Raw genomic sequence first — 69,610 nt, 5'->3', positions numbered from 1 at the left:
GGAGGGAAAATGAGTGATACATCACCCCTCCTTGCGCCGTCTTGAACACCAAACCTGCGCCTGCCCTTCGTCTTGGGGCTCCATCAGCATCGGCCTCCATGCGAGAGGCGCCGTCGAAGTAGAGCTCCCACGGTGCGTCGAGGTCGACGGTGAAGACCTCCTCATCAGGAAGATCAGTGATGAGAGGGGAATCATCTGGCACCGGGTGTGCCGCGAGGAACTCCGCCAAGGCTTGCCCTTTGATTGCCTTCTGAGGTACAAAAGTGATATCGAACTCCATCATGAGAAGCGCCCATTTTCCCAGTCGTCCCATGAGCGCGGGCTGACTTAGCACGTACCTTACGGGGTCCGCTCTTGCGACGAGCTGGATTTGGTGCTTTAGCGTGTAGTGCTTCAACTTCTTTACCGCGAAGATTAGGGCCAGGCATAATTTCTCTATTGCAGAGTAATTTCGCTCGGCCCCCACCATGGTGCGGCTCAAGTAGTAGCAGGCCACTTCCTTCCCTTCGTCATTGTTTTGGGCGAACAAAGCACCCACCAAAGTAGGCTGCGCTGCAATGTATAGAATGAGTGGGCGCCCCTTGACAGGAGCTGCCAAGACAGGTGGATTAAGGAGGTACCTTTTGATATCATCAAAGCCGCGTTGGCATCCTTCATCCCACACGAACGGAGCTCCTTTCTTCATGAGGCTCGCGAAGGGTTGGATGCGTCCGGAGAGGTTGGAGATGAAGTGTCGGATGTACGCGAGCTTCCCTTGCAATGACCTCAACTCCTTAAGATCTTGGGGTGGTGGCATGTCGATGATGGCCTTGATCTTCTTAGGCTCGATCTCTATGCCTCGATGACGAACGACAAAGCCAAGGAAGAGGCCCGACTGAATGCCGAAGGCACACTTCAACGGGTTCATCTTGAGTTGATGTTGTCGTAGCTGCTCAAAGACCACTAGAAGATCTTCTAGATGATGCTCGCGTTCTTTGGTCTTGACCACCATGTCGTCGACGTAGCACTCCACCGAGTGGTGGATCAAATCACCAAGAATGTACGTCATGGCACGCTGGTAAGTTGCGTCGGCGTTCTTCAATCCGAACGGCATGACGACGTAATAGAAGTTGCCCTTTGGGGTCCTGAAAGCGGTGTCGATGGCGTCATCCGGATCCATCTTGATCTGGTTGTAGCCTGATGAACCGTCCATGAAGGATAGTGCGCCGTGTCCCGTGGTGGAGTCGACGATTATCTCCAGGATTGGCAAGGGAAAGTCATCTTTGGGGCAGGCTCGATTCAAGTCACGGAAGTCCTGGCAGATTCGTATCTGCCCATTCTTCTTCTCCACCGGGACGATGTTGGCGAGCCACCGTGGATACTTGACCTCTTTGATGAAACCTGCAACAATTAGTTTGTCTACCTCAGCGATGACATCACCTTCGAGTTCCGGACGCAAGCGTCGCGGTTGCTGCTTGATAGGATGGAATTGTGGGTCGATGGCCAGCTTGTGGGTGGCGACACGAGGGTCCAACCCCGGCATCTCCTTGTAGTTCCAGGCGAAGCAATCTCGGTACTCCATCAAGAAGCTTCGGTACTCTTCTCGCTCCTCTTCTGTCAGCATGGCGCTAATAAAAGTGGGGCGTGGATCATCTTCAGTCCCGAGGTTGACCTGCACAAGCTCGTCAATGGTCGGCTGCCCTCCATCCTCGAGTTCTTGGGGTGCTGGTGTGGAGATGAACTCCTCATCATCACTTGACTCGACGTTGATGGGGTGTTGTTGATGAGGAAGGATGGGCGAAGTGTCAGAGTCGTCGCTCGACGAGACCGACGTGGCATGGCAGTTGACTCGTGCTCCGTCGTCGGGCTCCTCCCCTTCATCTCTAGAGACATCGTAGGTGTAGCATTTTGTCGTAGGGCGGGTCAGATCGCCAAGGACACATGTCATGGCATGCTGATATGTTGCACCAGCATTCTTCAACCCGAAAGGCATGCTGGTGTTGTAGAGGTCCCCTTCTAGCATTGGTCGCCCTTCGTCTTCTGGTTCTCGTGGTGTTGGCGCGGGGCCAAGCTTCCCTTCATCGCTAGGGGCGTCGAGATCGATGTAGCCGAGCCCAAACTTTGGTTGGGCCTTGCCTTTTTGCTTGACGAGGCCCTCTGCTTGTCTCCACCATTCTTCACATATAGCCGGCGGTGGAGGCATCCTGTTGTTTTGACGAAGAGTGATCCCGGCCTTCTCCAGCAAGCGAACCATCTTGGGCTCAGCCTTCATCGTGTGTAGCACCTCCTCTGGGTCACTGCAAGGTTTGGGAAACTCACATATAGAATCACATTGTTTTACCTGGGGAACCTTGTAGAAAATGGTATGGACTCCACATCCGGGTGAGTTGGGAATCGCCCAAACCTCCAACGGAGAAGCCACTAAGATGTAGAGTGACGGGGGCTGCACGCCTTGAGCTCCCCTTGCGACTTCCTCCATCTCTTTTATTCTTGTTCTAACCACTCCTGGTGCGGGCGCGGGTTCCTCCTTCGGAGTCCTGCGTGCCCGCAACGTGATGGTTGGTGGCGCATCATTGCTGCCTATTAGCATCTTTCAACCCTCCTGGGCACCTGCAGAGCTTCCAAGTGTTAAACAGCTAGGGGCTCGGTGCGCCGAGGTCGATGAAGAAGGGGTAGCCTCCTGATGAGGCGTCGTTGCCGACCTCAGGTTGGCTGACGTTGATGTCGGGAATCTTGCCTTCAATAGTAACGGGGCTGTTGGAACAGGCTCAAAAGATCCTGTCCCACGCGAGGTCGAAGTAGAGCTCCCGATCTCTGCAGGGGAAGAGCGATTGGAGTCGTGGCGCCCTGTTGAGGATGATCGCCTACGTCCTTGGCTCCTATGGCTTCGCGGGAAGGAGTCCTTTGCCCCGGAAGGTGAGCACGGCATGAGGAGGCGCTTTATCTCGGCCGCCGGTGCCACACCTGGCTTGATCAAGACATCAGCCGAAGGTGTCATCCGCCCTAACTGCTGATCGCTGCTGTGACGCCCGGGTAATCAAGCTACAGTAACCCTCTGGTAATGATGCCACGTCACCTCGATTATTGTTGATAATCTCGCGTTAGTTCAGAACCGATCCAAATTCAAATTTGAATTTAAGTCAAACAATAAAAGTTTTCAAACATTAAAATAAAAATGTTTGGTTTGTACTAAATATTACAAAGGTAATTATAATGCAACAAACCCATTTTTATAAAATGCCTAAGTAATTTAAAATGATTTAAAAACAGAAAAGAAAATAAATAAAAGAAAGAAAAATACAAAAGAGAAAAAAAAGGAAAAGGACCCCCCAGGCCAGCCGACCCAACATGCTGGCCCATTCGGCCACACCGACCGGTCCAACCTCTCCCCTCCATAACCCCCCACCGGGGGGAAAACCCTAACCCATCCACCCCGTCACCCCCACTCCCCACGCCTCTCCTCCCCCCTTCCCGATCCGATCTGGATCGGGGACGAGCCCGCTCCCCCCCCACCTCGCGACGCCGCGCCCCAACCTAGTCGCCGGGCACCCCATCGCCACGACCCCGCGTCGGCCCCCCCTCCTCTCTCCCGATCTGGGTCGGGATCAAGAGGAGGCCACCGCCGCCCGGAACCCCCTTCGCCGGCCTGCTCCTCCACGACGACGCCGTCCTTGTCCCCCTCCACGACGGCCCTCCCCGACCTCCACCGAGCACACTGCCCCGTTCCCTGCTCCTCGATGTGAGCTCCGCCTCGCCCCGGCCTCTTCTCTCTCCCTCGCTCCCTCGCCCCGCGCTCACTGCGTCGACGGCCGCGCCCCGGAGCCCCTGGACGCGCCCTGGCCGTGCGCGCGCACGCGTCCGCGCACCCGCGCTGGTCTTGCCCCGCCCATGGCCGCGCCCCCGCGCTCCCTCTCGTCCTCTCCCCGCACCCGGCCATGCCCGATGCGTGCTCGTTGCGCGGGCACAAGCCCGTGCCGCCCGTGGCCCCCTGTCGACGCCCTGCGCCCCGTGCGCCCACGCCGGCGCCGTCCGCTGCTGCCGGCCCGCGTACGCCCCCCTGCTTCCCTGTCGTCCTGTGACCCCCCCCCCCCCCCCCGGGCGGGTTCTGTCCCAGCTCCCGTGCACCGTCGCCATCCCCGTCCTCCGCCCGGTTGGCGTCCGGCCTCACCGTGGCCACCGGCCTCCCCTGCCTTGACGACCTGCCGGGTCCGCCGCCCCGCGGCCCCCTGGGCATGTGCCCGCTCGGGCTATGCCCTACGCCCGACGCCCGTTAGCAGCCACTAGCACCCGAAACCCGCAAGGCCCCTGTGGGCCAATGACATGGGGGCCCAGCCCCAGAACGTTAAAAAAAGGGAATTGAATAAATAAATAAATAAGTAAATAAATAATGAAATTAATTAATTAATTAACCAATTAATTGACTTAATTAATTCTGATAAATTAACCAAATAAGATTATTTAACCTAATGATTAGTTAACCTAATTAACTATTGTTAATTAGTTAATTAATTAGTATGACGGTGGGGCCCACCCACTAATTAATTTTGATTAGATTAATTAAACTGTTTAATTAAAATGTGTCACTGACCAGTGGGACCCACTGGTCAGGTTGACCAAGTCAACTATGTTGACTGCTGATGTCAGCATGACATCATGCTGATGTCATTAATTCATTTTCGAATTAATTAATTAATTAATTAAATTCCAGAAATTAATAAAATCTTTAGAAAATCGTATCTTTTAATCCGTAACTCGGATGAAAATACTTTCTACATGAAAGTTGCTCAGAACGACGAGACGAATCCGGATATGCAGCCCGTTCGTCCGCCACGCACCCCTAACATATCAAACTCGCAACTTTCCCCCTCCGGCTCCTCTGCCCGAAAACGCGAAACACCGGGGATACTTTCCTGGATGTTTCCCCCCTTCACCGGTATCATCTCATACCGCTTTAGGGCACCTCTAGCACCGATACATGTCTTGTCATGCATCGTTATGCATCTATTTGCTCAAATATTTATTGTTTCTTCCCCCTCTTCTCTCGCTAGACACCGAGACCGGTGTCGCTGCTACCCAGTACGACTACAAAGTTGTCGACCCCTCTCTCTTGCCAGAGCAACCAGGCAAGCCCCCCCTTTGATCACCAGATATCGCCCACTCTTCTCTATACTGCTTGTATTAGAGTCGTGTATCATGTTACTGCTTTCCGTTATTCTTATCCTGATGCATAGCCTGTCCTTGCTACTACTATTGTTACCATTATCTGCTATTCTACTGCTTAGTATAGGATGCTAGTGTTCCATCAGTGGCCCTACACTCTTGTCCGTCTGCCATGCTATACTACCGGGCCGTGATCACTTCGGGAGGTGATCACGGGCATATACTATATACTTTACACAATTACATTACCTGTGGTACTGTTCGGAGTTGGGGGCTGAAGGGGCAGGTGGCTCCATCCCGGTAGAGGTGGGCCTGGGTTCCCAACGGCCCCCGACTGTTACTTTGTGGTGGAGCGACGGGGCAGGTTGAGACCACCTAGGAGAGAGGTGGGCCTGGCCCTGGTCGGTGTTCGCGGATACTTAACACGTTTAACGAGATCTTGGTATTTGATCTGAGTCTGGCTATTGACCTATACGCACTAACCATCTACGCGGGGACAGTTATGGGCACTCGACGTCGTGGTATCAGCCGAAGCCTTCGTGACGTCAGCGATTGAGTGGCGCGCGCCGGATTGGACCGTAAGCCTGCTCTTGTATTAAGGGGGCTAGTTCTGCTTCCGGCCGCGTACGCAACATGCAGGTGTGCAATGGGCAATGGGCCCAGACCCCTGCGCCATAGGATTTAGACCGGCGTGCTGACCTCTCTGTTGTGCCTAGGTAGGGCTGCGACGTGTTGATCTTCCGAGGCCGGGCATGACCCAGGAAAGTGTGTCCGGCCAAATGGGATCGAGCGTGTTGGGTTATGTGGTGCACCCCTGCAGGGAAGTTAATCTATTCGAATAGCCGTGATCTTCGGTAACAGGATGATTTGGAGTTGTACCTTGACCTTATGACAACTAGAACCAGATACTTAATAAAACACACCCTTCCAAGTGCCAGATACAACCGGTGATCGCTCTCTCACAGGGCGACGAGGGGAGGATCATCGGTTAGGATTATGCTATACGATGCTACTTGATGCTACTTGGTGAACTTACCATCTACTCTCTCCTACATGCTGCAAGATGGAGGTGGCCAGAAGCGTAGTCTTCGACAGGATTAGTTATCCCCCTCTTATTCTGGCATTCTGCAGTTCAGTCCACATATGATACCCTTATTCCATTTGATACCCATGCATATGTAGTGTAGCTCCTTGCTTGCGAGTACTTTGGATGAGTACTCACGGTTGCTTTCTCCCCCTTTTTCCCCCTTTCCTTTCTTTCTAGTTGTCGCAACCAGATGCTGGAGTCCAGGAGCCAGACGCCACCCTTGATGACGACTACTACTACTCGGGAGGTGCCTACTACTACGTGCAGCCCGCTGTCGACGACCAAGAGTAGTTTAGGAGGATCCCAGGCAAGAGGCCTGCGCCTCTTTCGATCTGTATCCCAGTTTGTGTTAGCCTTCTTAAGGCAAACTTGTTTAACTTATGTTTGTACTCAGATATTGTTGCTTCCGCTGACTCGTCTATGATCGAGCTCTTGTATTCGAGCCTTCGAGGCCCCTGGCTTGTAATATGATGCTTGTATGACTTATTTTATTTGTAGAGTTGTGTTGTGATATCTTCCCGTGAGTCCCTGATCTTGATCGTACACATTTGCGTGTATGATTAGTGTACGATTGAATCGGGGGCATCACAAGTTGGTATCAGAGCCGACTGCCTGTAGGAATCCCCCTTCCAAACTCCTTCGCCGAAGTCGAGTCTAGTCATTGAAAAAGTTTTTACTAACATGGCTGTGCGGCTTACGGGCCCATGTTGCCATTGGGTGGTATTAGGATCTTTTATTCCTCGACCTCTACTCTGGGACTCTGACCTCTCTTCTATTCGGGTTAAATGATTTTGCTAAAATCTAACATTAGGATCTCGTTATCACTTTCACCTGGAGAGCCCCTTATTACTGTTGATCGTCTGCTGCGCGTGAAGACCCTGAAGATACTCTCCGCTGTTAACCAGAGAACTTGTGTTCATCGCGTTTGCAATTCCCCTTCCACCGTCAACCCTTATGGGTAACTACTTGCAATTGTTATTCTTACATTCATCCCCAGTTGGTATTGTTATTACAAGATACCCCGAAATTCTCTCTGTTGTCCCGAGAATCCTTTGATCTTACTACCTTGCTGTTCTTTGCCACAGGAATACCACTATGGATAATTTCTAGCACTCACCGGATATTTGCTCATTCCCAGTTGTTCATGTGTTTCACAAAAGTCTTTGAGATACTATTCGATCTTTCGAAAATCCTAAGCAGTCTATTGCTCTTGAAATTCTTGCTTGCTTGCATTATGTTTAATCCCATAAGTCCCGTAATCTTATTGGCATCCCTTGTCATTATCATTTTGAGTCCGTTGATTCGATTTGTTGCGAATGCTCGCAATCCTCAATCAGATCCTAGAATTCTTCCTTACGGCTCAGACATCATTTCAAACATGAGCTGGTTCTCGCCAATCAAATTATCGTCGATTGTGCCCCTAAGTATATTGAACTTATCCATCCTTGATCAGAGCGTCTGCTTCTGATCCTTCGCTTTGTAAATCATAATTCCTTTGCAATTGAGCTCTAAGTTACTCAGTTGTTTCTATAATCCAATGTCTTTGCATTGATTCTTCCTCTGGTTGTGAGCCGATACTCACATCAGATCCTTTATGGACCATCAGAACCTTGTTGGATATTATCCGACAACGTCCTTCATATTCAATCACTTTGGAAGTTCTTTCCCTGATGCATAATGCCTTCAGTAAATTGTATCCTCTCGTTTTGTCACCCATGCTCTACTATCGAGCTTATGTCATTTACTATTGAAGCTTGTGGTATAAGTTCCCAAGATGCCCCGATGGGTTGAACCAACGCCTTCCCTAATCTGTGTGAACCCGAAAGATTTCGCAGGTCATACTTATCTGGTATTTCACCAGGTAAAACTTTCAACAACTAATGTCATTTTCGGAATACGAGAGGTGAATGAAAGGTTATGCATTGAAGAAGTGGGAGTCGACCTTGAACCTTTGTGTTCATGCCCATGGACACAATGTAGATCCTATCATGGAAGCTTCTTGTAATAATAACTATTTCGTTGATATAATATCATCTGGTATCTGTGAACTGATCCTATGCAATCATGGTTTCGACCATATTTTCTCTTTGATCCCATTTCTCGGACAAGTTAAAGCACTTGTATTTTGCAAGTCAATACACCAGTCCAACCTCTACCTTGATCTACAATCGAGTATTACCCTCTGGTATCTCGAGTATATCTAAGAACTGTGTTGCATCTTATGAGTCTCCATCAGCTATTATTTCTCACCGATTCCAATTTTTCATGGGTTATGAGTTGTTAGTCGCTCAAGAACACCGGTAAGTGAACCGATTCCGCACTCTGGTTCGATAAATCTAAGTAATATTCGTTGCTTATGAGTTTAATAATCCTTCAAGTCATTCCTAGCCTGATCGGCTATACCATTATTGGGCTAATTTTTAACTGTGCTACCTGGTCCTGCTTCACGGAGCACAAATTTCGACAGTGAGCTAATCTTATGTCGATCTTCTTTGTCATATCATTTCTCCTTGAATAGCAAACTTGATTTCGAGTTTGTTTCATACCCATGGTTCGGATAATTTTCGCTTCACCGTTCCTTTTGCTTGATGTCATCGATGATCGATTATATCCTCATGAAACCCCTCGACAAGTGTGTCGTGATCATCATCAACATTTTGACCCCTTCCAGGATATCAATTGAATTCATGATGGGAAACACCATTCTTCCCCCTCGATGATTTGTGTTATCATCGGCAACTTTCTTGCCTTCCCCAACACAAACTTGTTCATGATTGTGTTGTACCTTGATTTCCTTGCTATCTAGCTTAGGTTATGTTCTACCTTGTAGTATCACTGTCTTCTATATCAAGAATGTTGTGAGGATTGCACCATATCTTAAGAATTCTTGAAATTGTGATACTTCTCACCATCACCATTCTTTCTTGGTTCCCGTGTTGATTCCAACCGGGATACCAACAAGTGAGCGGTGCTCTTTGGATTCTGTACTTCTAGCAACCCTATTGCTTTGAAGTTAATGATCGATAGTTCATTCTTAGCCTATCGGCTATTGAATCACCATTCTAACAATTGATCAGACTACCTAAGCCCATATCTCGCGTGCACCTTTCAACCAAAGTTTAATTGTGTATGTTTTCCTCAAGCATACATCAATATATCATTTGATCCGACAAATGTTATCTCCTTGTTCTCATAATTGTGGGAATCCGTCTTTTTGGAAATCTCGAGGAATTGTCGCTGAGTCCATCAGCCACCCCCTCTTCCTCTTATTGGTTTAAGGATGGACTCACTTCCATAGTTCATGTCCCGAGAATCTTACAATGTCATCTCGTCAATTTGTGTCGCACCTTTTCTCAGGCATTCCGAGTCTGAGGTTTCCTAACACTGATCAGATCTGAATCTCGGTCAGATCTGATGGTTGGAACATATTCCCAAGAGTTATAACACTGGTCTTTTATATGACCCGGTAAGGTGATGTCATGCCTAGCACACCTGGCCGTAGGCCCTATTGTTATAACTTCCCTTTTAGCAAGGTTAACCATTCTGCCATGACGAAATTGTAAAACTTATTCTATAAGTTGTTTTCGGTGGATCCTTTGTATCCGAAGTCTGATCTTCACCTGGAGACCATGCCAATGCTATCTCGAAGCATGTCTATGGTACTCCGATTTTCCACAAGAGCATTTGAAGCCCAATGCTAAATGTTTCCTGCTCAATTATCCAAACACCGTTGTATGGGTAATGTCAGGAAATTTCTCTCCCCATACTTAAAGAATTTTCTACATTATATCCTGTCATGGATATCATGCTCTGCTTGTCCATGGGAAGGATATATCTCTGAAATATGTGTTTAAACACATTTTCCTTTCCATTGTTCTGTTTAAATCTGATGATCACCTTTTCCTTTCCATTGTTTTGTTTAACCTTATTGGTGATATATATGATCTAAGCAGTAATATTCTCATGCTTATGTAAACACCATGGTGTACAACTCAGTCAGTAAGACCCTGTTACTATTGTTGATGATATTCCGGTAACCACCGATGGGCGAGAACCTTGCCTATTGGTCCGCCTCGTTTCGACGAGCAGGAAAATGGTTCTCTTCGTCCCTCACCCTTGGTACCGATGTTGTTGCCGACATAAATGACAGGCTATCCTCTGACATGCCTTGCTTACATGATCGTGCAAGATGTCACCACCTTTCCTACATTTAACCCACATGGTGGGCCCATAACCCACAGTTCCACAGGATCGAAACCTGACTCTCCTGTACACCCCATGTTCCCAAAGTTATTCCTCGCGCGTGGCTTCGTATGTAATTCACGAGCCACCTTCCGTGTGATCATCAATTCTGGTATTAAACACAATACCTATAACCGTTGCCATGTTTCAGGCAACGACGATTGTCTATCCGCTTCAAACTTCTTATGGTACCTTCTTACTTTGCTCTCGATGTGTTTCATTTGTTCAACTCGAGAGATACTCTTATGATCATTCTTGGGATACCCCCGCCCAGATGACTTTCCCTTATAACATTCAATTGTTGTAAAGCTGCCCCGTTACCTATTTGTAAATACGGTGGAGTTCCCGAAGAAAAGAGCCGACTTCATCATGAGGACCTGAAACAGAGGAATGAAGAAATCAATGTAATGGATCGACCTCTTCGAGAAGAGCAACCAAGACCGAAAAGATTCGCTAGATTCATTATCAAACTTTCCCCCCTTACACTACCTCTTAAATCTCGGGACAAGATTTCTTGTAGTGGAGGAGAATTGTGATGCCCGGGTAATCAAGCTACAGTAACCCTCTGGTAATGATGCCACGTCACCTCGATTATTGTTGATAATCTCGCGTTAGTTCAGAACCGATCCAAATTCAAATTTGAATTTAAGTCAAACAATAAAAGTTTTCAAACATTAAAATAAAAATGTTTGGTTTGTACTAAATATTACAAAGGTAATTATGGTGCAACAAACCCATTTTTATAAAATGCCTAAGTAATTTAAAATGATTTAAAAATAGAAAAGAAAATAAATAAAAGAAAGAAAAATACAAAAGAGAAAAAAAAAAGGAAAAGGACCCCCCGGGCCAGCCGACCCAACAGGCTGGCCCATTCGGCCACACCGACCAGTCCAACCTTTCCCCTCCATAACCCCCCACCGGGGGGAAAACCCTAACCCATCCACCCCGTCACCCCCACTCCCCACGCCTCTCCTCTCCCCTTCCCGATCCGATCTGGATCGGGGACGAGCCCGCTCCCCCCCACCTCGCGACGCCAGCGCCCCAACCCAGTCGCCGGGCACCCCATCGCCTCGATCCCGCGTCGGCCCCCCTCCTCTCTCCCGATCTGGGTCGGGATCCAGAGGAGGCCACCGCCGCCCGGAACCCCCTTCGCCAGACCACCTCGCCGGCTTGCTCCTCCACGACGACACCGTCCTTGTCCCCCTCCACGACGGCCCTCCCCGACCTCCACCGAGCACACGGCCCCGTTCCCTGCTCCTCGATGTGAGCTCCGCCTCGCCCCGGCCTCTTCTCTCTCCTTCGCTCCCTCGCCCCGTGCTCACTGCGTCGACGGCCGCGCCCTGGCCGTGCGCGCGCACGCGTCCGCGCTGGTCTTGCCCCGCCCATGGCCGCGCCCCCGCGCTCCCTCTCGTCCTCTCCCCGCACCCGGCCACGCCCAATGCCTGCTCGTCGCGCGGGCACAAGCCAGTGCCGCCCGTGGCCCCCTGTCGACGCCTTGCGCCCCGTGCGCCCACGCCGGCGCCGTCCGCTGCTGCCGGCCCGCGTACGCCCCCCTGCTTCCCTGTCGTCCCCCCCCCCCCCCCCCGCACCGGGCGGGTTCTGTCCCAGCTCCCGTGCACCGTCGCCATCCCCGTCCTCCGCCCGGTTGGCGTCCGGCCTCGCCGTGGCCACCGGCCTCCCCTGCCTTGACGACCTGCCGGGTCCGTCGCCCCGCGGCCCCCTGGGCATGTGCCCGCTCGGGCTATGCCCTGCGCCCAACGCCCGTTAGCAGCCACTAGCACCCGAAACCCGCAAGGCCCCTGTGGGCCAATGACATGGGGGCCCAGCCCCAGAACGTTAAAAAAGGGAATTAAATAAATAAATAAGTAGATAAATAATGAAAATAATTAATTAATTAACCAATTAATTAACTTAATTAATTCTGATTAAATTAACCAAATAAGATTATTTAACCTAATGATTAGTTAACCTAATTAACTACTGTTAATTAGCTAATTAATTAGTATGACAGTGGGGCCCACCCACTAATTAATTTTGATTAGATTAATTAAACTGTTTAATTAAAATGTGTCACTGACCAGTGGGACCCACTGGTCAGGTTGACCAAGTCAACTCTGTTGACTGCTGATGTCAGCATGACATCATGCTGATGTCATTAATTCATTTTCGAATTAATTAATTAATTAATTAAATTCCAGAAATTAATAAAATCTTTAGAAAATCATATCTTTTAATCCGTAACTCGGATGAAAATACTTTCTACATGAAAGTTGCTCAGAACGACGAGACGAATCTGGATACGCAGCCCGTTCGTCCGCCACGCACCCCTAACATATCAAACTCGCAACTTTCCCCCTCCGGCTCCTCTGCCCGAAAACACGAAACACCGGGGATACTTTCCCGGATGTTTCCCCCCTTCACCGGTATCACCTCATACCGCTTTAGGGCACCTCTAGCACCGATACGTGTCTTGTCATGCATCGTTATGCATCTATTTGCTCAAATATTTATTGTTTCTTCCCCCTCTTCTCTCGCTAGACACCGAGACCGACGCCGCTGCTACCCAGTACGACTACGGAGTTTTCGACCTCTCTCTCTTGCCAGAGCAACCAGGCAAGCCCCCCCTTTGATCACCAGATATCGCCCACTCTTCTCTATACTGCTTGTATTAGAGTAGTGTATCATGTTACTGCTTTCCGTTATTCCTATCCTGATGCATAGCCTGTCCTTGCTACTACTGTTGTTACCATTATCTGCTATCCTACTGCTTAGTATAGGATGCTAGTGTTCTATCAGTGGCCCTACACTCTTGTCCGTCTGCCATGCTATACTACTGGGCCGTGATCACTTCGGGAGGTGATCACGGGCATATACTATATACTTTACACAGTTACATTACCTGTGGTATTGTTCGGAGTTGGGGGCTGAAGGGGCAGGTGGCTCCATCCCGGTAGAGGTGGGCCTGGGTTCCCGATGGCCCCCGACTGTTACTTTGTGGCGGAGCGACAAGGCAGGTTGAGACCACCTAGGAGAGAGGTGGGTCTGGCCCTGGTCGGTGTTCGCGGATACTTAACACGTTTAACGAGATCTTGGTATTTGATCTGAGTCTGGCTATTGACCTATACGCACTAACCATCTACGCGGGGACAGTTATGGGCACTCGACGTCGTGGTATCAGCCGAAGCCTTCGTGATGTCAGCGACTGAGTGGCGCGCGCCGGATTGGACCGTAAGCCTGCTCTTGTATTAAGGGGGCTAGTTCTGCTTCCGGCCGCGTACGCAACGTGCAGGTGTGCAATGGGCGATGGGCCCAGACCCCTGCGCCATAGGATTTAGACCGGCGTGCTGACCTCTATGTTGTGCCTAGGTAGGGCTGCGACGTGTTGATCTTCCGAGGCCGGGCATGACCCAGGAAAGTGTGTCCGGCAAATGGGATCGAGCGTGTTGGGTTATGTGGTGCACCCCTGCAGGGAAGTTAATCTATTCGAATAGCCGTGATCTTCGGTAACAGGACGACTTGGAGTTGTACCTTGACCTTATGACAACTAGAACCGGATACTTAACAAAACACACCCTTCCAAGTGCCAGATACAACCGGTGATCGCTCTCTCACAGGGCGACGAGGGGAGGATCATCGGTTAGGATTATGCTATACGATGCTACTTGATGCTACTTGGTGAACTTACCATCTACTCTCTCCTACATGCTGCAAGATGGAGGTGGCCAGAAGCGTAGTCTTCGACAGGATTAGTTATCCCCCTCTTATTCTGGCATTCTGCAGTTCAGTCCACATATGATACCCTTATTCCATTTGATACCCATGCATATGTAGTGTAGCTCCTTGCTTGCGAGTACTTTGGATGAGTACTCACGGTTGCTTTCTCCCCCTTTTTCCCCCTTTCCTTTCTTTCTGGTTGTCGCAACCAGATGCTGGAGTCCAGGAGCCAGACGCCACCGTTGATGACGACTACTACTACTCGGGAGGTGCCTACTACTACGTGCAGCCGCTGTCGACCGACCAAGAGTAGTTTAGGAGGATCCCAGGCAGGAGGCCTGCGCCTCTTTCGATCTGTATCCCAGTTTGTGTTAGCCTTCTTAAGGCAAACTTGTTTAACTTATGTCTGTACTCAGATATTGTTGCTTCCGCTGACTCGTCTATGATCGAGCTCTTGTATTCGAGCCTTCGAGGCCCCTGGCTTGTAATATGATGCTTGTATGACTTATTTTATTTGTAGAGTTGTGTTGTGATATCTTCCCGTGAGTCCCTGATCTTGATCGTACAAGTTTGCGTGTATGATTAGTGTACGATTGAATCGGGGGCGTCACAGTTGCCTTCTACAGGGAAGTAGTACTTTGCATCTGCATGGTGAGATTCCTGCACAGTGTAAGGAGAGATGTTGCCGATGATGAGCTGCTGCGTGCCTTGGGTGTCGAGGAACTTCAGGCACTGGTGAAGAGTGGATGGCACGACTCGGTACTTGTGAATCCACGGCCTCCCAAGAAGGGCCGAGTAGGAGGTGTTCGCTTCGATGACAAAGAACCGCACCTTGAAGCTGAACGTAGACATCTGGATCTTCACCGTGATGGCGCCCAACGTTGCCTTTCCCTGGTTGTCGAAGCCGCAGATCATTACATCTGTGGACTCCAAGTCGTCCACCGTGAAACCAGCCCGCGTCAAGCTCCGAAGGGGCAGAATATTCACGGCAGACCCTGGGTCGATGAGGATCCTGCGAAGGTGTGCAGTGCCAATGTTACCTTCCACGTAGAGCGGTCGGTTGTGGTCACTATCATCTATGAGCTTGTCTTCCTCGTCGAATGTTATTTCATTCACGAATAGGGGGTTGGAGAAGAGGCGATGCTTTGCCATGGACACCTTGTATAGCTCCGGAGCTTGAAGCGCCTTGATGAGGGCTTCGCGAAGGTCGGGCACCATCATCAGGGCATCATGCACACTCAAAAGTGCGGGGATTCGCTTGAGGTGGGCGATGATGTTGTAGTCGACGTCATGTTGCTTTTTCTTCCCTTGGCCTTGTTCTTCATGCACTTCCTCTTGCAAGGGCGCCTCTTTTGAGGCAGCCGACTTGGGCACCCTTGTTGGCTTGATCTTCAGTGGCTCAGGTAGAACCTTGCCTCCACGCAAGTTCATGTTCACCTCTTCTGCTTGCACGTCCTTCTTCGTGTCTTCGGCATGGAACACCTCTTGCTCTTCGGGTGTGAACACATCTTCCGAATCAGAGCTTGGTGTGTCGCTATAGCTGAGGATGGCATTGCAACTTTCGATGTTTGATAATTGGGATGGTCTAGCTCCTTCTTGGTCTTCTTGCCTCCCCTTTGCCAGTACCTGCACTCGAGCGCGTGGCATGAACTGCTCCAAGGTGGGTAACACGCGCCCTGGCCGTGGGAACGACTCGTTTCCCTCCGACTTAGGGACGAATCTTGGTGGAGGGCGGCGTTGACTCGGATCAACTCGTCTTAGGATCCTTGGGGCGGCTTGCGCCATGGGAGCTGCGCGTGGAGGTCGAGGTGGAAGGCTCCTCGGGTACGGCTTCCGGCGAACCATTTTCCAAGGCTCCTCCTTGTGGATGGCTGGGGTTGCCCCCTGATGGAGTGAAAGTGCTTGCGTCGTGGACAGAATGAGGCTAGATAGCTGGTCTTCAACCTGCGCGAGTGGCACCCACTTTTCTTCGTGCTCCATCTCTTGACCTGGTGCAGGGGATGAGGCCACACTCACCACGTTCACCGTGTGGTAGTCCGGGTTGATGGCTTCTGGGTCCAAGTTGATCCTCTTCTCATTAACAGCTCTTTGGAGCCATTCTTTGAAGGCGACACAATCCTCGATGACGTGACCCACATACCTGTGATATGGGCAAAACAATGGATTATCAGTCATCCATACCTGATCGGGCCTCCGAGGTTCTGGAAGGTTCAATGCTCGATGCTCCATTAGCTGACTGAACATGTCCTTGACAAGTTCACGACGGAAGATGTACTTCTTCTTGAGGAGCTCCTGGATCGACGGGCGTTGTCTTCCTGCTGCTTGTTCGCCTCTTGCTCCCAAGACGGGCACCTGGCCTTGGGGTGCAGACGAGAAGATCTTAGTGGTGTTTGCTTCCGCCGGCGCCTTTAGCTTGCCCCCATAGTTAGCTTGCTTGGATGTCGCGGCGAAGCGCTTGGCAGGGTCGAATGCGCTGGCATTCTTGTAGAGCTCCATTATCTGCGGTGATTTCTCGAACTCAAGCTTCGTGGCTGCTACCGCGGTGCTTAGGGCACTGAAGGTTCTAGGCTCGCGCCGAGAGACCTCAAGTGACCAATGTTGTTGCATCCCATGGACACACATCTCGATGGCGTCCTCAAGGTGCATCTCTCTAGCGAGGCGCACAAAGCTGTTGCGGAATCTGATGATGTAGTCGTCGATGGACTCATCTCATCATTGTCGAACTTGCGCCAGCTCAACGATGGAGTAGTCCTTCTTCATGGTGACGAAGTGCTTCTTGAAGACTTCCTTCATGCCCGCCAAACTTCCAATGGATCCGACCGGTAAACGACTGTACAAATGGAATGCAGGTCCCGTTAAGGACCCTGAAAATTGACGCAAGAGGAGTGACGAGCTGTTTGTCGTGTCGCCGCATGCCGCCTCAAAGTACGCCAAGTGCTCCCTTGCATCACCGGTTCCATTGAACTGGCGGAACTTCGGTGGGTGCCACCCTGAGGGGTATGCCACCATGTCGTGCCACGCCTCATAAGGCTTCTCTAGCTCGCTCTCGGAGGTGCGAGGTGCTTGATCTATCGTCATTTGCTTGAACTTTTTGGCCACCATATCTTCAACAATGTCGTGGCAGTCCTTCAACATGCTTGCATTTGGCGCCACATTGGCAGAACCAATGGGGCTAACCAATGGTCGAGCGTGCATGCTAGGGTCTTGGCATTGACGTATATCATTAGGAGGCGGCACTGCATGAGTGTCACCAAGTAGCTCTTCTTCTTGTGGATCCACCACCCGTCGCGGCGCGCCTCGTGATGGAGCACCTTGGTTGTTCATCATGAGCTCGATGAACTGGTCAAGCTTTGACGACAACTGGTTGATTGCCTGCCGCTGGTCCCTGACCTGTTCTTCTAAGGAAGCTTGACGCGCCGCTACTGCATTTGCGGCACCTGGCTCCTGGACGACGGCACCGGGATCTTCAGGGGCACCGCCACTGTTCACCATGCGAACTGGCGCGGTGTGGAGATCTCCAATGCCATCTTCGGAGTCTGAGAAATCAGACAGGATAAGCTCTTGGTAAGGAGGGGAGTTCGGGTGCCTCTCCAACGAAGGCAAAGAAGATGAGTCGGAGAAGCCCTCTTCGTCGTCAGGGTCATCTTGGTGCTCTCCACCTCCAGCAGGTCCATCTGTTACACTCCGATGTGCAATGGACCTCAGTCGCGTGTTCGCTCCAGGCCGACTTGCAACCTGGTGAAGTTCATTAAGGTCTTCAGGAAGACGAGCCTTGATGTCGGTGTAGCGGCATGGTGATATGTCTCGATGTCGTGAAGTGCTTCCATCCGCTAGTGATCCTTTGCCTGCAGTTACGGGAAGACATGGGGCCTTGGATCTTGCGCCTTCTTGTGATGACGAAGAGCTTGTCTTAGGGCCCCCCTCTGCTCCTTTGAACCATGCACACACATGGCCAAGGCGGGGTAAGAAAGTCTTCCGGAAGTTCGCCTTAGGGTTTGGGACTATCTCTTCATCTGAAGGATAGCCAAACTCGTGGGTGATGCGAGGAGGTCGCCATCCATTACTTGACTCTTGACTGGGTTGCACTCCTAGTGTACCACACAAAGCAAGGTTCTTCTCAACTGGTTCCTTCACTTTGTCTGCCTCGTGCTGAAGCTTATTAGCCTCCCCATCTTGGTCCAACCTATCAAAAGGGACAAGAGGAGGATTCGTGGGAAGTGTTGCGTCTGGTTCAAGAGCGGACTTGGATGTAGCATCAGGAGCCGCTTCATTGTTGGTGGAGGTCGTAAGCTTGGTTACTTCGATGTCGTCCATCGGTGTGGCCGTCGGGGGCGGTGTCTTCCGGTCCTCCAATGGGGGTGGTGTCGTGGCCGCCTTCACCTGTTCACCGTCTTTTGGGGGAAGGGATGAAGAAGGCATCTCCTTGCTCCTTTGCTCTGCGCTGCTTGTGGAGGACTTGCGCGGTTTCGGCGCCAAACGACTGAGCAGGTAGTTATACCGCTCGTGCCGTTCTAAGTCGGGGGAGATGCGGAACCTGATTCTGTCATTTTCTTGAACGACCGCGCCATCGGGTCGTAGGCGTACCTGGGTGTGTCGAAGGACTAAGTCCTCGAGTTCTTTATATAGAACTTGTCGGTTTCTCCGGCGCCTCTCGCGCTTGCGTTGGTTATCCGTCGGCACGCCGCCAGCCCTTACTGGCACTGGTGGCATGGGGAGAAGTGGTGGTGCAGGTCGCCGCGTGGATGAGGAAGTCCTGTCCATCGTTACCTGTAGTTGTGGTCGATCTCCCCGCCTGGGAGAAGATGGTCGTGGTGGGAGCGTCGGTCGCGAAGGCTCCCGTGGTCGCCATTGCTGAGTGGGTTGTGTGTTCCTTTCTTCCTCCTGGTGTCTTGACCATCGGTTCCAATGTGGGGGCATGTTGGGATGCCTCCATTGTTGAAAGTGTCGGGTTGGTGACGGTGGTCGTCGAGGTGCCAATGTGTGGCGCTCATGTTGAGGGCGATGACTCAGGGCCTGACGTCTGGTCCCTCCTGCACCCTGTGTTGATGATGTACTTGGTGCCGCGGGATCAAGTAGCCGCCTCTGGATGTTGTTCATCTGCTCTTGGAGTTGGCGAAATTCTTGCCGCAGGTCTTCGTCACGTGGCGCTGGTGCTTCATGGCGAAGGACAGAAAACCTGTTGTTGGTGGTGAGAGATCGTCCGTCAACCGCTGAAGTGTGGAGGCATGGCGCCCATGCCCCCCGTCGAGTATCTTCAAGGTTGATGGAGACTGTAGGGCCCGGTAGAACAGGCTCCTTGCGTGAACGCCGCTTCCAGAACTCCTTCATAATGGCCCGCCTCACCAGCTGCTTGATCTCGGTTGGCTCGTACGCCCAGTCGTCAGGGAACAAGTCGTACGGAGGGGCCTGGGTGCTCTGGTAAGTGAACACCTTTTCCGCCAAGTCCCTTGCTCCGAGGAACCAATCATCCTCAGGCACCGTGCTCTGAGCAAGGCGTGAGGTAATTTGCTGGTGGAGTCGTTGTACCTTGCGATACTTCCTCCTATAGTTCCGAAGAGGGTGCGGGCTTTCCGACAAACGTGCGTTCGCCATGAGTTTCCGCAAGTTCTGGGCGATGGCCTCCAAACCTTCGAGCAGCTCAACCTCGGTGCGTCGGGGTGCTGGTCGTGAAGGCTTCAAGTGTGGAAATGGGGTAGGGGCGTGATGGGACGCTGCTCTTGCCCGCCTGTTGGCAGCCTTGGCGCGAAGGCGTTGAGGTGCCTCCACGTCTCCTTTCATATCCGCCCTTGTCGACTCCTTCAACAAGGCACGTGCCTCGAGCATTAGCTCGCGACGCTCCTTCTTCGCCTTGGCGGCCTCCCGCCTTTGCGCCTTCCTCGATTGCACAGTTTGGAACTGCGCAGGATCTTGAGCTTCATACACGTAGACCTTGTCACCGAGCTCGATGACGATCATTGCTGGCATCGATCCAAACTGAAGCACCGATGGCTCCGAGTTGCATCCGTGTGAGAGTCCACCTGCAGAAAAAGGGATCTCGATCAACGGAAATCCTCGTTGATGCCTTGTCATGCAGCATGTTGTGTGGATTGGGAGACGGGCGAAGACGATTCAGACGACCACAGCGAAGCAGAGATGGGAGGAGAACCACGTCCCACCGGGCGTGCCAATTTGTTTGACACGAGAAAAACATCTAAAACTCCTGGGAGAAGGGAGAAGGGAGTGTGTTTCTCTCAGACGCCGGGAAAAGAAAACTGAGTATGCGGGCGTGCCAGTGTACCGTAGTACACAAAGAAAAGAGATACGGGAACATGTATTTCATTAATCTCATTGGAGAAATAAAATTACAATATCCCATAAAAAAAGGTGCGCTCCGTGGCCTACTAGCACGGCCAAGCTGGCTGTGGCGATTGTGTGATCTCCTGGTTCCCGGGGCCTCGGAAGGCTCCCGGTTAATTACTCCCGCGGGTTGCTCCGCGGGATACCTACGATTGAGCTGTGTGGTCGTTTTCGTCGTCTTCGCTTCGCGTTCTCCATGCATGATGATGGCGATGTGTGTGTGTGGGCGGCGGCAGAGCCCGTGTCCTCGTCGGTACACGCGCCGCAAGTAGCGTGGCCTTTGCGGTGGCCGCGCTTGCCCTTGCCGTCGTGCCTCGTCAGTCTTGACGGCGTTGGAGGAGTTGTTGTTGGGGTAGCATGGATCGCGCTCGGCTCGGACTTCTCGACGACCAGTAGCTTCTCAGGGTGTGCAAGGGGCTACGCCTTGCGAGAGTAATTGTCGGTGGAGACCATCATCGGTGATGACTGTCGCGTTGCTCGCGCCAGCGTGGCCTGAGTGGTCGACACCTTGTCCCGGCCAGACGCTGAGTCCACGACAGTCGGCGTAGTCAAGGCATCATCTCACGAGATCATAGAGGAGCGGTGTTGTTGTTGAAGTCGTGTCGCCCTGCAGCCGCGCCTTGTCCTCGGGCGGTGCCAACCTGCTCGGCTCCGGCCTATGAATGAGCGTGACGCGTGTAGCAGCGGCACCGCGGCAAGGCACCATCTTCACAAGCAGGATACAGGCGCCGTTGTAAGGTGTCATCTTCACGATGTGGCGTCACTTGCAGGGACTCTTCCTTGAGCGTGCGGCGCCACGAATGTACGACGCTGTGACGAGCTCCACCTCTTCTTCTTGAATGATGTAAGACGCGCTGAAGCGAACAACGACCAGCGGTGAGCATGCCACCTCGCCATTGGCTACGTGCATGGCCCATGCATGTGCAAAGGCCACTTACGTAGTGCACTGCCACACATTCAGACGTACTTAATGTTCAGCTTCATTCTTCTATAGCATTTGATGTAGACGAAATCCTCCGGCTGGAAATGGACGGCATGTGCGGCGACATCCCGAGTACCACGTCCATTGCTTCATGAGGTGGTGAGCCAAACGGCCATCTTCACGCCTTAGACGCACACGAGTATGTATCAGGAGCATGCCTTCTTGTTCTTGTGTAGACCACTTCATGATGTTTGGCTGGACTAACGTGACACCATCACCAAGGCACCATCGAGTCCGGGCGAGATGAAGGATAGGCACTACCCCGATGCCAAATGGGATCTCGTTTCCCTTGAAGGAGACGCGAGCAGCACCGTCATGCCACGTGAAGGAGTTGGTGATGTTGACATGGTCCGCGGCTTCGTCCTTCATGGTACCGGCTCGTCGAGGTGGGCGAAGGGTGTGACGGGTGATTTGAACGCCGGGAGGCATCGTGGCGAGCACCATGTCGTGGTCCTCGGCATGATGAAATGGAGGTGAGCAGTGTGATGGCGAGTTCTGCGTCGTCGACTTCTACGGCACCATCTTGATGAAGTGAACGAATGGCCCGACGGCGAACTCCAGATCACCATCTTCAGCGGCGTCCCTCCAGCGCGATGAAGCGGACGACGGGCTCCATAGAGCGGTGAGGTTGACCTACGTGTCATCGACCTCCAAGGCACCAGCTTGACGATATTGACGGTGGGCGGCGCCGTGACGTGCCCTGTGTCATTGTGTTCCGTGGCACCGTGTGACGAAGTGGGCGCGAGGAGTGGGGGTGGTCTCCGTGGCATCGGCCTCCATGGCGCCGGCTTGGCGACATCGAACGGTGGGCGGCATCGTGGCATGCTCCGTGTCGTTGTCCTTCCACGGCGCCTCGTGGCGAAGTGGGCGTGAGTGGTGATGGTGACTTGTGTGCCGTTGGCCTCCATGGAGCTAGCTTGGTGAAGAATCCGGTGGGGAGCACCACGGTTGGCTAAACGGCATCATCGTCTAGCGGCGATGAGTGGAGGGCGGCCATCGTGGCGTTGACCTCCGGGACATCGACCTCGATGGCGTCAGCATCCATAGCGCGGGCTTGGTGAAGACGAGCTCCCGCGACGCGTCGTCCTCATTGAGCGGTGATGAGTGGGGATGGCCACCGTGGCGTCGACCTCCGTGACATCGACCTTGGTGGCGTCAGCGTCCATAGCGCGGGCTTGGTGAAGATGAGCTCCGGCGACTCGTCGTCCTCATCGAGCGGTGATGAGTGGGGGTGGCCACCGTGGCGTCGACCTCCGTGACACCGACCTCGGTGGCGTCAGCGTCCATAGCGCGGGCTTGGTGAAGATGAGCTCCGGCGACGCGTGTCCTCATCGAGCGGTGATGAGTGGGGGTGGCCACCGTGGCGTCGACCTCCGTGACACCGACCTCGGTGGCGTCAGCGTCCATAGCGCAGGCTTGGTAAAGATGAGCTCCGGCGACGCGTTGTCCTCATCGAGCGGTGATGAGTGGAGGTGGCCACCGTGACACCGACCTCAGTGGCGTTAGCGTCCATAGCGCGGGCTTGGTGAAGATGAGCTCCGGCGACGCGTCGTCCTCGTCGTGCGGTGATGAGTGGAGTGGCCACCGCGGCGTCAATCTCCGGGGCATCGACCTGGCGACCTCGACGGTGGGCGGCGTCGTGGCGTGCTCCGTGTCTTCCTGGCCGAACCGTCGTGACGAGACGAACCGCAGGTGGTGATGACGACCTCCTCGTCGTTCTTTGTGGCGCTGGCTTGGTGAAGACCATCTCCGGCAACGTCGACTTCATCTTCCGGTCCGGCGGCTCCATCTCCGACGGGGTCCGATCATGCGAACATTGCTTTTGGCAACGCTCCTGACCTGTGTGCGTGCATGCTATATGCAAAGAAGGAACAAGGAAAGGGGTGGGTTAGATCAAAGTTTTACCCTCGGGGAAGGTGAGCTTCTCGTCCATGTCACAGCCGCCGAGCTCCCTGTACGCCGGCCTCCTCTCTCCGTGTATGCCGGCTCGGGTGCCTGCGTTCTTCCTCCTGCCGGGTATATGCGAGCCGGTGCGTGAGGGAGTTCCTCTGCAGGCTTGCGTGATGAATGAATGGAGTGTTGCGTGGTGGATGAACGGGTGCTTGAGGTGTTGTGCGATGGATGCGTGCTGAAGGTGTTATGCGATTGCCTTCAGAATGGGTGTGTACGTGAGTCCCCTCTGCGTAGCTAGGTGTGTGTATTTATAGACAGGAGATGGGCGACCCGGCGGATGGAGACGGGCCAAACGTCCCGATTTTCTTGGACTAGATATGGATGCAATCTCCCCGAATCTTATCATCTCGCTGATGTTTATCTTTCTTCTTCTTGACGCGTACGCCTGCACACAGAAAATGAAAACCGTCTCATGCGTACCTAGCTACCTGACTGACGGTGGGCCTGGTTCCTTCGATCGCCACCTTCATGCTTATCTCCGGTGTTTGCTAGTTGAAATAATCACAAGTATTCAAGTACGTATACGCGCGCTTGCCGGCCGGTATATACGGTACTTAAAGAAATACGCATACTATATGTAATCTTGTGGGCGCGCCGTAGATATGGACTCAGCCTTCTGATTGTAACCTGCATGTGTGTATAAGTCTATGCCACGGAGCATCAAGTGCAAGTATACATTGGTTAGTACGTGAGCAAACTCAAAATGCATGCACGTACCATTGCATCGAGAATTGCCTAATGCGTGTGTGTACGTATACACTCAATATAAAACATAGATGTGCATAACTTGCAATTAAAAGAAAAAAAATACATTTATACTTATATCTTCTGAAAATAGTAATCACAAAAATACGTCGAACAGTGCTGACCGGTGTTAGTTTAATTTGGTGATGATAGATGGACTGATCCAGCTAGCACGGTGGTGAGACTAACATGAGAGAAAAATGCACCGTCGCCGTTGAACTGAATAACCGCCGGGCACTGGATAGTGATGGTGGAAGCACGTCAATTTCCCGGCGTGAGACATGCAAATTCCGCATGGTGGTACTAAGGCTCGATTGCTTCATGAGTTGGAAACACAACTCATGGAGGCGTTTTCTACCACGCATGCCAATCTTTCTAGAACATCTGGTACCTTGTTGATCCGGGGCTCTGAACTGTTGGTCCAGTGGTAGACTCCTGCTGGGGCGGGCCCACGTTGCGTCCCTGGAATGTACCGTTCGAGTATTATATTTTAAAGGGTGGGGGAGGCGGCTCGGATAGAGCGGGGTGGAAGGTGACCGTGGAGGTGACGCTAAGGCGGGGGGGGGGGGGGGGGGGGGGGGGGGGGGGGGGGTGGCTAACGCTAGGAAGCCCGGCCTCATGAACTACAAGGGGCCCACTAGGCCCAAAACAAGGAGCAAACCGTAGGACGCGAAGACGACCTTCGTGGCCTCCAAGACTAGAGGGCGGCAGCGCCACAAATCGCATCTACCGCTATGTAAACCCTAGACCACGGCTGCCTATATAAAGGGAGGTCTAGGGTCCTCTTCATCATCTGCCGACGGATATGAAACTCTCGGTAGCAATCTCATACACCATCGTAACCCCTCGTACGAGGTATCCCTCGACCATGAATAACGAAAACCAGCAGGACGTAGGGTTTTACTCTCTGGAGGCCCGAACCTAGATAAACCCCTCGTGTGACCCCAGATCCAGGACTTCTAGCTATGCTTGGACCCCTACCGAGGGATCTAATAGTATTTTGCACCGTTAGTTGGCGCGCCAAGCACGGGAGGCGCCGGCTGGAGACAGATCTTGGATCGGATATTTTTCTGCTCCTGGCGGCCTTTCGCCGGGAGAGAGCCTGAGCTTTGGCTCCCTCATGTTCGCCGCTAACGGGGCAGGCCGGGTCGACATCAAACCGCCAGATCGCCCCACACGCACCATCTACATCGGCAGCATCCCTTTCGTCAACAACGCCCGCGGCAATCTCCGGTTGTGCCTACCACCTATCTGGCACGAAACACGGTGTTAGGGTATATTTCCTCCTTAGTGGTTTTGGTGATTGATGACACAATTCTTTTGCGAATTAATCGTGTGCATTGAGTATTTCAGATAATCTATCATATGACACAAGACGATTCGTGACCTTGGAGATATAAAGTCAAGATGGTTATTTTTCATGTGTTTCTTTTTCGGCGGACTTGAGTTTTGGGAAACCATACTATTAAGAAAGAGTCCACTTTGAGAAAGTTTGGGTGAAATAATCAAGTACACATCTTCTTTTGCACCCACCTTCCATCTCGCTTGATTGCAATTCCATCATTTTTCTAAAAACTTGTCCTATGGCTACCCAGCAGTAGTACCTCTCTGGGCAGCGGTAGTACCACTTGTAAGCAGTACTTCCGTTGATCCTGTACCACATGTACTCAATGGCGGAGACAAGGGGGTGGCACCACGGGCCCTGGCCCCCCCTAACAACATGAATTTACTACTAAATTACTGGTGAATAGTGCTGAATTAGAAAAAAAAATTTACTACTAAACATCTATTTTTCTATGGATTGGCCCTCCCCAACCTATTTCAGTGGCACTTGGCCCCCCTAATCTAAATTTTCTGCCTCCGCCACTGCATGTACTACCGCTTATTTAGGGTGTTCTATTGTCTATTTGAGCTCAGCGAAAGTAGTGCGGCAGTAAGGCTTGCGGTACTACCGCCCCTACCACCGCTGATCTTGCTGTAGCTCAGAATGCTAAGCGGAAGTAGGGCGACAGTGGGACTGATCCTGTAAGCAGTATGTAAGCAGTACTACCGCCCAGACACTACCGCTTATTTTTATGCCTCTGGACTGCTTTGCCACATCGCGGCAGTAGGGCGCGGGCTCTGCTCTACCACCGTTGTACCAAAACGTTTACAGCATCGCTCGAAATAAAATTACATAGTTCATCCACACGATCTGCTGCTGTCTAAACTTCCCCGGATGGTTCAGCTGAACGGTTGCTCTCTCAGCATCAAGGGGATGTGAGTGGTCAGATGAATTACTCCCATCCGTTCCCACGTCCCCGGCCAACATGTCTGTTGTGAGCAGTACTGGTTGTGAGTATTGATTGTGTATGTTAGTTAGGTCAAGGTAACGAGCGAATGTTAGTTATGGTCAAGGTAACGAACGAATCAGGCAGCCGCAGCCAGCGACTCGGCGGTGGCTTTTGAATTGCAAATTTGCCACAGAGGCAGTAGAGTCATTTCGCGTGGTAAAAATAGAGATAAAACATCAAAAATGATTACAGTAAATAAAAAAGTCAATATCATCCAAAGGAAAAAGGAAAGTTGGGCAAATAATACGTATAATCCTATGTAAAGTAGGGCAAACTATCAAATGCCCAACTAAATTGGGGCAAATAATCCAATCTCCCCACCCAATGTTAGTAGTTTAAGTTGGTGATGGTAGATGGACGATGGTGAGACTGACCCGAGAAAACTGCAGCGGAGCGTGCTATCACCGTTGACCTGAATAACCGCCGCTGGATATTATAGTGGAAGAAATTAAGCTTTCTTATGTGGAGTTCATATATCCACATGAAGAAATGCATTATTTTCTGTATGAAAAAGCTTAATTTCTCCATGTGTATAGACATGGGGGCGTTTTCTACCCTGCCAACCCTTCTAGAGCATCTGCCTTGCTAATCTGAAGTTCTCAACTGTTGGTACAGTCTTAGGGCCTCTTTCAAGGCTTCTTTGATTCAAAGGATTTTCTCGAGAATTAGAATCCATAGGAAGTTTTTCACTTTGGTCATTTGAATTGTAGGCTTCAATCATTTGGGATTTTTTTTTCTTAATTCATAGTAAATCTAGCATCTACTCAGACCTCTCAAAAGAGTCCCTAATTTTTTGTTCTGCAAACAAACTCAAATCTTGTACGGTTCGAATGGGTATGACATTCAAATCATGTGTTTTTACAATACTAATGTGAGACAAAGAGGCTCTCTGTGTGTGTGCGGGTGGGCGCGGGAGGGGGGAGCTCAAATGAGAACGTCACATGTGAAACAGAGAAATCCGTGCAACCAATGCTTCCTGTTACTTTGGGATACCTCGGGTTTCATCGAAATCAATCCACTATAATGAAGTCGTGGTGCAAACTGAACCACGGGTTGATTTTGAAGAAATATGATGTTCTTTTCGTGAAATGTGTTCACTTGTCCATTGCTTTCTCATCTAGCGGCCCAAATCAGTTTGATGCATTGGGTGCATAGGAAGGATCTCTCGGCCCGGTTAGATCCGGGTAGAGGGTGATGGTAGTTCGACGGTGTCCGAAGTGGGTCGATGGTGGAGGTGGTGCTGCTTGCAAAGGAAAGGCTGAAGGAGGACGGGGTGGAGGCCGACTGGCGTCAAGATAAATCTTCATGCAACTCACGAAATAGCTAGTCCTATTTCTGGAAAAAAAATATCAGGTGATACGGGAGCTAGGATGCTCCGGTGCTCCAGGAACGTCTCTGCCGTTGGATCCTGGATCCTGGATCCAGTAGTCAACAGGAGAGCTTCCACAATTCTGCAAAAACCCTACAAGAGTGCTGCAATTAAATCTTGGTCCAGATGCTTCGATGTAGACCGTTGGATCCACGGTCCACGGTCAAAAAGCTCCTTGCGAGCATCCAAGTTCCAGTATCACTTGATACACTCCATATTTATGCTTAGAGCATCTGCAGCCGGCGCCTCGAACCCCCCTCATACACCCAGACGTACGTCCCGGCCATTCTTCGGTCAAAAAAAACAACCTAGACGGGCTCCTCAAACCAGTATCAAACGCTCAACCTAGACGCATGGATGTCGTCCGATGCAAAGATGGTGCGACGTGCCCGACGTGCGAGGTATGAGCACGGGATGCGGTGGCAGACGTTGACGAGGCGGAGTCGCATTCCCGGCGCCCCGTATGGTGCACGGACACCTCAGGCACCGCACCCGCGTCGTGGTGGACGTTGCTGACTCCTCCCAAGACGGATCCATCATCGACTTCACGTCCATCGGCACCGTGAAGGTTTCAGACTCTGACAAGGAAGAGCAGGGCATGGGAGACGGCGGGGCCTCAATTCCCGTGAGTCGGTTCGTGTCCTATGTCCTACTCTACATTGTCGACGACCGGCCGCCGGACATGGACATGGCCACGGCGGAGCTGAACACGGCTCCGCTTTAGATTAGGTTTTCCGTGCATGTATAATATGGATTTTTTTTAAATGAGGCAAAATAATTGCCATTTTCATTGATTAAGAAGAAGATAATTGCCCGGTTAATTGACGAAAAAAACGGGCTAAAACCGATACAACACAACCCATATGACATGGGCACCACCGGCCAACCCGGCCACCGACATGGAACAGAAGCCACGACGGCACATGCCAACGGATGGCCACACGCGCAAGCAACCGACTGCTCCGACTTTGACGACGAGCAACACAAGGGAAATATGCAGGACTTGCGCCGAGCGTGCCCTCTACAAAAGACCACCGAATGCCTGTCATCGTCACCACCTGAACTCGCTCCAACGCAGCTCCGACTTCCAAGCAACTACGGAAGAGCACCTCGGACACGCCGGGAAGAACCGACCGCCGAAGACCACGCCGCGACCCAAGCTGGTTGTGGAAGAGAACATCTGAGGCATGACAAGTCACTGTTCACGCGTGCGATGTGGCTATAGAGGACGCGTATCAGATGCTCCGAGTGAGTGCATGCAGCCTTGGGAGCTTCTTCTCAGATGACCGACCGGGCGCTTTGCTTTTGGACTTTGCTCGCCGTTGCTTCTAGAGCGCAAAGACTTCCATGCTTGCAACCCAAGGCACACAGCGCACCCAGATGCCTTCGCTTTCACTTTCACCGAGCAGGCCGGAGCCACAGCTCGTAGCAAAGCTGACACCTTCGCCTTCTAGCAGATAGATCCCAGCGTATCCGGCGCGGTCACCATCGGCAGATCACGAGCCCGCCCCTGTGGCCCGGATCCATACGCGTACGCGCGTCCTCGTCTCCACGCGCACCGCCTTTCCCTCCTCCCCGGCCGGCCTCCCTCCTCCTCAAGTACCAAATCAGCCGTCGCGCTCTCCACCACCACCACAGCCACCTCCCCCTCCCCTCCTTGCGCCGTCGCGTCAGCCTCGTAGCCGAGTCGACGTCGACGACGCGCGCGCCCACCCACAACTGCTGGGCGCCATGCTGCAGGCGGGCTCGGAGCGTGCGGCGCCGCTCCCGGGCGCGGCGAGGCTGTGGGTGCCGGGGATGAGCCCCGTGGCGGCGGACGGGGCGGGGGCGTCGGCCAGGGCGCGGGAGATCGCGCGGAGGCGGGACGAGATGCTCGGCATGCTGCGCGACCTCCCCGAGGCCGACTACGAGCTATCCCTCACCGACCTCGTCGACAAGACCGCCGCGCCCGGGGCCAACGGATGCGTGCCGCCCTTGCCCTTGCCGGTCGAGAGGAAAGAGGCGAGCCCGAGCCCGAGCCCCTTGGGTCTGGCCGAGTCCGGCGGGCAGGCCGAGCCGCAGCCGCAGCAGCAGCCGGCGAGGGCGACGGAGAGGAAGGGCTCCGCCTCCGCGAGGCGGCGCGGGGACGGCGGCAGCGGGGGCGGGAGCAGGAGCGGCCTCCGCAGCAGCAGCGACGGCGTCCTGCTCAACTTCTACATGCCGCGCTCCTTCACCCGCAGCTTCACCGCGCCGCGCCCCGCCCGCACCCCCTCCTTCTCCACCTCCGGCCGGGCCGCCAGCGCCGTCGCCCCCGACGACTGCAACAAGAGGTAATTCACTGGCCACAGAGCACGTACTACTTCCCTAGACATTCCATTTCATGCCACGGAACTCTCGTTCGGTCAATTGCCGCCAGAGCACGGCAGGAAGAAGAAATTCATCCAAACATGCACATGCGCGCGCACAAGCAAACTCATCCATACCAATCTCGAATTCTCGATGATTAATTAAGGTTGGCCTGCAAATCATCCGTCGTGCTCTCGTTTGCCCAGTCGTGGATAGATAATCATTACCACTGGTCACTGGATCGATTAGATGGTGCACCTAGTCATGCATAGGAACAAAGAAGCAAGCACATCGTGCTCTCTGTTTCAGTGTTGACCGGAACAGAGCAGCTGGCCGGCCAAATGAGGGCCGGCACGGCACGACAATTCCCGAGGCGAATGTGTGGGTAGATAGATGCCGGGCACGTCAGCCATGGTGCATAGTCGAGGCCACTGGTGCTGCTGATTGTTCCGCTCGCCGACTGAAAATTATATCCTGGAGTATTAGTTGCAGCTGTGAGGCGTTTGCAGCTAGCTAGTTAATTAGCTTGATCGATCATACCCATACATCTGGGCAACATAGGAGCTAGCCGATAGAGAAACCATTTGAAAGTGACTTGCCAAGGCACCGCTAGCTGATGGTGAGACAGCCAGCCAACCACATGAGCGTGGCCTGCCTGCCGGGTGCAGTTTGCAGCTTGCAAGTGTCGTGTTGCGCAGTGCAATCTGATTACTACTCCCTTAACTAAAACTGTGACACTTAGGGCCTGTTCGGAGTCCCTCCGCTCCACGAGGCCGCTCCCGGAGCTGGAGTTCCGGTTAAAAACTGCAGAGCGAGCGAACAGGTACTTCACAGATCCTGGAATAAATTCCACGCAGCGGGTGGACTGCCGAACAGCTCCTTACTATGAATCGAAGAGAGCGGTACTTAATTAGAAGAATATCTGATCGTGCTAAGGAAGAAAATCTAATATGCGAATCCAGCGTAAATCTCCTTTCGCGTGGAGAAAATCTGCACTTTCATCATGGTTTGCTTTCTTGGTAGTAAAAAAAAATAGTCAGTGCGATGCCAAACAGACTGACAGAGTCTTCTTAACTCTAATGTTTGTGCGTTGCGTTTGGTGGTGGTGCAGGGAGAGAGACGGCGACACGGTCAGGTGCTGGCCGCTGCCGTGGGACCGGCGGTGGCGCAAGTCGAGCCGGCGGCGGCAGGACCCCGCCGCCGCGACGTCCGGCGAGCTGTCGGCGATGCTGACGGCGGCGGACCACTCCGCTGCCGCGGACAGAGTCTGAACACCTTTATCTTTCTTGTTAGGTGAACCATGGTGAGCTCTTCTAAACGGCATCCGCCTCGGAGAAAAGCAAGGCAGATCTACGTACCAAACTACTGTTGAATGTGCACGCGCGTTTCTGCGGTTCTGTACATACGTACGTACGTACTTCACACGCAACGCAATACTGTCTGGTTGTTTAGTTTGTGCTATGAGTGCGGTGTAGGAGTGGCATGGACTCCATGTATCTCGACAACTAATTTGTCTGTACAGCATAGAACAAATATGCTATGGCATTCCCGGGCAGGATCAAATGCAACGGAGAGGCATGCTTTTTATTTACCTGGTTCAGTGCGCAACTTTGTCTGGGCATGTACAATCCAACCCTTAAAACCCTCCCTATACTTCCTGATCACTGCCCGGACCACCCAATCCTCCATTCTCAGCCCATATGTCAAGACGGATTTCAGTATCAATGGCATCTAAACGGCATCTGTCTCTCGCCGCCCTATTGCCATCAACCTTTCCGTGTCCTCGACAGTTGGTTTCATAAGGTACTCCGCTCCAAGCACCTTCACCACGGTGAGTGCACATTGTGCCGTGGTATTCAGGCATGTGGTCTCTCTCATTCGGATTTTAGTATCAATCGCATCTACAGTCTATATGTGGTCTCTCACATCCGGATTTCAGCATCGACGGCGTCCACGATGCTTGCTTATGATAAGGCCCCACTCGCGACGTGTTCTCGGTCGGGCTGCATTTTCTGGATGCACATAAACCTCTTTGTACGCATTGCACAGGCTGAGGAGGTGGCCCGATGCACATAGACCTACCTCTTTGTACACATAATATGAAGTTAAGTATAGGAGCTGGCCTATATTAATATGAAGTTAAGTGCAACAAAGTTTAGGCTCTTAAATTTTGAAGTGCGTCAAGTCCCATGGGAAGGGCTGAGATGGTTACAGTTAAGAGTCTAACCCAGGCATTGGGACAGGGATTTGCTCACACCGCAGCACTGCTGGATGAAGAAACCTAATTAACAAGACGCGCCATCTAGGCTATGTTCTCTAGAATGTATGGCGTCAGAAGAAACCAGCAGTTTCATCATGCTTGTTTTGATAACAACAAGGAGAATGACCCCTGTATACCTGTTAATTTGTTTCTTAAAAATTTGAATGATTGGAATGTTTTGCAGACCAATCCCGTAAGAGTAAGATGATGGAGGCTGGAGTGAAACAAGTGGGTGAGGTGGCTGGAGAAGTGTTCAAAGCAGCTCATGGATGGCGCCTGAAGACTAGGAGAATTCTGGGGTGACCAGTGTCAACCTACTCGGGACAAAAAATGTGTGTGCTGCGAAGAATAGCTCCTTCAACAGCAAACTTGCTTCCTTGTTTTCAGCCTGCCTTTTGATCTTCTGATGCTGAGACATCAATAATGATGTATGCTTTAAAAAGACATGTTTTCCTCCCCCCCAAGTAGGGTGGTGAAAACTGCGTAGGGGAGGAGTTTATGCTGCAGTTTTAGTCGTTTACTTTCCTTTGTAAGATATGGTGATTTCTTTTAATGGAAATCGAAGAGAATGCTCTCTTTTGTCAAAAAAAAAATTGACAGTGCGGTGCTAAGCAGGCTAACGGAGTCAAATATCGTGTTTGTGTTGGTGGCCGGGGAGAGAGACGGCCGCACTGTCAGGCAGTGGCCGAAGCAAAAAAGCAAACCTCACACGTCTGCTCTGTACTGCACGTCTGCGGTGCTGTACATACCTCACACGCCATACGCTAGCCTCCATGGGCGGGCAGGATCACATGGCCGCAGATTATCTATCGCTTTGTCACGTTGCGACCTAGACAAAAAATACATACAAAATGATCAATCTATCCTCTCCTCTGGATCAGCAGCGACATGATCCAGATCTTTTTTTCCAGGTCTCACAACGCAACGCAACAAGCCGAGATCAAAATGGCGTCCCCTCCACCTCAGCCAACAAGATAAGCAGCGCCTGTCCCGGCCACAACCTTACAATCTCGTCCATATCGGATTCTCTCTGCACCGCAGCATTGCTAGATGAACAACAAATCAAACCAGACCAAACGGCATCTACTACGTACATACGCTTGTGGCAAAGAAAGGCGAACAAAGGGAACAAGAAGAACAGACAGACAGACAGGGACATGGGGAAGAACGGACGGACGGACTACAAGAATCCTTTATTTAACACCATTCCTCGCGTCTTATTGCGGAGCTCTGCTGCTCGCCAAGCAACCTCGACCTCAGCAGCTCTGTGTCAACAACAAGGTTTTGGAAAGTGTCATGCTCTCTGTACCTAGCTCATCAAACACACACACCTGTGCAACTGATATATTCATAACAAGCCAACAAATGGACATGCTAGTACTTACATTGGAAACCTTAATCCAAGACTCGAGCGTGTTGATGGCCACCCCGGAGCGCTGCGTCTCCTGTGCCAGCGCGACACCCTCATGCAGAGTTTTGACTTTGCCGCTGACAAGGAGGGACGCCGCGGCGTTCAGAACCTATGGAGCAAAGCAGAAAATGATTCAAGTTTGGCACACGATTGAAGAACTGCTTCCCCAATGACATTTACGCTTAAAAAAAAAGAGAGATCTTCAGGGAAATAAAGGGCGGGCTCATCACGACAAACCATATCACTGCTGGGTAACATGATTTTTACAGGATGCTGAGTAAGCTCAATGTACATCGAGGAAGACGCAATCATATTTCTTCAGGGAGTATGCAAGGTACAGTGTAACTAAAATGAGAGGAGTAAGGATGAACTTACAAGGGCATCTGCAATTGAGCCTCTTTGTCCAGCAAGAACATCCTGGAGAACTTTTGCGTTGAACGCAGGATCGCCTCCTTTAAGATCTAATAATGTGCAGCGAGGAATGCCAAAATCCACTGAATTGTAATAAAATGGAAAAAAAAGGTGAGACTGAAGTTTTTTCTTTTAATAATACCATCACTGCATATTTCACAAGTTAACATAAAGCATGTTCAAGGGATTATCTCCATTTCTTTTATGAGTTCCAAGAACAAATCTTACATGGATCGAAGAGCATTTTTTCAATCTTTCCTGGAGTGACATCAAGGATATATCCAGGCCCTACAAAAAGTTGACAAAGAATCTTCAGTTAGATGCAAAATATATCAGTTTTATGATCAGAAAGCTCCAAGTTAATTTCTCAAGTGGCAATAACAGTAGAGCACCATAAGTACACTAGTATTAAGTGTGTGTTCATACCAAGTGGGCTTATTTCGTCCAAACCCTTCGAATGGACAACCAATGCTCTCTGCATTCCAAATTTCTGAGCTGCTTTAGCCATCTTGGTAACCTATCAACAAAAAAATTCCATGGATTAGAACAGAGTATTACATGTAATGACAACAGTTGCATATAGAGCTTGTCACGAGACTATCTCTATGGCTTCTGAAGCGCTTTCCTACTTACTATTTGCTTGTTCAGTGTCGGTGTATCAGTAATCTTTGTTAACAACGGAATTAACTAGAAACTGAAAAGGAAGAATCACATATTTGAAGGCAAATTCGGTTAGCAACTCTACAACAGATGACTACTGGTTGTGTTTATTTGTTTATCTAATAATATTATGATTGCAGCATATATTAGCTTAAAAAACAACTGTATACATACTCAAGTCCAAAGTTCATAACAACACCGGATGATGACCATGGAATTATGTGGATCATTAAATCATCAATTTAAAAATGGTGTACATAGAACATGCTATGGTTGCTTTTACCGTTTGGTACAAATAGTTACTACAAGAAAATAAAAGATGAATACAAGATACTTACTATGTTCTCATGGTAAACACCAATAACAGCGTAAGGTACCCTTGCTGGATTCAACAGAGGACCAAGGATATTGAAAACTGTCTTTATCTTCAGCTTCTTCCTCACAGGTCTGACAATTTTCATTGCCGGATGGTAATTTGCAGACATCATGAAACCAACACCCACCTCATTGACGCACCGTTTAATACCCTGGTAACAGGAAAGGGAATAACTGATATTAACCCACCAGGTTTTCTTAAGATGCACACACAGCACTGAAATATAATATGTGAGGGGTTAGAAGTTCAAGGACAGCTACCATTCCATGCGTGACTGAAAGAATAAACATTATAAGCAAATAACCGACGTGCCGGTCGACTATGCGTTTATGCAACTATATAATGCACAAAGCTACAAGATCTGGAATAAATATTGCAAAAAAGGTCATGACCAACAATCAACTCCATAGTATGTAGTTTATGCAACTATATAATGCACAAAGCTACAAGATCTGGAATAAATATTGCAAAAAAGGTCATGACCAACAATCAACTCCATAGCATGTAGTTTATGTGACACAAAAGTGGGTGTCATTGCGTATTTTGATTGGTTAAGAAAAGTATGTAGCACCATGCAACCCCAGTTTTTGCCCAGTTGGACCAATTGTGTGAGTAACTTTGAATGTTTGTTTACATGATTTGATAGGTGGAAACCAACATTCAACCGGGAGCGTGTTCCTTCTTTACCAATAATAAGAATACCAAAATAAAGATGAGAGTCAAAGGCCCAGATCTATGCATCCATCTCAACGCATTGATTTATTTAGATGAAAAGGGGGTGTATGTTTGCCTAAGTCACGGTGGTTGGTAAGATGCCCGTGCTACTTTGCAGTACCAACATATAGAAAAGTTCCCTAAAAAAACATACATAGAAAAGTCAAAGCAGCCAAGAGGTGCCTCTGACAGTCTGATTACTTCTCAAGGAATACATCAAGTGATGTCTGATAACAACGGCTGTTTCATCCGACAAGTCGCAATCTATCTCCAGTAGCAGGAGGCACCCCTTGCGGTATGATTTGCATTCGATGTGCTAGCTAGTACAGCATTAGAAATCGATGCACACATACTGTACAGGCTATTAATAAGATATCAGGCACCAGAAAAGCAAGTGCAGAACGGAGGAAAAAGAGCAATCATAAGGCCAATCGGGCAGTACCTCGGGTCCCAACTCGATGTTGACGCCCAGCGCCTCAAGCACATCGGCGCTGCCGCAGGCCGACGAGCTCGCCCTGCTCCCTTGCTGCAGAAACGCACGGGAGAGGACATCAGTACAGTACATAACGCGCGTGTGCAATCCGATACAAAAGGTGGGGGCGAGAAGTCAGAATACCTTGGCGACCTTGGCGCCGGCCGCGGCGGCGAGGATGGTGGAGCCGGTGGAGATGTTGACGGTGTCCGCGCCGTCGCCGCCGGTGCCGACAATGTCGACGGCGTCGTGGAGCCCCTCGACCAGGACGCAGTTGTTCATCATCGCCTTGGCCAGCCCGACAATCTGAAGAACGGCTTGGAAAAAAAAAACCAGATCAGTGGCCGCAGAAATTTCGCTCCATTCCTGGCAGCGTGTCAGTTCAGAAAAAATCAGAGACCTCGTCGTAGGTCTCGCCCTTGGCCCGGAGGAGCACGAGGAAGGCGGCGATCCGCGCCTCGTTCTTCTCGTTGAGCAGCAGCTGCAGCGTCGCCTCCGCCTCGTCCTCGGAGAAGTCGGCCCCGCCGATCAGCTGCTCCAGCACCTGGCGCCGTCACGGCCACAGGACACGAGATTGAAAGGAAACACGGTCAATCACCGAAGGGGAACAGAGGGAGGAGGCATTGCGGCGCGCGCGAACCTGCTCGAAGGTGGCGGTGCCCGGGGAGGCGGCGGGGGCCGGCGCGGCGGCGGGCTGCACGGCGACGCGGGCCGGTGGGAGGCGCCGGGCGGGGGCGATGGGCCGCGCGGCGCTGGGGCGGCGGAGGAGGGGGGAGGGGGCCCCCGGGGCGAGGGGTTTGGGGGAGCAGAGCTTGAGCGAGGCGGTCGCCATTGGATGGATTCGGGGGGTTGGTGGGGGAGAGATCCCGGTGGCAGAGGAGGGAGGCGCCGGCGGCAGGCGGTTTTATATGCGGCCGCCGCTGACTGGGCTTGGATTTTTGTCACTCCGGGGGAGGCCCGCCGTCTGCCTTGTGATCCTGTCCGTCTGCAGCAGCCACGGGAGCCACCCACACCGAGCGGCCTTTTCTTTGACGTGCAAAATATTCAATTGCCTTTTTCTTGCAAAAACCCTCGTGTAAGGGCATCCTCCCTCGAACCACCCCTGAATTTTGTCGTCAAACACAGTCGTGTATCAATCCGCTAAGCAGTCCGGACATCATTTTTCTCACAAATTGAGAAACAGTAAAACGGGGCGAGCTATGCCCCTCCACAGTGATTCGACTTCTTCAGCCGTTGGATTCTGCATACAAATGCACCAGATCGCTCAACTATCCCGCAGTGCACGCGTGAGCCTTTTTTATCTCGCCAGTCCCGAGCTTCATGACTGGCCCATGTCTATGGGCTGCTGCTCCGTTGACCGACTTAGACGTCCTCACATTAATCGGGCCGAGGAACCGTCAACGGGCCGCAGTTTCTCTCTTATGTACGAATTGGGTGTTAATCCGTGGGCTTCTTGTATGCAGTTGTCTCATGGATCGTGGCGCGTGAGATGACGGGTGGCGGCGGCAGGTTACTGGCGACGGCGACAGCGGCGGCAGGCGATGTGGACAGGACGAGGTGCGGCACCACCAACGACTTAAGAGTACGAAGAAAGAAGAGGAGTGCTTGATCCATCTAGCACAACTGCTTAGGAAGAGAAAGAGGGTTGAAGAAGACATGGGATCCAATCCAGGTGTCCACCGTTGCACCATCTGGCCGCAACATCTACGATTTACCAGAGTCAGCGCCTTCCGTCATGGTAAGATTTCGTTATGAATTGTTACTAGGATTCCTGCATGGTACAATTATTTTGTTCTGCTCCAATTAGCACTCATATCTTAGTTTGTGTTGCGAACGTTCCGCTGCCAACTCCCTCTAGATGCCCACTCAGCTCCAAATTAATGGTCTACCAAGTTGTTTTGGGTATGTGTAAGAAAAGCAAGCAAACGACATGAGCAAATTGTACCATGTAGCTTGGTAGTCACATCATGATTATAGATATATATGTTGCTTGCCATCAGAAAAATGCAGTCCACTATGATTACAAATATATATATACACTGCTTCCCTGGAGAACCTGTTTCTATTGTTTTTTGTTTACGGGCTGTTTCTATTGTTGCTCCTTCAATCGTTTGGTTGCGAGCTCTCTTGAGCATTGCTGTGGCTGCCAGCAAGCACTCGTGGCGCCTTAGGCCTCAATTCATTTGTTCGTGTGCTGTGGCAGGTCTAGGTTAGCTAGGCATTTTTTTTTTGCTATTCGATGAGGACGGTTTGTTTTGTATTTTATTTTAGTAAATATTTGTACATTTGGCGATTCACACTATCTTAGTGATGTGTTCATAAACAATGACGTACTCCCTGCCATGTTTAAGAAAAAAATTGCTTGAATTTCTCCAATGTTAATTCAATTGTTACAACGGTGGTTGTGCACTTTATGGCAGTAGGTTAAACATGGAGACGGAGTGTTGTTGTTAATTTTAATTTGCTTCGATGAGAACATAGAGCAAAACCTTTTATCTTATGAATCCTCCTTTGTATTGATGGGTGATGACATTATTTGTTATGGCCTTTCATCTAATGTACTCTAATTCAGATGGAACAAATATTTATAATACCAAGATTTTTATTTTCAAATTTTTATGTCATTTCATTCTTAAGATGAACGGGCGCGGCAACGCGTGCTACCATGTTCTAGTACCGCTGCCACGTAGGACTCGGACACCGCTGCCACGTAGGACTCGGACACCGCCGGCCCACTCAAATCCTTTCTTTCGGTCCCATTCTTTTTCACTCCCCCCCCTCCCCCCCTCCCCCGCCCCATGCTTTGCATCCGTCCCCTCCTGGGTCGATGTTGTCGATGTACTCTCTGGCCGCCGCCCAGGCATTGCGAGATGTCCACAGCCCCCACCCACGCACCCTCTCGCCTTGTACAACGGCATGCTTCACCCAAGATCCGTCTGCAGCCAGGTACCCTTCGCCCCCCTGTCGATGTTGTCCATGGGGGACACCACGCCCGACAGGTGTTCGGTCAAATGTCACTGGGCTTATTTTCGAACTTCATGTCATTTTTAGAGTAAGAAGGATGGTGGGATACTAGGTGAAGGGGGAAGAGTTATTGTACGATGTGTGATTGGCCGTATTTGCGGACTTCATAGGCTGAAGCAGAAGGGAGCCTTTTGGCAGTGCGTGCATGGTTCGTTTCATGCGCGAAAGCACACTGCGCTCTATGACATGCACATCATCCATGAACATGGTGTCAAATCCTTAGCGTATCGATGGTACACGATCCGGGACTGTGTCATGAAGTATTGTGGTGCGATTGATCGGCTTGCGCGTGACGACCATGGAGATCATAAGTTTTTCTTCTTCTTGCTCTACATATTGATTGATTGCTTCATTCATTCACTCATTTGTTGTTGTACGTTGTGTAGCCTGCACGCATTGCCGTGATAAGCTACATGTCAAAGGGCAGACCATTCACGCATATACATTGTTGGATGAAACTCAAGGGATAGTATGTGTGGGATAACATGATTCATCCGCGAACACCTAGTTGAACACACGGTTAATCTTGTTGCATTTGAACTATTGTTGTACTAGACATATTTATATGTTATTTATGGATGATTTGTACTATTTTTTATCTGAACTTTAGATGAATTCTGTCGTGTTTGATGGAAATCGTCCGGTTAGTTGATCCGGTTTGAAATGTATGTTGCTACAGTTGGATGTCCGGCTCCCGCATCCGTGTATGCAGACTGCTCTCTTATGTCTGCTGATGGATGCGATGTCTGATTTGGGGGTTAGTTGTGGAGATGCCCTAACCCATACTTTCTCGCACGCCTACTAGCATTCTCTCCTCATCTCTTCTTCGCTGGCGTTATGGGTCGGAGTGGAAGGGAGAGGGGCTCGATTGCCTTGTATATTTCCTCGAAGGCGCTTCTCACTCCTTGGTGCTAGTTGATGATTTGCAATCTCATGTGTCAGAGTGGTTGGTGGCATGGGGGCGTCGACGACCTAGCTTTGTGTCTTGGGCATGAAAGGTGGTGGTGTTGGCGTCGAAGCGTCTACGGGAACGATGATGCAGGAGCGAGGTCGGAGACACGGCAATGATCGAGGGTAGTCGGCTCTTCTATGGCGTGTCCGCGGTATCGTCTCGGCTTGTTTGTTGCTATGAAGTCTTGCAATGACGAGCAACATGTGGTTCATTGGGTGATCTTCTGCGGCGCTAGCCATGCCTAGTTCTCCCTCGTAGTTCTCAGTCAGAGTCAGAGTAGCATTTGTGTGGTTGCAAGTCGCTGGGTTCTGGCTTGGTTATTCCTACAACCCCACACGGCCTTTTACAGTGTGGGTTGAGTCGACGATCGCCTACGGTGAAATCAGACTCATGTGCTCAAGATTTAGGGATGATGATGACACATCTAGGGAAGGAGTGATGACGATGATGCTTGTGCATTGCCTCGTCGAGGCCCTCTTTGAAGCGGTGTGCGTGGGTACTGTGGTGATTTTTGTCCGGTTTCCATAATTAACTAGACTATCGGGTTTCCGCTTACATTTACTTAATTAACCGATTTTCGTCTTAATTAATTTTACAGGAATCTTGTCTTTTCGAACAAAAAAATATTACACAGGAATCTTGTCATTTCAAAGAAAAAAAACACTACGCTACAAGTCTCAAATCCCCTAACTGTTGTAGCACGTGCATATATGCTGCTGTTTTGGCCGTTCAAAGTCGAGGTGAGGAGGGAAAACAGAAAAAGCTCGTGTTCGTGGCGACCCGTCCTGCGAGCTCGTTCGATCAACATCAATGGTAAGTTTTTTCCTCGCCTCTTGTACGTACGATTAGGTCGTCCTGGCTGCACTGGAAACAAAACTTTTTTCACTTTTTTATACCCCGTCAAAACAAAGAAAGAAAACGTCCAGCTTTGCTCGTTCCTCTCGTAATTCTTTGCGCGATCGGTTCATTGTGTGCACCGCACCCCACGTTGTCTCGATCCCTAGATGAGACGGCAACTTATCCCCGAGTCTGAGGCCACCCCACCTACCCACTTACCGCATGACATCATCATGAAGATAATCTTTGTTATCTTTGCTTGGAGGGTGAAATCTCATGTTTTATGGCCCCTACACAGAGATGACACGTATATGTAATCGTCGCCTACCCTACGCTTGACTACTGCATCACCGGCACATCATTGACTCGCCGGTGCTGATGAATCCACCCTGCATATGTTCCTCAGGTGCTCGCACACACGGGCCATCTAGGACGTGATGCTCCCCGACGGTCGTCTCCTCGATGAAAGATCTCTGTCGTGGCGCACCCTTGCCTGGCATGCCCTCCTCCCCTCCCCTACGATCCTCGATGGCGACTGCCACCCTATTGGAGATTTTGAAGAGGAAGAACTCATTGGTCTTTCGTCATGATCACCATCACCACCCTTGCTGGTTGCTCGCAACATTGTCGCTAATGTCCTGCTGTGGCACTGGCGATTCTCTCGGTCAATTTACAAGACCAATCTAGATGTTTGGGTTCAAAATTTCTCTGTTGTAGCGTGAGTCTGTGCTAAAAAAAAATCAGTGCTCCCAAATGCTTTTAAAAATAGCATTTTCAGAGCATCGATTTTTCTTCATTTGACACGGCTTTTAAGAATGTGATTTCACGATGAATTTTTACAAGCACCTGAAACTTTTGTCAAAAAAAATCAGATTTTTTTTTAAAAAAATAATAATTTTGTTCTTATTTTAATGTTTATCCAAACTCATCTGGGAAACTCCGCATCCAGAGAAATGGCACTATTCCATTCCATTCCATTTGCGGACGGGAGACACACACGTGCCCGTGCATCACGTACTTTCGTGGCTTGACGGTGATCCGCGAGCGAGGGAGCGGCCGGGTCCAAGGCATACAAGTCCAACGCCGGCTGCGGCGAGGACTGGACTCACTCAACGCCGGCAGCAGTCCGTACCTTTCTTCCCTGCTCCTGCTCGCAGATCGGCGCCCTTCTCCGGACGCCGCCGTCCCGTCCACCGAGTCGCCCTCACGCCTTGCTCTAATTTTGTGCTGCTCCTCCGGCCGTCTCCACTTCCATCTTGGCCCCTGACACGCACGAGAGAAGAGAGCAGCGAGGTTGGTGGCGTGCGTACGGATGCACAACCAAAACTACCGTATGCCGGTACGAATATTCGTGCGGTGCGGTTGGTGAGCCACCGGTTGTGTTGCCGGCGATAGCCCGGCGGGACAGACGTGAAGAAGCTAGCTCGGCGTCTGCGTCGATCCTCTCACCTCACGTGTGGCGTGCACGTGATTGGCGTGCAGATGCTGAGGAGAATACCCGACTAGTACTACGTCATGTGACACACAGATAGTAGAGTCAGTCAGTCGCGGCGATCACACAATGCCATCTAACTTGCGCGCGGTTTCCACGTGGAACGAGAAGCTGTGAAGAAAACACAAGCTTTTTTTTGTTTTGCGCGGGTGAAGAAAACACAAACTTTAGTTCGTCTCCAACCAAACTCGTCGACTGCCCCCTCCGTTTGAACTAAAATCACGTCACTTATTTATGGATGAAAGGAGGCAATAACTTTTTAAACGCTTCCTCATATGCACTGAGCGGCAGGTTTCGCATCTACTACAAAAAAAAGGAAGAATCCACTTCAGATAACCACGTCTCTGTTAGGAAGCGTGTGGAATGGCTGGGAGCTGGGAGTTGAGGCGTGAACAACGATTTGGAATTCCTAGCAAATCCTTCAACTCCTCGAATACGATGGGATTTCACCAGGGGTGGGTGGGAACGACAAGAAAACCAAGAAAAACTTTGTCAGAATAGAGGGAAGACGAGACGAAGGAATCTTTCAATGAGTGTAGCCGGCTGCTCAAATTTGAGCAAGAGGGGGAACTTTTGAGGCTTACCTCCTCAAAAACGAAATCTTTCAAGGAGCTGAGTGTTTTTCAAAGTTTGATTAGAGATGCCCTTACAGTGGAGAGGATCAGATCTAGACTAGATCTACTACTAGTTATATAAGAACAGATACACACAAAATGCCTACTAGGTCCATTCTATACTAGACACGCCAAAACTAGATCGAAATTGACAGCAAACCACACAAAACCAAACCAAACCAAACAGCAAGGAGTCAGTTCATTTCTTTCTTTCATCTCAGCACAGCAGGGCTAATCTAGCCACCGGGTGACTCCATCTTCTTCGCTCGCAGCTGCGAGTACCTCAATGGACACGTCCAATACAGCCTACAGAAATCCCAACCAACAGAAACCAGGGTGTTACAGACAACTAGACAAGTATTTTGAAATATACTCCCTCCGTCCAAAAAAGCTTGTCCCTCAAATGGATGAATCTAGCACCAAGTTAGTGCGAGATACACCCATTTGAGAGATAAGCTTGGGACAAGTTTTTCCGGACGGAGGGAGTAGCAGCATTGTTCTCAAAGCGACATCGAGAATCAATCCATGGCAAAGTGCACGTACCAAGGAATTTCGGCTGTTGATAAGCTTGCACCCCTCCAGCAAGGAGCCTTCCACTTCCAGCACCCAGCCCTCCCAGATATCGAAACTATGGCTTGCAAACACAAACTCCATCTTCCTATTGATCTGTTAACATGTTGAAAGGCGGTTGCATGTCAAGCGTCGTCAACCGAGGGTATCACTATCAGGAAAGATCGCAAGAGAATTTCTATTTCCCAACCACTTTGACTAGCTCCAATGGAATCAAGATTGGGAGACGTATACTTTACGGAAAAAAAAATAGAAATGCACTGGTAGGAATGTGTTGGTTGCATGCTAACTAAGGGCAATCAAGAATCTTTAGTATAAAATTTCAACAGAGTAATTGTGCAAGTAGAGTATTCCTACCCACAAAACTTGAGGTGAAACAAGTAACAGCGACAAAGCATCAAATCCAAAATTATGAGCATACAACACGTGAATGCTGCCTTTTGTTGTTAAGTTCAGATAAAGGCACTTTCTAAAGTCAAACAGAACAGAACAGATTGTGTACATCACCTGCAACAGTTTGCCACCAGCAACAAAGGATCGTAATCCCATCAGATCCTGAAATGTCAATTTGTTTAACCGTTTTAGTACCGAATATGCATCGCACTTGAATAAACTATGAGACTGAACAACCAACAACCAAAATGATAGGGGAACAACTAAAGTCATACCTTGTTTTTGAAAGTGACAAGGAACTGAGCAGCAGGGTCCCTGTTCGTAGCATTTGACACAACATCAAGGATCCAACCACCACCACCAGCAAGTCTTTGTCTTGCAACATGGAACCCTGAATTATCTTTTGCTCTCAAAGCTACAACATAACCATCTTTTAGTGTATCAGGGCATTTTCTACCAAGCACGACAGGTAACTTCTTCTCCGAAGTTATTTCCATTGGGGATTCAGCAGGAGATTTCTGCTTGTACTTTGAGTCCTCAGGGGAAGCAAACCGTGAACTTGAACTTACCACCTGGTCTCTGCCACTCGTTGCATTATCATCATCTCTGCGGAAGGAATAATTACTGTCACTCTCTACAGCAGACAAGTCGTCTGTTTTCTGAGATCTGCGGTGAGCAGGTCTTTTTTTCCCTTTCTTTCCAGAGCGACTACGCCTTCCTTCTGTTCGTGAGCCACTATTTTGTGATGATTGCCCTGGAGCTTGAGATTCTTTATACTGGGATGTGGCTCTTTTCTTTTCATGGTTGAGAGTTAAATGGCTTTCATCAGTCTGATGTTCGCCATCAAAAACTTGTGAATGGTTATCTTTTGTTCCTCTGTCTTGATCATCTTCATTTCCAGCTTCACTAATTTCCTCATCTTCATCAGAAATTGAACTACTTGGAACAACACCATCAAAGAAAAAGGACTGTAGTATTGTGATTGCTTTCTCTCTTATTTCCATCCACACTTCTTCACTATAGTCTGCACTTCGAGGAAGAATTAGAACATTTGGCATCTCCCTAACCTGTAACAAATACATATTAGCCATCAATTTTCCGAGAAACAAGTAATACAGTGATAGCTGTAAAAAGGGGCACCAATTGCCTGCCCTTACTTCACACTAATGGTCTGTCTGTTTGGACAAGAAAGGTCTTGTAGCTAGTTTGTTGTTTCACTGCTACTGTGCTACACATCTTAATGCTATACAAAATGGTCAACTTCTAAATGAAGGAATGTTAAAATAAAATAAATATTTTCTCTTTCATTTTGTTTCAGAGATTCCTCTTCATTGGAGCCATATCAGGAATAATATGGCTTTCGAATGATGATGCAGTTCGATCTTAGATATACTTATTCCAACCCAAGTGGCCATTTACGGACAACATCCATATCATAAGTTTAAATTCCATACCCATGCTTCCATCCATTGTGGACCTTCAACACCATCCAATGCACAACCAGCTATGGTACCATCAAGCAAGAGTTGTTTGAGCGCACAGTCATCTATAAGTTGGCAACTACCAGTGTTGACAATGAATGCTCCTGTGGAATTTAAAAGAAAAGCGACTCACTATTTTAGATCTCAGAGTACTGAAAGTGCTATAAACTTATAATGCAACAAGCAGAACAAAAAAAGAAGCAAGAAAAATCGTACCAGGCTTAATGTGTTGCAGGCAGTCCCCATTAAGTATATGCATTGTGTCATTTGTTAATGTACAATGCAGTGAAACAAGATCACTTGCTGCCAACAGATCATTGAGAGTATCCATTCTCCTAGCAGCAGCAGGAAATACAATGGAAGGCCGCCGCTTTTTCCCTTCAGCCTTCAAAGGGCACGATACTGGAGTTAGAAAAATCGAAATCCGACCAACAGTATACACCCACCTATGCGCACTTGCAGGAGTGTGATTTGGAAAATCACCACAGTTTGTACCAATTTTGCATAAGTTACCAGTGTTTTTCATTTGTACTTCCCAGGAAGGAAGAAATTGGTAGGAACCTTAATAACTCAGCAACTTAAGACTAACAGTAGTACTAGACTAGTCAAAATCACAGACGAATGAGAGCATTAATCTCACAGCATTCCAGCCTCATATCATAACCTGAATGGTTAGTGAAAGACTGACTGCGAATCATCAGAAAGCAATTCCTGAAGCGCAGGAGGGAAGTTGCAGATCGGGCGCTTACCAGATAGCGCGGGTCGAAGTAGAGGACGCTCATCCGGAATGCGAGGCTGCGGGTGGCGAGGCAGCGCGCGGCGGCGGAGCGGCCGACGATGCCGAGCACGAGGCCGCGGCAGCGGCGCATCCCGCGGCAGAGCGGCTGGACGGAGCCGAGGCAGCCGGCGGCAACGGCGGCGGGGGAGGAGGAGACGTGGCGCGAGAGCAGGTGGGTGCGGCGGAGCAGGCCGAGGAAGAGCGCCATGACGGTGTCGGCGACCTCCTCGGCGCGGTTGGCGTCGACGTGGACGAGGCGGAGGCCGAGGTCGGCGGCGGCGGCGGCGTCGGCGGCGCGGTCGGGGGAGCCGAGGCAGAGCAGGAGCTGCCAGGGCCGGAGGCGGCGCTGCGCGGCGCGCGGCAGGTAGGCGAGCGACGGGAGCAGGACGGCGGCGGCGGACTCGACGCGGCCCGAGCCGACGGCGGAGAGGGAGACGTGCTCCACCCCCGCCACGCCCGCCAGCAGCTCCCGCTCCGGCGACGGGTCGTCGAGGCAGTTGAGCGACACCACCAGCGGCAGCCCCGCGGCGGCGCCGGCCGGCGAGTGGGCCATCGTGGGCCCGCGGGCGCCGGAGAGCCGGTCGGATCGGGGGGCGGGGAAGCGCTCCGGCGGGGGCTTTTGCTTTGGTTTGGGGGAACGGATTGCTGCGCGACGCGCGACCTGTCAGAGAGGGAGGGGGGGAGAGGGGTGGGCCCGGGCCCACCGGTTCACGAGGCGAGCGTGGCAACCGCCGGATTCAATTCAATTGTGTGCAGATCTCACTGCCGTTCCGTTGCATCCGTCGCTGCCTGTTTTGGTGTACCAAATTTGCGCCAGCACCTTTGCTGCTAGCAAACGCCTTGTTTTTCTTTTCCATCAAAAAAATTCGGTGAAAACCAGGTTATCACGAAAAACATGCCAAAAACCTATAGGGAGTGCTACACGTCAGTCGGCGGCCTCGCAACCAACCTGTGGTAGGACAGGACAGTGGTATCCCCGGTCCATCAGAGTTCAAGTCATACATTTACATTGGTGCTGGCATTTTCCTGAATTTATTTCAGGCCTTCCGGCGATGTGCATTCAGTGGGAGAAGGTGCTCCCGTCGACTAGGAAGGCGTATGTGGCAACTTCATGAATCTCAAGATGATGTGTCGGCTCCGTCTCTCGAAGGTGCTCGTAGGGATAGGGTGTGTGTGCGCTTCATAGGGATGAGTGTATGATTGTGTACGTACGTACTTGTTCGGAAAAAGAAAGATCCCCCGCCTAACGAGCCATTAATTTAACGCCGGATGGTCGTCAGACGAGCTTTGCAACAAGGATGCTGCTGCACTCGGACATTTGCAACAGAGTTCATGTTACAGAACTTTTGCAACATAGGTATTCGTGCAGAATCTTTTTGCACCAGAGCTAATGCTGGAGATTATTTTTTGTCTTTACCTTTTATGTGGTGCTATGGGAGAAAATTATACAACATCACTGGTGTTGCAGAAATCTGTCTTGCAGTAGGGAGGATGTTGCAAGAAAAAAATCCGCCGTCGTACGCCGTGATCTCCCATCGTATGATGGTGAGGGAGGAGCAGCGCCGCCCGTCCTTGCCATCGCGCCGCTGCCGACAAGTGTCGGGACCTCTGACCAAGTCACCTCGCCGCCATCCTCCTCTCCGATGACGAGCACACCAATGAGCATGCCGGAGCACTGCGATCACCGACCACCGACTTGTTGCAGAAATTCCGACGACCCACCCTACAACACCCACCCATGGTGAGGCGGTCTCCCGCGAAATCCAACGACGACCTACACCACCCGAACATCCTTGTAGCGTCTCCTTCAAAAGAGCCCGGCGACGACGTGGTTTGCAACAAAGGCCGAGTACGGAAATGATTCTGAAACATGGGTCAAGTTGCAGGAAAGTGAAGTGGCGGAGGTTGGCTCCCGACTGTCTGACAATGAAGATTTGACGGGCACGAAGGTGGTTGACGCGGGCAGGTAGATCTGTCGGGTGAACACAAGCGTTTTCCAAACTATATTACAATTAATCTGAAATTTCTAAAATAAGAAGTAAATTTGGGAAGGTGATGTTCTACAAGCACGTAAAAAATCAAACTTGGGATCGATGTCATCAAACATGTATGGAAGACCCCAATTCAAGGATGATTAGTGACAAATAGTACAACACTAGGGGTGGATCAACGAGCTGCTCGGCACGTTAAGACTAGGCTCGTTAAACTTAACGAGCAGAAAAACTCTGCTCGGCTCTGTTCGTTTGAAGCTCGTTAAGCTCGTGAGATCTCATGAGCACTCGTTCACAGACAAGACTATGTTACGGCCTACTAAATGAGTGTGTTGGTGTGTTTTATAAAGTAAGACGGTGACTACAAAAGGATGTGCACTAGTTAATTTGTTGCCTCATATGGGCTAGGTTGTGTCGATTTGATTGAATAGATGGTCTGATGTGCTATAAATTGTCGTCATAAGGTAAAAATGCGGTGTATTGTATTAACGAGCTGCTCGTGAAACTCGTTAACTCGTTCGTTAAGCTTAACAAGCTAAAATCAATGATTAACTCTGATCATTAAGAATCGAGCTACGAGCTTAACGAGCCGAGCTATCGAGCGCTCATTAATCTCGTGAACTACCAGCTTTTGGTCCAACCCTATATAACGCCACTATTCATGCACAGTTTGTAATTTTTTTTCTTCGCTCCCAAATGCACACTACTTTGAACTTCTAACTTCACATGTTTATCAGACAACTTCTTTCCCAAACGTCTTTTAAATACTTTTTGAATATATCGAAACATGGTTCCCGTTAAGTCTTTAGTGTAACTTGATTTGCATTGGAGATTTCCTCGTTTTCCAGGTGACAAACGCCTTGTGCTGTGCCCCCTTTGCTCATGTAACTAGTAATCGATAAGGATGAGTCTTACCAATTGGTGTTTAGATGAGCTCTAGTTCATCTAGTTATGAATCCGGGTAGAGGTAATTTCGCACAGAAAATGGGCTCGAGGTGTAGAAAAATGTCCAGAAAATATATAAAACCTCCGTGTAATATGAAATAGTAGTACAATACACTGATTTTGCACAAATCTTCACATCTCTTGCTATTTGAAAAAGACGTAAGGTTGCGAGTCAGTCCATTCCTCCTTCGTCAGACCCTTATTTTATCACTACTCGGTTTTCCCACTGTTTTCCTTGAAAACCGCCGCAATGCCCATCACTTATTGAATTTCCAAATAAAATATATTTTCTTTAGTAAGCCAATAAGTACTTACCAAATAAGTATTTTTATCAATATTTTTACACAATCGTATTAATACTGATAGGTAAATCACATACTAACATATTAGAAAATTTATACATTCCTGTAATACACAAACAATTATCTATTTTTAAAGATAAAAGTACCTAAGGCTCGGCTATGAGAAATCTTCCAACCGAAAACAAAGGCGAGAAAGGCTATATGTTTATAAACCAAATAGCTATTTAAAAATAACATCCGGTCTCAGATGTAACATCAAATCTTTTAGGAAAATATTTCAATCAATAAAAGGATTAGAGCATCGAGCATAACTCCCGATGGGAAGGGATCAAAAGAGGAGACGTGTCAAATTGACATTGAGACATGGTGATGGCTATGATGGATAAGTTATCGATTTTTGGATTGATTTATTCATGAATAAATTATGAACATGTCATTAACAGTGTTAAACTCATATTGATATCTTATCATGTAAGCATGTGCTGCGTATATAGCAGATACATCTACGTAAATAGCTAGTACGTTAACCACAGAAATAAACATGAGGGGGATGAACAGATCATACCCTCCTATCGGCCAAGCCATAGTCGCGATGGTGATTGTATCCTCGGTAGCCTTCTTCTCGGACTCGGTCTGACTCACGATTAGTGGCTAATCACACGGGGTAGCGGACGAAGACGAACGGTGGCGAGCAGCCGCGTATGAGACGCTCCTCAAAAACCTAATCCCCTTCTCCTAGTGCAGGATTGCAAAGGACAAAGGTCTGGAGGCCTGCTCTCCCATATAGCCGTGCACGTGGCGGGCGGGATGGGATCACCGAAAGCAGCAACGAGTGGAGCGCCGGTGGGTTGTGTGTGAGGAGGCAAATGCGAGCTGATGTGGGTGAATGCTAGGGTTGTTGATGCCTCCAATATATTAGGGTTGTGGTAAGAAGACGTGGGCTCGACCATGCTCGAGTAGACAACAATTCATGATTTGACGTTTCGGATTCGTAGCGCGTTCGTTAACAATCGTAATTAATTACTTCATCTACCCCATAATGTAAGACATTTTTTTATTTTAATGTAGTGTCAAAAAATATCTTACATTATTGGATGGATGGAGTACTAATTAAATTTTCGTTTCTAACCGGCAAAAAATAACTACACACATGACATAGGCTTGAGCTCGGCTCATTCATGAAACATGACGCAAGTGAGGTGAGACGGGTGGCGGAGGAGGAGCACGCAGGAACCACTTTTATTCTCATGCTTCAATAACATGTGAAATAGAATCCTTGTACGCCTTGTTCAATTAAACCTTCGCTCAAAGAGATTGGAGAGGATTGAAGGGGATTTAGAGAGATTTAGACCTCTTGGGATTTAATCCCTCTTAATCCTCTTCAAATCCACCTCAACCGAATAAGGCCTTAAAAAGGTCTAAAACTTTCTCCACTCCTGGGATAGCATTAAACTTACATTATGGGATGGATGGAGTACTAATTAAATTTTCGTTCCTAACCGGCAAAAAATAACCGCACACATGACGCAAGCAAGGCGAGACGAGTGGCGGAGGAGGAGCACGCAGGAATCACTTTTATTCTCATGCTCCAATAGCATGTGAAAGAGAATCCCTTGTAGGCATTGTTCAGTTAAACCTTCTCTCGGGATTTAAACCCTCTCAATCCCCTTCAAATCCATCTCAACCGAACAAGGCTTTAAGAAGGTCTAAAACTTTCTTCACTCTTCAGATAGTATTAAACTTTGACCACCTAGTCATGACACCTGCATGGGCCTTTAGAGTTTTTTTTTTTGAAATTGTTTTATGGGCCTAAAGCCCATCTATATAACAAGCTAAGGCCGGCGATTTACACGCTTGGTGGGGTGTGAGAGGGCAAGGGCATTCAGTCTTTACATACGAGCCTCCAAGAAAGCTAGGGCAAAGGGCATTTTGGTCCTTGCATTTGAATCCGACGAAGAAAAACTTGGACAAAAATGAGGGACAAGGGTATTTTGGTCTTTACATATGGAATCGATGAGAAAACCTAGGGCGAGGGTATTTTCGTCTTTTCACGCTAAATCGAGAGGAAAAATTGACAAGAAAAGCTAGGGCAATATATATGTATTGCAAAGTAAACGAAGGCAAATCGTCGAAATCCAGTCAAAATCATCAAATCTCAAAATCAAAACCACTGTTCCCCGTCCCCATTTTTTTCCGGGCATAAACACGGGGCTCGTCCCGTGCTTGCTCGCCGCCGCCGGCGGGTCGTGGCGAGGCCGCCGCCTCCCCGTCTTCTGCTTCCCCGCCGCTGCCACCCCCTTCGCTTCTCCCCCCGCGTCCGGTCTCTGTCGCGGGCGCCTCCTCATCTCGCTTCTCCGCCGCCGGCGCGGCCTTCTACCCTTTCCGTGCTTCCCCGCCGCCACCGCCGCCGCCGTACCCATCCAGAGCGACGGACCTCTTGAGCGTCTGCAGATTCCTTCCACTCTCGGTTTGATTAGGTGCAGATTTGGTGCTCCTTAGTGCTAGTTTGATTCCCCGCTCATGAACTGTTTATGAATATCCTTGAAAATTGTCGGACTTGATGCTTTCTTTTGAACTAAATTACAACTGCCTGCTGACATACCAGTGTAAACTGAATACAAGCGAATAAGTTCGCTGTTTTCATCCAGCAATTCTCCTAGTTAATTCCCACCAGGGGGGTGGGGTGGACCGGGGGGGGTGGGGTTGGGGGTGGGGGTGGGGTGGGGGGGGGGGGGGGGGGGGGGGGGGGGGGGGGTTTTTTTTTTGGGGGGGGGGCACCATCTAGAATTCTAGATCCACTGCTGTCACCCATTGGGCACTAGGGCACTGTTTGAGTTGGATGTACTTATAATTCAGTTATGCACCCTGATGGTTGGAATTGTACCAAAATTATGTATCTTCAGTTGATCTTTCGTATCTCTGTGACGTTCATGCACTCTATAGGGCGGTGTTTGGGTTTTGTGTAGTTATAATTACTGTCATGCTGGAGAGGACTGTATTTGTCAAAAATCTTGATGCTGCAATTAGTTGTATATACTATGATTTTTGTTAACATTTGATCCCTTTTGGGCAGGGCTTGGAAGGTTTGTTTGGTCACACTCTCAGCACTGATTGGTGGAAGGTGTTGTGGTTCTCTGTTGTCTGATATCTCGCTCGAATCCATAGTGAGAGCGTGGCTGCTGTTCGTACCTTTTTGAGCTGTGACGGAATGGAGTGCAACAAGGATGAGGCCCTTAGGGCGAAGGAAATTGCAGAGAGGAAGTTCCAATCCAGGGACCTGCAGGGGGCCAAGAAATTCGCCCTCAAGGCCAAGGCTCTCTTTCCGGATCTCGAAGGTATTGTGCAGATGATCACTACCTTGGATGTTTACCTTACTTCGGAGGTGAAGATTGCTGGTGGGAAGGACTGGTACTCTATCCTTTCCGTGGACATGTCGGCAGATGATGAAACTCTGAAGAAGCAGTACAGGAAGTTGGTGCTTCAGCTCCATCCCGACAAGAACAAGTCAGTTGGTGCTGAGGGTGCTTTCCAGATGGTTCAAGAGGCATGGACCGTGCTGTCCGACAAAACCAAGAGAGCGCTGTTTGACCAAAAAAGGAAACTGATTGCAATGCAACAGAAGACATCTCAATCAAATAAGACAAGTGCAGCCAATGGCTTTGAACATTTCGCAGCCAAAGCACCCGCTTCCAAGGCAAGTGCAAACAAAGAAAAGACAGGATCAGCAACATCTGCAGTGCGCCAGCGCCCGCCCCCGCCCCCACCCCCACAGCGCCCGTCTCCACCCCCGCCACCACAGCGGCCGCTTCCCTGCCATCAGGCTGCTGCTCCAGCTCCACCTCCAGCAGCACAACCTACATTTTGGACCTCATGCAACAGGTGCAAGATGAATTTTGAATACCTCAGAGAGTATTTAAATCGCAATCTGCTTTGCCCTAGCTGCCGCGAGCCATTCATAGCAAAAGAGGTTCCGATGCCACCACCTGAGGTTGTTCAGGCAGTACGTGATTCAAACATCCGTGGTGCAACTCACGATGCAAGCACTGGCAGAAAGTTTCAGTGGGGTCTGTTCTCAAGGACAGCTGGTCCAGCTAGTGCTACTGCATCATCTGCTGCTGGTGCTCAAGCTGCTAATATGGTTCATCAGACGTATGAGAAAGTCAAGAGAGAGAGGGAGGAGGCGCAAGCTGCAGCAAGAAGGGAAGAAGCTCTTCAGAGGAAGCACAATCCTCTAAAAAGGAAAGCAAATGTGTCCGAGAATGTTAACCATGGAATGGGTGATGTTGCATCTGGAAAGAAGATGAAAACTGTGGGTAACGATGCTGGAGTTGGTTCTTCCTCCATTCTCTCAGGTCCATGGGCCAATTATGTTGGAACGCCTGGTGGAACTATACCATTTTCAAGCAACAGTGGAGCCTTTGAGTTTCAAGGTGCTAATGGTGTGATACCGAATTGGAGACCCAGGCCTTCTACTCGGATCAGCGTAACTAGGACTTTCTCTAAGAAGGATATTAGGAGCATTTTGATTGACAAGATGAAGAGCAATTTGAGGGAGAATCTAAAGGAGATAAGAAGTAAACCACTCCAAGTTACAGTTAATGGAAAAGCTAGCGAGAAACATGTGGTTAACGAACATGTTGAGGGTAATGAAACTCTTGCATCAGATGATTCTACCGCAAACAAAGATGTCTCTGCTGATCCAGAGGAGAATGGTTCTTCTAATAGCGCAGATGCTGAAAATGAAGATGACAACACTTTCTCCTATACTGTTCCTGATCCTGATTTCCATGATTTTGACAAGGATCGTACTGAGGAATCTTTTCAGAGTGATCAAATTTGGGCTTCATATGATGATGAAGATGGTATGCCTCGTTATTACGCATACATTCAGAAAGTTACCTCCTTGACTCCATTTAAGGTCAAAATAAGTTATCTTGCATCGAGGACAAATAGTGAATTTGGACCATTGAATTGGGCTTCTTCTGGCTTCATAAAGACATGCGGTGATTTCAGGATTGGTAAATACGAAACCGTAGATATAATCAATATGTTCTCTCACCAGATAAAATGGGAGAAAGGTCCACGTGGGGTGGTCAAAATTTATCCGCGGAAAGGTGATATCTGGGCTTTGTACCGAAATTGGTCCCCTGACTGGAATGGAGATACTCCTGATAATGTGCTTCATGTTTATGATCTGGTTGAGGTACAGGATGATTATGATGAAGATAATGGAATTTCTGTCATTCCCTTGATTAAGCTCACTGGATTTCGAACAGTTTTCCAGCATCATCAGGACCGGGATGCCATCAAGAGGATTCCAAAGGGAGAGATGTTTCGGTTTTCACATCAGGTTCCCTTTTACAGGATGTCAGGGGAAGAAGCTCCAAATGTCCCTAAAGGTAGCTTTGAGGTAGATCCAGCTGCTATCTCTAAAGAACTTCTTCAGGGAATCACTGAAACTGTGAAGGAGGCAGAGGGAACTTCTAAATGCTGATTAAAACAGTTGATGCTGACTCGGTTACGCCTTTGTTGACCTGCCGTTTTGAATCAAATATTTGTTGACATCTGCTAGTTTCTATAGTTTCCTAGCCTCTACTACTTTTGACTATCACCTTTGTATACAGTTGTTGGTCTGGGGCTAGCCATTCCTAAATCATCTTGTATGGCATCTGGGCATGTGTCTTGTCATCTCAAAACTTAAACAGTGATGCTGATAATGTGAGTTAGAGACATAGTCATTTTGTATGTCACAAAAACTTGGAAGTGCTGATACTTCTACAATATGTTGTTTTATCTCTAGCTGTATGAGAATGAAGGTTTTGCTATTTTATCTGGTTGCTCAACATACCACTTGGTTAACATTATGGATGGTTTGGATCGGTACTCCACGAACATCCTTTTCCAGGTTGTTACCAGCAGTACTGATATTTGTGGCCGAACAGTGTATCACAGTATTGTTTTGTCCTTATTGTCAGCGAAGTTTTTCCCTTTTCTGGAGTTTTCTTTTAATTCTTTTACTCCCTCCGGTCCATATTGGTTGTCGCAGCTTTAGTACAACTTTGTACTAAAGCCGTGGATCAGAGGGAGTACTGCTAACCAAATCCTGAATGGCATTAATATTTGGACATATGAAGAAGAAAGTTCTTTGCAGAATATCCGCTGTTTGTTTTCAGGTATGCGGACTGTCCATGTAATGCTTACCTACAACCTTTTTTGTGGGCAAAAACATGTACTCATTAGATTCACAGCTTATTATGTACAGATTGCCTCTTCTGGACCTCACAGCCGCGATCTATAATGCCCCACAGCTGCGGTGTACAACCCCTCCTATTTCCAGAAGAAAAGAGTCTGGCAGCAATCGAAGGCAGAACCAGTTACTTGGTGAGCCTCATGGATGATGCACACTTGTGGAGAGTGAGCAATCAAGCATGGTTCAATCCTGAGGTGTCATTGTGGTTGTGGAAACTGAGGAACTAAGCAAGGTTCTTCAACCTCAGTTGACCTTTGTTGACAGTGAGTGGCCTGGCATGGCTAAGTGAAGCAAAATCGGTTCTTATCATAACTGCGCCCAGGGAAAGTCAAGGTATCAACTGTCATTTACTCATTTTTCTCCTGTCTTCCTGCATTTGCACAATACCGTTTGCTTTTCTTCTGACGTCCTTGTCTTGAAATATACTTTAGCTATTGTATGTCTGCATAAGATAGTATTACTGTCGATGTGAAACTTTTCCGCTGGAACTACTGTTACTATTAGACTTAGCAAAAACTTGTGTCTTGCTTGGCTTGGTGTACTTGCATTTATTTCATTATTATTAGTAAAATAGCGCGTCTGCTGAACTAGCCTATGTATTTTTTGTTATAAAGATATTGGAATATGTCCTTTTTGGCAAATTCCCCTTAACTTTACTCGAAGAACATTTAAGAGTTGCTGGTGACATAGCCCTTTTAGGTCCATATCACCAGGAACAAGAATCTCTGTCTTAAAGGAAAGAATGTAAGCAAAGCCAGAACGCATCGCATTTCCTTCACCCAAAGTCGAGATGGACATGTGAGCTTGTGTTTGATCTAGCTCCGGATATACTGCTTTGCATATATGGACTCAGGTGGAGCTATGTGGACCAAAGGGACTTTAGATATTTCCTAGGTACAGTAGTATGTTGCGCCAACGGTCTCTCGTCTCTCTGTTATCCGATTTAAGCTTTAACAAGCTATATGTAAGGTCATGTCTTACTGTGTGCCTTATGAAGGCTAGTTTTCCATTATCACGTGCTCACCATAGAGGCGCAAAAATTAATAAGCAATTGAACGGGAAAATGGGTGGAAAGCCTTGTGTGCTTACAAAGTGTTTGTACCGTGTTAGTTGTCTCTTATATTTCCGATGACCTACATTGATCTGATAATTTACTGTCGGTTAGAGGTTGAGGCAGGTCTAACATCAGCTATTTTTGATGGCAACAGAACAGAGTATGGATGACGCATCTCTGGCCTGAGCACGACATGATCCAGGCGTTATCTAGGTAGGGTTGGTTATCGATCCTCTGTGATAACATTTATGTTCCCTGGATGTGAGTATGAAATCTGCTTTTTTTTTATAACAGGCGAGTATGAAATCTTGCAGGTTGTTGGAATAGACTGCCCTGACGGTGAGGGTCGGTCAAATGCGGTCTCGATTGGTTGCCCACGGACACACTTGTCGGTCGGTTGCTACTGATTTTATCTTTCTTATTATTTTCATTTCTGATTGCCGTAAACCATGAAAGGAGTACCCGTCCATTCATCTTAATGGTTCTACAGTGGGTTTTCAGTAATGAAAATCGGAAGGGGGAAGCCCTTCTTTGATCAAAAATAATAATTCATAATGGAGGTTCGGGATTTGCATTGGATTGCGTGGCTATGGTTTGTTAGTGAATGAATGGCTGTGGTCCATCTTATAGGCTGGTACCAAATTGTTGCATACGGCCAGGCTCAAGTTTGAGCCCAAGAAATTGAAAAATCTGCAGACACAGCACATGCACATTGGCACATATCCGTTCATTTTGAAATGGCAGCAATCCAGCCAGGGCTGGAGCACGGCACTCTCCTTGTTCAATGGCGTTTCATTTCATTCAAGTGGACTGATGTCAACTCTGGATTGCATCTAGCGTCACGTTGATTAGTATCGTTAATTCGTTGGAGGTCGATCGGGTGGCTAGCGAACTAGCATTGCCGATAGAACCATGGCCTCCACTCCAGGCGCATCCCCGTGCCCGCTCGGCCGTCTTGTCCCCGCCGGAAGAGTACGCGGACGTCATCTCCGCCGTCGCCCAGGCCGGTCGCCCCACACACTGCAAGATCGTCTACGTTTGCAGGTACGCCAATTTACGCCAATTTTACACAGATGGCGGCACCTACGCCTTCTCTGGGGAAGCATGCCAACGGCCCCAAACATACCATATGGCGAGCAGAGCCGGCCCGGGGAGGGTCCTCTCCTCTTCCCGCGGCACGAGGAGATGCTGCGTCGGCAATGCCAGGGAGCTGGCGCGGCTTCTCGGAGCGCTGCTGCCGAGGAGGCGGCGGGGCTGCCGGCGGACTCGTGAGGCTGTGCAGCATGGGCATGGAGACGCTGAGAGGCATCGGCGCCATCGTCCTTCTCGAGGAAAGGGAATGTGACCGTATGCATCGTTCTGATGCAGAGGCCGGAGAGTCCCCTCTTTTCGAAAAATAGGTGAACCATGTGACGAGGATCATCTTCTAAGTGTTAGTCGTGAGTAATCTACTCTTCTCACAAGTACTGGGAGCCCTCCTCTAGCGACACGGGGGCGCCCCTGTTCGCACCGCCGCTCCCCTCCCTCCCTCGCACCCAGTCTCGCCGCCACCTGAGGAGGCCGCCGGCAAAGGCCGCGCGCGCTCCGGGGATGGTGGCGGCGAGGCGCTTCTCCTCCACCGCGCAGCCACCGTTTCGTCAGAGGAGGGACGACAGGCTGCATCAGATTGGATTGGGCGCCTGGCCTCGGAGGTGGGCGGAGGCAGCGCCCGTCGGCGTCGTCCCAGTGTCACTGCCAGCCAGTCCCGGCCCCCTGTGTGCGGCGGCCCGTTGCTGCTTGCTCGGGCGCTGCTGGTCTGGGACGGGGGCGGATCTGGGGCTTCCTTCCCAGATCCGGTCGGTGTTGGCTGGGCCGCCAGGTGGGGTCAGCCGGGGAGGTGGTGTTGCTGGGTGGTGGAGGTGGGAGTGGTGGAGGCTGGTGGCGGTGGGTGCTGTTGGTGGTGCTTGGTGGACTGCTGCGCCGGTTTTCGATCACCCCCGCCTTTGGTCAGTGCTATGGCGTTTCGGATCTGGTCTCCGGCAGGTGCACGGTGGCGCGCGTGGGGCGTGTTCGTGCTCCTGATGTTTGGCTACAGCCCGGGACCATGGTGGTTCCTGGCCTCGGGCAGCGCTCCTCTGCTCCTCGCCGGCATGGTGCTCGGTTAGGTTCGGCGGCTCGCGCTGCGTCCGGTGGCCCTGCGTTCGGACGGCCATTGGTGGTTCTAGTGCCTAGTGCTGATGTTTGGCCGTATGCGGTTTCCGCGGGGTGCGGTTGGCTGCGACGATTCATGTGCTTCTTCGTCTCGGAGGGGCCCGATGGTGCTGGTGGTCAGCTATCGTCTTGCTGTAAGTATGTGCTCAAACTCCGGGTGAGAACCTTGCATCGACTATGTCGATGTCGGCGGCAATGGTGTCTGTGGACATCGTTTTCCTCGTAGGAGGTGTCGTTGCGGAGCTCCAGCACCTGCAGTACCTTGTTTTGTGGTATCCAGGTGAAAACCTAAGATCTGGCTTCTCGGATCGGATGGCAGTCTTGTGTCCTTGTCGGCACTACCTCCCTGGAGGCGTCATCTTGGAGACCCAAACGGTGGCTTCTGTGCCTGCGTGTGGTTGAGGGTGCAGCGTTTGGTGGTGGTGGTGGTGGTGTGGCCAAGTTGGGAACAGTCGGAGGGTCCAATGGTGGTGGTGGTGGTGGTGCGACTGGCTTGGAGTCGACGGTGGTTGTTTGGTGATGTTCTTTGGGGTTTGGTGGCGGTGCCTTTGGTGCCGCAGGGCGGCCATCTGTTTCCCCCTCGTGAAGGTGTCTCGCTATGCATGCTCAAGACTCTCCCTTGGCGCCCGATGTATTGCGGCGAGCGTCGTGCTCTTGGTGATGTCTTGGTTCATCTTTGCTTTTTGATGGCGCTAGATGCCTCCCCAAATTGTTAATCGTTCCGATCTTCCGTGGCGGGGCACCCAGTCAAGGTTCGTGCTTTTCGCACTCGTTGGTTGTGGTTGCTCCTCAGTTGTGCCGTGGGGCTCGGTATGCACGCAATGCGGTGCGTTAGGTTCCTCGCAAATTGTGATCCCTCGACAACACCCCATAACTACTTGTGTCTGCCGTGGTGATGGTCCTTTTAGTCTGCTAGCTAGGTCCCGCCCTTGTTGGGTGTCTTGCTCTTCTCTTCTTCTTGTAACCTTGTTGTACGGTTTTCGGCCCGGTTTCTCTTATAAACGGGTCAACTTGTTTTAGGTTTTCGATCCGGTTTCCCTTATAAACTGGATCACTCTCCTGGCATTTTGGCCACTTTGAGTAATATATTCAGGTGGAGGGACTCCTCCCCCGGTGATTCTCAAAAAAAATAAAAAAAAATAGCGCCGGCGATGGCACAGCGCTTCGACGCCATTGTGGAGGAAAAGCTTCACGGGTCGTCGGGCTTGTCTTTCAAGTCTTGACCCCTTTTTCAACAACAAAAATTAGGGCCCACTTGTTTCATTATTATCACGGACTAGCACCTCAATTTTGTCAAACTCTGGTGTTATTATTGTTTGGTTCAAGAATTAAGAAACCGTAGTAGTAATAAGTTCGGTGAATGAATACATCTCCATAGCTAGTGTGCGTGGGTGGTGCATCTTGATCCTGCAAAGCATCCTGCCTTTGCCTTTTGCGACGCAGAGAAACGGACCGTACGCATTTCTCTCACTCTTGTGTCTAACAAACACGACAGCTGCCTAAGAACATGAAGACACAACCACAACAACACATTCGGCTCAACCGTGTGTACAAGTAACGTGGAAGGGGAATCAACTTGTCACTTTGCGACACACTGCCAAGACATGGAATGGGATGATGATTGATGAATGATATTCCCTCTGTAGAGAAATATAAACGGTCTTATATTTCTTTTCAGAGGGAGCACTGTACTAATCGACAGCAGGACATGGCAAAAGTTAACTGTAGCGCGGTGCGTTCCGGAGTTCCCCTCGCCCGATTTAACAAGCAGGTCTTCCCTCTGCTCTTCTTCAAACTAGGAACAGAAATTGGGGCCAGACAGATCCATCACCTTGGACATGTGAGCGCTGCTATGACATGATGACACTTCTTCAAATGCAGATCGACGGCCTTAACTTAACTACACCTTAAACAAGCAACAAGTCAACCATTAACGACATACATAGTTCAACGAGTCAGATGGGCTCATGATGAACTAGTGCATCGAATAATCAAGCGTGCTCAACGGCGCGGCACCTGCCGACTGACCGAGGCTTCTACTCACCAGAAAAGAACCGTGGAGGGAGGAGAACTTACATCGATCGATCCTCACGCCAGCTCGCAAGGCACCCATTGTTTCACTCTCAGGCTCAGCTCGCTAGGAACGGAGGTTGACCACTCCTCCAAATCCGGAAGGGGACCCGTCAACGCGATGTAGTTTACGCTCTCCTTCTCCGAAAGCCTCTTCCAGTTTAGCTGCGATATAGTAGGGTCGTATCATCAGCAGGAGATCATTTTGCACCAGCAGTCGAGAATACACAGTTTCAGTAGTCTGGTAAAAAAAAAAGATTCTTACTTGCCCTGGAAATGCAGAGCATAGAGCCTTGATTGTGGGATTCTGAACCCAGGAGGAAACATCCCCGTCGGCAGCAAGAGATACGGCGGTATCTCCAGCGCCGCAGTTGACCATGATTCGACCATCGGGCATCAGCTTCTTCGCAATCTCTAACCAAGTTTCCACCTGCAACAATGTCGACACCACGGTGAAGACAGCGGAAGTTCGTCGAAATGATGTAAATACTCCGTAAAAGCACCATTCATCAATTTACAATTCTCGGATGTGCTGTTTGTAGAAATATGCAAAATCTTTGTGTACCACAGTTCCTCTAATTCTGTTATAAAGATCATTTCATTTTTATGCATTTGCATTTATTCTGGAATGTATAAGTTTTTTATGTCAGCTTTTCAATGCCAATTACATACCAGACCGAACTGAGTATGAGCATTCATTTATACAACATGCTAACAGTTCAAATTTGTAACCACCATGAATTTATTTGTGGTGGAGCTATGGTGACCATACCACAATATGGTTCTGTTGTGTTGTGAAGGGAGCACGAGACATATATAATACTGAAAAACTATAAACTCTAAATGCTAGCCATGGTAGAAATACATACAGAATAATAACAAATGAACTAAAAGGGAATAGCAAGGGAGATTTTACTTCCTGTAGCTGAGGTAAGACTTCTCCATCAGCAAATAAATCAACAACAATACCTGCAGACATGAGCTAGGTACCGTCAGGCACGAGCAAGTCAGTTCCCCAAACTAAAAACTTTAAAGCCTCTGAAAAGCCAATTATATGTATTCTATCACCATTTTTTATCACACTGAGTCTAAATTTACTACAGATAATCATTGAAAACTGATTACTAGAGAGCTTGCCATAATTAAATTCCAAGAAGGCAGTAAAACATGCATTATGTTTGCATCAGATAAAATGTTCACCAGCAAATCCTCCTTCGACTGTAGCCGATGGGGAAAGTGCATCGCCAATATGCACTGAAAGTGAACCACCTAGTTCCGTGGTCTTCTCTAAAGTGGACATACCAAAATAATCCCTCGACAATTCAATTACCTGTCATGAAACGATAAAGTTTTTCAGGGTTTTCAGTTATGATCAGGAAAAGAATAAAACACAAAAAACAAGGCTGAAAAACATGAATAGTTGTAATTGCGTAAGCAATCACAGAATAATGGTAATGGATGTTTTCTTGAAATAGCATAACCAACATTACTGGTATAAAAAAAAGCCCAAAAAAATTACAAAAAAATAATGCTGTTCTGACAAGTTTCCAAGACTACCGTATAACTGAAATTGGTAAAATTCTCCAGACATTCAGTCATGTATTCAGTAAACAAATTGAAGGACAGTGATAACAGTTTTCACCGTCGGATCAATCTCCCATCCGATAAGTTCTATCCAAGGCCAAACTTCTAGCATCATGTGTGCTGCTGTCCCAGCACCCTGAAAGAAGCATGTAGAGAAGAAATGAATCACATCTGCAAGAGGTGTGAATAGCTAATTATTTAAATAAGGAGCGCTATGACGCTGTATTGCTTGTCTAAGTAGATCACCTAATGCTCTTACTAGGAATTGTGACGTACAATACTCTATACAAACTCGTTGCAACTGGTTGAATACTAAAGTAGCGCGTAAAACAGCAGATTTTTTTTACTATTTTTTGGATTTTACTGTTCATGTGAGCCCGAGCTCACAAAGTCACTTTGGTTTCGCAGAAACAATGACGTGTATAGAACAGGAGCATGGCTAAGAAATGTCAGAGAATGGATTTACCAAACCTAGAAGTGCAACAGGGCCGCGTGGAACAACGGTAGGTAGGCTGACACACTCATCCTGAATGAAAAAAAAAACAAAACGGGTTATAAGAATTTACATTCAGTGACCGCTTTGAGGGAAAGAAAAATGGTACTATGTAAATACAAGAGGTGAAAGAATAATATATATGATGCCTTCATTAAGAAATTAACCCCTTGCATTGCACGGCCAACTGGCGATGAATGATGATGCCAGCAATGAGCAGTGTTGGAAGCTGATTAAAACTTTTTCTGTGTGATAAAACATATTTTCCGTGCGATGGTTCTACATATGTAACAAATCCTGTGCGGTGAAAACAACTTTTTTGTTGTCATACCGAAAACGTAGGGGTGCATTTATAATGCTAACAGAGCAACAGACCTATTGAAAGCATCGAGCATAAATTCCTAATGCCTACAGCCTACTAGGTGCTCGATAATATGCTTATAACAATTATGTATTCATACCGGTTAGCATGCTTTGTCCATAGACCCTCTTATCTGGCGACCGTTCGCTGGGAGGGGGTGGCATTTGTGAACGACGACAATTTTAATTGGTTGGGGGGTGGTAGTTTCTTTAAAACAACATGGCATTTTCTGGAATGAAGCCATGGCATTTTCTGGAATGAAGACTCAAAACCGCCATCCTCCAAAAAATGTCATGCTGTTCTGAAGAAATTGTCACCCCCTATACAATTAGAACTGCCAGGAAAAACATTGGAAATGTCACGCTCTTCTAGTATTGAGCCTTTGGTTAGGTTGTGAGTTCAAAACTTTGTATTGTGTTTTTGCTATTTTCATCTATTTTACAATTTTTCACTATTTTTATCCGATGTGATTGCAGGTAATTTCTTTGGAAAATTAAAATTTCAATCAAGATTAATCAGATTTACGGATCATGTGGATGCAACATGTGCAACGCTGTTCAAACAGTTTGGGATGGTCCGAGGATGATATTTCATCTGTTTTAAGACTGATAAAATGCAACGATGTGTTGTTTTAAAATGTCTTAAAAAGGCCCTAGCTTTTTTAAATACAAACATTGGCTCTAATTTTCAACTTGTATTTACCTCCATATCTTTGATAATTCATGATGATTAGTATAAATACATAAAAATAATTGAAATTAATATGAACTAGAAAGATGTTGGTAAAGAAACAACAAGAAGGTGGACTAGAACTTAACACCAAGGCACGTCAAGATCCAACACTCTAGGAGAGCAGTGACCACACGATCCACCGACCTCCTCTATGGTGTCAACATGACCGTCACCAACAAGGTGTATCAAGGTGGACCACCACAATGCCATTACTGGGGAACAAAACTCTTAACCCTAAGAGACCTAACTTTAATGCTGCAACACATATATGGGTCACTCCGCACCGGAGGAGGAGGGGACTCGTGGCTTTGTCGGCGGGGAGTAGGTGGAGCGGTGGCGGCTATTGTGGTTTTATGGAGAGGGATATGGCTACACAACCTATATCGTTCAACATGTCATGACCGGCGAAATAACGTCGTGAGAACCAGAATGACCTCGTCAATCTCAAAATTTCTCCTTCCGAGTAGGACTGGACACTATGAAATTTTGAAATAAAAAACAAAAGCAACCTAAAGTTTAAACATAAATGTCTCACCCCCGCAAAAAAAAACATAAATGTCTCTTAAATTGGCTTTCGTTGGTTTAATTCAGTTAGGAAACATCAATGTACTTGATATATATTATAGAAACCGGACCGTACCATACATCAAAGGAGAAAAGCTAAAACTAGCCTTAGTGGTTTTTAAGCATATCGACTATCCCCATCATCAAACTAGTAAAAACCGGTAGAACCGTTCGATTGATAGTGAACCAGGCTGTTCAATCTCCATCCACAAATATCGCTCAATATTTTTATTTCGTGTGGGAAATATATGGGTAAAAACTTTTACGAACGAAAATAGTAAAGAAAACACGTCAGCTAGGTTTCCTTATCTGGCCTGGACCATGTGATTTGGAGGCGTTTCCGTTTTCTTTTTTGGAAATGGGGGCGTTTACTTATGTGGCCTGAGGTAAGAGATGACCGGCTAAGGCAAATATATTTACAAGTGTTAATTTTCTCAACTGTTCAGATATTCTATGCCCTCTACTACCTCCCGTGAGGTAAGAGGGGCCATGTTAAAACAGCTCTACCGTCATACGTTTTGTCAAGAAAAGAAAAGAAAAGAAAAGCTCTACCGTCATACGAGGTATATACTCATATGATGGATGTAGAGCGGTAATCTAAAAATGTCGGCTCATGCATCCAAATTCTGTTTAGATTAGTACCCAGTAGGAATTGGTCCAGGCGCTCTTCTTGGGGAGAATGCTGTGGATGTTCCCTGCACGAGACAACCAAACACGGAGCTCGAACTCACTCGATTCAGAAACCAACACCAGTCCAAATCGGCGAGCAACCGGTGACACGTACGGGTGGGGTCGAGGACGAGGTAGCGGTTGGAGGGCGAGTCGATGACCATGATGACCTCGTTGAAGGCGGTGCGGTAGGAGGCGAGGAGCACCAGCTCCTCCTCCTCCCCCTGCTGCTGCTCGGCGGTCGTGGCCGCGACCTCGTCGGGGGCGCAGCGGAGCCGCGCGAGGGAGCGCGGCTGCTGGACCTTGGCTTGGCGGCCGCGGTGGAGGAGGAGGAGGCGGGCCGGGGACAAGGTTAGCGGCATGGTGGCCGGCATTGCTCTTGCTGCTGCGGGATAGAGCTGGGGCTCGGCTCCTTGTTAGTGTTAGCTAAATATAGTTAGCTGTCCCAAGATCAAACCTAAGTGGACCGGAGCAGCTGCACGAGGACTCCAATCCTTATATAGGAGATTACTACAAGGTGACATAGAGCGGCAAATTTTCGTGTTTTGACCCTTTTCTGAAATCTATTCGAGATTTGATCCTAATTTGATTTTTTTTCGAGATCTGATCATTTTGCTATCGCGAGATTCCATGGCGATAGGGTCTAACAGCCTACCGCCAGGGACTGTGGCGGTAGGAAACATCGCTACCGCCAACCGGGCTGGCAGTAGCCTGCATAACCCTACCGCCAAGGTGCTTGGCGGTAGGCACGAGCACGCACTGTGTTCAATACTTAGAAGATTTTTGGCGGTAGGGCATGCAACCCTACCGCCAGGGACCTTGGCGGCAGGCTGTTATACCCTATCGTCATGGTCTTTGGCGGTAGCAAAAAGATCAGATCTCGAATTTTTTTTAAACTAGGGTCAAATCTCAAATAGATTTTAAAAAAGAGTCAAAACACAAAATTTAGCCACATAGAGCTGCACGTGAGCAGCCAGCACACATATTGCTAGAAGCTAATACTATAACCGGTAAGGTATCAGCCTTGCCGACTTCCTATATCAGGATATTTCTTCTCTCCAGATATTTGTGCACTGCCGACATGCATGTTAGATATTTCCAGCAATCAGTTCACTGCTAGATGCACTTGCCAGGCAACATGATTATTTGCAACATTTCATGCCTTAATCGTGTTGCCTATCTTTGATATCTTGTATGCCTATTCGCTCTCTTATTTGCAGAAACTTGGGTCTGCCGAGGGGTTTAGTGAGAGATACCTGCTAACTGGCCATCTTTAGTTGAGACGCACTTTGCCTCGATTTTACCATCTTCCATGCACTCATGTATGAAGTTGTACCTTGTGTCGATGTGCTTTGCTTCTGTCGTGATAAACCGGATTCTTGCATAATGCAATTGCTGATTTGTTGTTCACCCTGAGCGTAACCTTGCCATCTGATTGGGTTTTCAATTCATTAAGCAGTCGTGCAACCCATATGTTTCTTAGTTGGTGTTTCCATGTAGCGACTCACAATTCCAACCGCATAAGCTATGTATGGTCTTGTATTCACCAAATATCAAAGGCCTCCAACTACACTGCGGTAGTCTGTCTAATCAACTAGATGCCTCTCGCTTGATTTACTCAACTTTAACCTCGCCTCTATCAGTGTCTGTGACGTTGCAAGTAGCAAGCCGACACTTCTTTAATATTTTTGCTGCATAAGATAATTGACACAAGATAATTTCTTCATCTTTCTGTTTTACCTCAATCCCCAAATAATAGCTTAATAATCCGAGGTCACTCATGCTGAATAATTGCTTCATCTGCATCTTGAATTTTGCAATTTCAATGGGTGCTCTCGTTCCTGTGATAATCAAGTCATCCACATAGACACCAACTAGGAGACTTGTATCACCAATAATTCTCTTGTAGACAGCATGCTCAAGTGGGCTTCTCTCAAACATGAGTGGCACTAGGCCTTTATCAAGTTTTGTGTACCATGCTCTTGGTGCTTTATGAAGTGGATATTCAATTTGGGTCTCGGGTCCAGCACCGCTTCGATGCTTGAAGATAGTGTGCTGGCCTACAACTTCACGCAATCACGCATTAATTCTGGGTCATGAGAATCTTAAATCGTATATCTCCAACTATTATAAACAACTATTCGGGCCTTCGGCAGAGAGCACGGTTTTCCTGAATGAGTCTGTTATTGGAGATATCCCTCAACTTAGGTCAGAGGAAAATGAGATCCTAACTGCACCATTTATCGAGAAGGAGGTTCTAGATGCAATATCACAAATGAAACCGAACAAAGCACCGGGACCAGATGGGTTCCCTGCGGAGTTCTATAGAAAATGTTGGCATATTATTAAGGATGACCTTATGCCTATGTTTCACGATTTTTTTAACGGGCATCTAGAACTATTTTATCTTAACTTTGGTATGGTTACATTATTGCCAAAGAAAGAAGGAGCGATTCGTATCGAGCAGTTTAGGCCGATATGTCTTCTGAACATGAGTTTCAAAATATTCACGAAAGTAGGGACTAATAAACTGACACGGATCGCCCATTCAGTGGTGCATCCTAGTCAGACGGCCTTCATGCCTGGGAGGCACATCCTAGAAGGGGTAGTCGTTCTCCATGAAATGCTCCATGAAATCCATTCGAAGAAGCTAGATGGGGTTATTTTCAAAGTGGATTTTGAGAAGGCATACGATAAAGTTATTGGCCTTTTCTCCAGCAAGCAATGCGCATGAAAGGTTTTAATGAGATACGGCAGAACCAAGTGGGTTCTCTAGTCCAAAAATGTAGTGTCGAAATTAAGGTCAACGATGATATCGGTCACTATTTTCAGATTCATAAAGGTTTGAGACAAGGGATTCGATGTCTCCCCTCTTATTTAATATAGTGACGAATATGTTGACCGTTCTTCATCTAGTTGATGGGGGAGTTTCCATTTTACAATATGCGGATGACACTATTCTTTTCATGGAGCATGACATTGCAAAAGCTCGGAACATGAAATTAGTTTTATGTCTCTTCGAACAATTATCGGGGCTAAAAGTCAACTTCAACAAAAGCGAATTGTTCTGCTTTGGTCGGGCCAAAAAGGAGCAAGACACATATAGACAATTGTTCGGTTGCGAATTAGGTTCTTTGCCCTTTAGTTAATTGGGCATACCAATTCACCATCGCAAACTCTCCAATGAAGAGTGGAAATGCATCGAAGATCGAATTGAAAAGAAGCTTAGCTGTTGGAAGGGAAAGCTAATGTCGTATGGCGGTCAGCTAATGCTTATTAAGTCAGTACTCTGATGTTCCTACTATCTTTCTTTGAGGTACCCAAAGAGGTACATAAGAGACTAGATTTCTTTCGATATCAATTCTTCTGGCAGTCAGATGAGGCCAAGAAGAAATATCGCCTAGCACGATGGGATATAGTATGCCGACCCAAGGATCAGGGAGGTCTCGGTATGGAGAACCTGGAAATTAAGAATAAATGCCTTATGAGTAAATGGCTTTATAGGTTATCAGTAGAGAATGACGATATGTGAGCACAAATATTACACAATAAATATCTGCAACCGAAAACTCTTGCCCAAGTCACCACGAGGCTGAATGATTCGCCATTCTGGAAGGGGCTTATGAGAACGAAAGACTTGTTCTTTCGTAGGACCAAATTTCTTGTTGGCAATGGGATGACAACAAGAATTTTGGGAGGATACGTGGCTAGGGGAGACAACATTAGCCATACAATA

General features: G+C 49.1%; 5 protein-coding genes and 1 long non-coding RNA gene across 9 annotated transcripts; 2 read left to right on the top strand and 4 right to left on the bottom strand.

The window, feature by feature from the left end:
• Window positions 1–20,481: 20,481 nt before the first annotated feature.
• On the bottom strand, window positions 20,482–23,679 carry LOC125543831. The gene is made up of 2 exons (XR_007298812.1): window positions 22,993–23,679; window positions 20,482–22,886 (listed from the first exon to the last, which is right to left on the bottom strand). It is a non-coding gene; the product is annotated as an uncharacterized LOC125543831 (long non-coding RNA).
• Window positions 23,680–29,361: 5,682 nt separating this feature from the next.
• LOC125543830 lies at window positions 29,362–31,815 on the top strand. Its single transcript, XM_048707315.1, has 2 exons — window positions 29,362–30,208; window positions 31,336–31,815. Exons 1-2 carry the CDS (start codon window positions 29,631–29,633, stop codon window positions 31,493–31,495), a joined length of 738 nt encoding a protein of 245 aa, XP_048563272.1. The 5' UTR covers window positions 29,362–29,630; the 3' UTR covers window positions 31,496–31,815.
• A 1,607-nt stretch (window positions 31,816–33,422) lies between these two features.
• Window positions 33,423–37,527, bottom strand: LOC125543828 (anthranilate phosphoribosyltransferase, chloroplastic-like). The gene is made up of 10 exons (XM_048707314.1): window positions 37,169–37,527; window positions 36,929–37,072; window positions 36,673–36,834; window positions 36,499–36,582; window positions 35,305–35,493; window positions 34,733–34,823; window positions 34,535–34,594; window positions 34,271–34,389; window positions 33,870–34,004; window positions 33,423–33,749 (listed from the first exon to the last, which is right to left on the bottom strand). The coding sequence occupies exons 1-10, from the start codon at window positions 37,358–37,360 to the stop codon at window positions 33,741–33,743; spliced, it is 1,185 nt and encodes a 394-aa protein (XP_048563271.1). The 5' UTR covers window positions 37,361–37,527; the 3' UTR covers window positions 33,423–33,740.
• Window positions 37,528–43,413: 5,886 nt separating this feature from the next.
• LOC125543827 (C-terminal binding protein AN-like) lies at window positions 43,414–47,338 on the bottom strand. The gene is made up of 7 exons (XM_048707313.1): window positions 46,641–47,338; window positions 46,108–46,276; window positions 45,865–45,995; window positions 44,686–45,477; window positions 44,525–44,572; window positions 43,991–44,113; window positions 43,414–43,753 (listed from the first exon to the last, which is right to left on the bottom strand). Exons 1-7 carry the CDS (start codon window positions 47,220–47,222, stop codon window positions 43,679–43,681), a joined length of 1,920 nt encoding a protein of 639 aa, XP_048563270.1. The 5' UTR covers window positions 47,223–47,338; the 3' UTR covers window positions 43,414–43,678.
• A 4,691-nt stretch (window positions 47,339–52,029) lies between these two features.
• On the top strand, window positions 52,030–55,737 carry LOC125543825. The gene is made up of 2 exons (XM_048707308.1): window positions 52,030–52,384; window positions 52,981–55,737. The coding sequence occupies exon 2, from the start codon at window positions 53,116–53,118 to the stop codon at window positions 55,399–55,401; it is 2,286 nt and encodes a 761-aa protein (XP_048563265.1). The 5' UTR covers window positions 52,030–52,384; window positions 52,981–53,115; the 3' UTR covers window positions 55,402–55,737.
• Window positions 55,738–60,716: 4,979 nt separating this feature from the next.
• LOC125543826 lies at window positions 60,717–66,343 on the bottom strand. Of its 4 annotated transcripts, none has more exons than XM_048707310.1 (9): window positions 65,990–66,343; window positions 65,848–65,900; window positions 63,522–63,581; window positions 63,114–63,191; window positions 62,672–62,801; window positions 62,388–62,440; window positions 61,737–61,901; window positions 61,446–61,636; window positions 60,717–61,307 (listed from the first exon to the last, which is right to left on the bottom strand). In XM_048707310.1, exons 1-8 carry the CDS (start codon window positions 66,246–66,248, stop codon window positions 61,490–61,492), a joined length of 945 nt encoding a protein of 314 aa, XP_048563267.1. In that variant the 5' UTR covers window positions 66,249–66,343; the 3' UTR covers window positions 60,717–61,307; window positions 61,446–61,489. The 4 variants fall into 4 exon arrangements, with proteins under 4 accessions (XP_048563267.1, XP_048563269.1, XP_048563266.1 ...); XM_048707312.1 differs by having other exon boundaries at window positions 60,717–61,301; XM_048707309.1 differs by having other exon boundaries at window positions 61,478–61,636.
• Window positions 66,344–69,610: the final 3,267 nt, after the last annotated feature.

Source organism: Triticum urartu, chromosome 3 (genome assembly GCF_003073215.2).
Source record: "Triticum urartu cultivar G1812 chromosome 3, Tu2.1, whole genome shotgun sequence".
In the NCBI taxonomy this organism is placed as follows: Eukaryota; Viridiplantae; Streptophyta; class Magnoliopsida; order Poales; family Poaceae; genus Triticum; species Triticum urartu.
The sequence above is the reverse complement of the archived record's forward strand: the minus strand, read 5'-3'. Positions and strand labels throughout refer to the sequence as shown.

What these genes read in the sequence shown, in the direction of transcription:
- LOC125543830 (XM_048707315.1), top strand. Translation starts at nt 29,631, where the DNA reads ATGCTGCAGGCGGGCTCGGAGCGTGCGGCGCCGCTCCCGGGCGCGGCG. An exon ending in CCCGACGACTGCAACAAGAG is followed by an intron (nt 30,209 to 31,335) that starts GTAATTCACTGG and finishes GTGGTGGTGCAG; the next exon opens with GGAGAGAGACGGCGACACGG.
- LOC125543828 (XM_048707314.1), bottom strand. Translation starts at nt 37,360, where the DNA reads ATGGCGACCGCCTCGCTCAAGCTCTGCTCCCCCAAACCCCTCGCCCCG. An exon ending in GTGTTTACCATGAGAACATA is followed by an intron (nt 34,824 to 35,304) that starts GTAAGTATCTTG and finishes TTTTGTTGATAG; the next exon opens with GTTACCAAGATGGCTAAAGC. An exon ending in GCTCAATTGCAGATGCCCTT is followed by an intron (nt 34,005 to 34,270) that starts GTAAGTTCATCC and finishes TTTGCTCCATAG; the next exon opens with GTTCTGAACGCCGCGGCGTC.
- LOC125543827 (XM_048707313.1), bottom strand. Translation starts at nt 47,222, where the DNA reads ATGGCCCACTCGCCGGCCGGCGCCGCCGCGGGGCTGCCGCTGGTGGTG. An exon ending in CACAATGGATGGAAGCATGG is followed by an intron (nt 45,478 to 45,864) that starts GTATGGAATTTA and finishes TATTTGTTACAG; the next exon opens with GTTAGGGAGATGCCAAATGT. An exon ending in TCAACAGCCGAAATTCCTTG is followed by an intron (nt 43,754 to 43,990) that starts GTACGTGCACTT and finishes GGATTTCTGTAG; the next exon opens with GCTGTATTGGACGTGTCCAT.
- LOC125543825 (XM_048707308.1), top strand. Translation starts at nt 53,116, where the DNA reads ATGGAGTGCAACAAGGATGAGGCCCTTAGGGCGAAGGAAATTGCAGAG.
- LOC125543826 (XM_048707310.1), bottom strand. Translation starts at nt 66,248, where the DNA reads ATGCCGGCCACCATGCCGCTAACCTTGTCCCCGGCCCGCCTCCTCCTC. An exon ending in CTGTTGCACTTCTAGGTTTG is followed by an intron (nt 63,192 to 63,521) that starts GTAAATCCATTC and finishes TGCTTCTTTCAG; the next exon opens with GGTGCTGGGACAGCAGCACA. An exon ending in AGTCGAAGGAGGATTTGCTG is followed by an intron (nt 62,441 to 62,671) that starts GTGAACATTTTA and finishes TCATGTCTGCAG; the next exon opens with GTATTGTTGTTGATTTATTT.